Below are 72089 nucleotides of genomic sequence, written 5' to 3' on the forward strand. Positions count from 1 at the left end.
TGACTTTTAAAAGTAGTGAGTCTCTTTCTCCCCCCCCTCCCTTTTTTTTCCTTTTCTTTTCTTTTTTTAACTTGAAAATGCAGTGTGGCTGGCTCCTATGAAACCTCCACTCCTTTAGAGTGATTGGGATTGCACTCAGCACATTGTTCAGGTGCAGAGTGTTCTTATTAAAAGATAGGTGGATAAGCTTCCCACCCTGAAATTCTGAAGTGATTATGTTTGGAAGGAAGAAATTACAAACGGGAAGGAGAATTATTTCCCTTTAAAAGCCCCATTCCCCCATGGTTGTGATCTCACCATAGCAATGGAGGTAGTAACTGAAATCTTCACTCCCCTCACAGCATTGTGACATCATTGGACTCTTCAACATCCTAACTTGAACTCTGGACACTGTTCTAACCTTTTCCTGACACCTCCACTCTCCCCATGCTAAAGCCTCATGCTTATTGGTCTGTCTGTCTGTCTGTCTTGTGGGAGTGCTGGTCATGAACCAGGGTCCCATTGTGCGAGATGCTGTACGTACACAGAACAAAAAGATGTTCCCAGCCCCAAAGATATTACACAATTTTGAATAAACACCCTCCCTGTCCCCTCTCTGTCCTTCATTCTCTCTTCTGCCACTTTTCCTAGCCCTTACGTGAATTTTAGTTCTGCAGTTTCTCTTCAAAGTCTGTTTCTGAAGTTTTTTCACCTATAAGATCTTTATCAAGCATTCTTAAAACTACACTACACTACCCACCCGGGGAAGTGAGGAAACAGATTGACAGAGTGACACAGATACCCAGAAGTCACCTACGAAAGGACAGTCCCAACAAGGAAAATAACAGAACACCACTGACCATCACCTTCAGCCCCCAGCTAAAACCTCTCCAGCGCATCATCAATGATCTACAACCTATCCTGGAAAACAATCCCTCACTCTCACAGACCTTGGGAGGCAGGCCAGTCCTCGCTTACAGACAGCCCCCCAACCTGAAGCAAATACTCACCAGCAACTACACACCACACCACAGAAACGCTAATCCAAGAACCAATCCCTGTAGCAAACCTTGTGGCCTACTCTGTCCCGATATCTACTCTAGCGACACCATCAGAGGACCAAACCACATCAGCCACACCATCAGGGGCTCATTCACCTGCACATCTACTAATGTGATATATGCCATCATGTGCCAGCAATGCCCCTCTGCCATGTACATTGGCAAAACTGGACAGTCCCTTCATAAAAGAATAAATGGACACAAATTGGACATCAGGAATGGTAACATACAAAAGCCAGTAGGAGAACACTTCAGTCGCCCTGGACATTCTATAACCGATTTAAAAGTAGCTATACTTGAACAAAAAAACTTCAGAAACAGACTTCAAAGAGAAACTGCAGAACTAAAATTCATTTGCAAATTTAACACCATTAATTTGGGCTTGAATAGGGACTGGGAGTGGCTGGCTCACTTCAAAAGCAGCTTTGCCTCTCCTGGAATTGAAACCTCCTCATCAGTTATTGGGAGTGGACTATATCCACCCTGATTGAATTGGCACTGTTAACACTGGTTCTCCACTTGTGAGGTAACTCCCTTCTCATCATGAGTCAGTATAGAATGCCTGCATCTGTAATTTTCACTCCATGCATCTGAGGAAGTGGGTTTTTTACCCATGAAAGCTTATGCCCAAATAAATCTGTTAGTCTTTAAGGTGCACCAGACTCCTTGTTGTGTTTTTTTTTTTTTTTTTTTTTTGATACAGACTAACATGGCTCCCCCCTGATACTTAGCTCATAGTGTAAACATAGCCTCTGAGGTGGGACTCTGAGTGTTCCCATGCGTTGTCTGAGGATGGTCAGCACTAAAGTCAAAATAGGTTACAACAGAATAGAACTGCAATCTTGTAATGAAAAAAATCATATAAATTGTTGTAGCTACAAAAATATGAGAAAATGTCTCCTTTAGGCCTTCACTGCAAGTCAGATTCTGCTATGAAATCAAAGCTATGGAAATCAAAACAGCATTGGAGATAAGAGAGCAAAGTAGCTGGCCTTGCATGAAGGCAACATGCAGAGTGTAATCAAGAGGCTGGAGCTTCATTTCACGCATTATCAGCGAGGTTTGGATTGGCATGACAACTGTGGCATTGACAAGTCTCTACCATTATAACATCCATCTCACTCTCAGATGTGTTGTGTAGTCACCCCACTGACTCGGGGGAGGTTATTTCAGAGCAAAAGTCCTAGAGCTAGTCTTTTAGGTAGATTAAAAATAAGATCAGTTTTCCCCAAACACAGTGGGGAAAAATACCCAGCATTATAATATATTCCCACCTGATCTATTACCTAAAGTATGTCCTGTGCAGCATGATGAACCCTAGATTCTTTAGAAAAGCCAGTATGTTAACTGTGTGTCCCTACTCCTCATCGCTCCTACAAAAGAGAGATCTCAGTCCCACTCTTGTTCATACTGAATTCAATGCATGTTTTGCCATCAAATTCAAAGATGGCAGGATCAGCCTACTCATACTACTTCTATGACACGTTGGAGTCTGGATGTGTCGGGTACATTGAACTAAGTAGCATCACTGCTCTGTACATCTGCTTGTTTGATGACAAGTAAAGGGGCTGGTCATGATGTTAAGTCACTACTGCAGAAAATGTAGCCCACTCTTTCTTCAGTGACAAGAGTTTGCAAAGAATGCGAAGCATGCCATTGGAAAAAGCCCTACGTGCACTCACATTGTGAAAGAATTGCCATAGGGTCACCATGAGCCAAATTTGTTCAGGATCTGCACCAGCAGAAGGCAGAGAGCCCCCTGTGGTATAAAGTCGGCTGGGATGGGCTGCCATTGCGCAAGTTGTCAGCAACCTCCCCGCTGCTGTGGTGAGGTGTGGGGGGCATAAAGACCAACAGAGTTACTGGTACTATTCTGCAAGGTGTGTAGGGAGGGTGGCTAGGGATGTGCTGAATCAGTGAACTTTGCTCATGGTCCTGTGGAGCACTTGCTGGATTTAAACCTGCCCAGTGTGACACATTTGGGGCTACCCCAGGGGCATAGGGTGAATTGCTGCCACCTGCTTATAGCACAAGGGAGTGTGGTCTGTGCCTACTAAGGGAAACTTGCCCCAAACTGCCAGCTGCTGGCAACACAAGTGCCCACTCTGGGTTCTGCAAGCTGTGCTCTTTCCCTCTGCAGGCTGGCGGTATGCACGTTCCAGGCCTTAGGCTCCCAGAGAGCAGAGCAGAGAGAACCTGGGGCTAAATCTAGGGAGCAGTTAGTCCCCAAAATTCCAGGCTGGCCTCAGGGCACCAGGTCTCTCTAATCTACTTGTACACCCACTTTTTTACACTCAAGCGTCCAGTCTGTTGACTCCTGGACACTCACAATGCACACAGATTCGCTGCCTCCATGGAAGCAGTGTCCCCCAGTTCACTAGCTTTACCTCAGTTAAACACTCCCCTTAGCATCTGGCACTTTGTTGGGTCTATAGTCAAATCACATGGAAGTTTGACAATACTTAAAACAAAGATAAGGATTAAAATGCAGTTTAGATACTATCCTTATTAACAAATTCCTTTTCTGGCTAATAAGGTATTTCTCAGCCAATGGTCAGGCGGTACAGTGCTTGTCCTATCCAGAGAGCTGGGATCCACTTTTCATGAGACAGGCTGGCAGTGTTGCCTCTGTCAATGAAACCATTTTTTTCCTATTATACAATTCCAGCCCTTTTGTCTCTTTTCATAACCATGGCATTTTGTTAACGTCAGGTAGTCCCTGCTGGTTTCCCCCATATTCAAGGTCATCTTCTTGGGCACTGTTGTGCTTTGAGAAGACCCAAGCTTGCACCTTGTCTAGACTGTAAATGTTGGTTGGGTTGTCAGTTGTTCTCATGTTTCCTGGTCCCATGGCCTGCCAGGGATATCAGCTGGCAGCTCCTTTGTGGAGCCGTGAGCACAGGTGTGTACCTGGCACAGTTCACCCTCATCCCCGATGCCTGCCCCTTCTGTGGTGTGAGGGAGAACCTGGCGCACGCTTATCTCAAATGTACCAGCTTGTAGCACCTATTCCGGCTCCTCCTGAACCTCCTGCTGAGGTTCTGGCTGCATTTTTCCCCACACCTATTTATATTTGCACACGCTGTCCATGGCACCACCAAGTCACGAGACCTCCTCCTGGCCAAAGTGGCCATCTTCAACACCAGGAGGAGGATGTTAGACGAGGAGGTGCTCTGTGACTGTGGGGCCTATTTCTGCTCCTCCATGGTCTCTCACATCCGGGCAGAGTTCCTCTGGGTGTCGTCTGCTGGCTCCCTAGACAGTTTTGAGGAGCAGTGGGTGCTCTCTGGGGTTCTCTGCTCTGTGTCCTGCTCTGGATCCCTAGTTTTGAACCTGTGACCTTCACTCCTGACCTTGTTGTTCATTAGTTGTCCCTTGTCTTCAGCTGGTTCCCAGGTCCAGTGGTCCCTCCCACAAGGCTGGGAGAGGGGCCTTTAGACAGGATTTCCAATATTTTTTTTTCTCATGTTCGACTGAGTTAACTCTGAGAATCATCCCCTCTCCCCCCGGCAGGTGACCAATTTCACCTGCAGCAGCTTTGGAACACAATATTCTATGGGTTATATAACTCTTAAAACACTTTCCATGCATACATCACACAATAACCACGACAACCAGCGAGTTCTTAGCTTTTGGCAGAGAATGCACGTGGCCCCCTTTGGTGAAATACTGTGAAGATGGTGATCTCAGGAACATGCCTGCCTGGGCATTCCAGGCAAGTCCTTGGGTATGGACTATGCACCCCCCTCTCTGTTGCCATCATGTGGTACCTGGATCATACCAGCCTATTAGAACACCTGGGGAAGACAATGGTGGAAATGCCACCTGCCTGCCTTGGTGTCCAAGGAGTGACAATCTTTAGAAAACATTGCAAAACCTTCCTCTTTGATGAAGCTTTTTTTTTAAACCATAAGAATTACATTTGTAATATCAACCACTCCCACAAAGCTCCTGCCCCGAGCCCTACTCTGAGTCTTAGAGCTTTGTGATAGAGAAGTCCACTAGGGACTTCGCTATTGCTGATCTTTTTACATAAGAGGTGCTTACATACTGCGGTGATAGGTACCATGAGATAGGTAAATAGATACATAGGTTAGTTCTCAAGCAGATTATGTTCTACCACCCTGGCTCAGAGGGAGCAGTGCCTTATTCCATGAGCAATTCCATTGAAATCATTCTGAGTCAGTGTGGAAGAATCAGGCTGTTAGTTATGAGAGCTCATCAATGTTTTTTGAGTTTTCAAACTGTCATTGAAAAATTTCCCCATTTTTTATTAATTTGGAGAGTATGGGTTGAAAATCAAGAGTTATCAACACTCTCTTCTGTGTAGTTTACATAGATTTAGAATTTGTCCGCGTGAGATGTTTGCCATGGCAGGATACTCAGCTTGAATGGGATGTTCAAGGATGGAAGGTAATAGAGAGTTTGGGGACAAAGAGGAACCATTGGCGAAAATATTCAGAGAATGGGGGTTCATGAATTCAAAAGGTTATGGAGAAAACTGGGTTCCTCAACATAAAAATGTGGAAAATAAATAATGGAATATTATATTTGCCAACAGCTGGCACGATTGTACTAAATACATGCATGGTGATCAGTGTTACTACAAGAAATACAAAATGAATTAATAATGAGTGCTTGGTTAATGGGCTCTTATTACCTGATAATGTGGTGGCATTTAATGCATTTCAGCATGAGTTAACCTGGCTGTGAACAATAGTTTATAGCCAGCTCTGTAGGAAATGTGGCCATTTCACTTCACAAGGGATTTGCAGAAAATTTTCTTTGTTTTCAATGCCTGTTCATCACAGACCCAAGTTTTGCTTTAAGTTTTAGTGTTGGAGTGGTTTTGAAAGCAAAACAACCAGGTGAAACTTAGTGATTGTTCTTTTACATTAAAGCTTTAAATCATAAGAAACCTCCACATTTCTGGAATTTAAGAATCAAATGACAAAGCATTCCCAATTCACTCAAAATACTCAAGAACTTTCAGTGAACTTGTGGTTTGCTGCAACTGAACAAGATGGGTCCTGAGTCTGAGGCTAGACATTTCAATATTTGTCCAACATCTTTACCTACAAACATAATCTATTTGCATATGACCCCCAATTTGCTTTAAAGGAAAAACACCACCAAAGGGAAAAAACACTAGTGATGCATTTATCTTTTTTTCAATCTTCCACACTATTAAGCAACCTCTGTATGTTTCCGCTATTCAGTTTTCAAGAGCTGTAAATCATGTGAACATGAATGCTCATTGCCCACATACTCCACAATAATGTTATTGATCATTCACAGTTTCACACCTAAGCAATTATCGTTGGAATTATCAGACCCTCAGAAAACTCAGCCATATGTCACTGGCTCATAAATCAAAGCTCAATCTCAGTAAAGGTTTGACAAGTTCTGCACAGTGAGATGGGGCTCGTGGTTTCTTTGTGCCCCATTACTCTCCGCTGAACGCTGGGGAAAAATGCCTTAAATGTGGATCCCTCTAATTGGTTATATACAAAGGAGCCCCAGACGCTATTTGACATTCACTTTCTCCATGTGTCAGATGATGTGTGAATCAGACAAAGGAAAAAACCAGACGACTGCATTATGAGGTGTATGAATATTTAAAACAATGTTAGCATTGCCCCTGACTGATAATGACCGATTTCTCATACTCGTACTGACAGATTTGTGAATTTATTTTGTTTTTTTTTATTTTCAATGTCTCTGAATAAAGGGAAAAAATGATTTTTTCCCCCTAAGGAGATCAATTTTCCGAAAGAGTGTTCATAAAATCTATTTTGAATGTACCCTTAACAAGTATGAATAGAAGTAAAATTGTTACTTTATAATTTTTCACCTCTCAACGTTATTAAGCATTACATTAAAGAAAACAAAAAAGTCAGCTGTCAGTAAGGAAGACAACTATATGTAGAACAAATTTAGCCAATTCATACTAAGTTTTCTAATTGTTAGCAGGTGTTTCTGGATTTCATTAATATTATATAAAATATGATATAGAAAGTATTTGCTGTCACCCCTGTATTAGTGATTGTCAGTCTGAAGTTGGAGTTACCAGATCAGAATTATAAAGCATTCTGTAAGAATCAAAATATTTACTAGGGTCCTCAGCCATGACTGGGAGTCCTTGGCACTATGATAATACAAATAATAAAATGAAACAAACTGTTTCCCATGAAACACTGGTCAAATTCCTCTATAGCATAACTCCAGTGAAGTTACAAAGGGTGAATTAGGACCATGGTATTCAGACTAGGTCTCTTAAAAACAATGAAAACTAGAACAAAAATGCTGAAAAGGTAGAGGACACCTTGCATCTTTCTGGCATGGAATTGAGGATCAGGATTTGGCTCTTAAGAATCTTATAGATCTAGATTTTTAAAACATGCTATCTCTTACCGTTCTTGAGCTGCATGTATTCTACAGGCAATTCCCTCACCTCTCTGAGTCTCTTGTTCCCCGCTCTCTAATGAATATAAAGCCTACATTATTCTAAAAGGCTTGAAAAACTAGATTCTCATGAAATGCTCAAAGGATTTGAGTTGGGTCCTCCCATCTCTGCTTATGTTTTTTTTTTTTTATGGCACTGAAGCATGTTCAGTGATTAGAGGATTTATTTTTATGCACGTGTGAAGCTATCAACTTTTGAGAGGAATATAAAGGTCTGTAAAATTAAATTCTAAGCACATTTTCTTTGTGTTGTTTGCAGCACTTTTAGAGTGCTAGTAATAGGAGTGTTTTGATGTGCACCCCTGGGATGTTAGAACCTCTCAGCTTTGCTTGTATAGTATTTCCAATCTAATAATACACAAGGGACACACAATAATATTATACTGCTCATATCAGTGCATACAAACACACAGAGGGTGCAATTCATGCTCTCTGAACAAAGCCCGAGTAATCCATCTTTGTATGATGAACTACAAGTCTGGGTTTGTGGGAGGATGGAATTTATCCTTCTCCCTGCGTTGCTCTACGATCCACTGTTGGGATGTGGAGCTGTAACACAGCCTTGTCCACAGCATCTGTTCAAGCCTATTGTATATGCCGCCCTTATGCATCCTCTAAATAGGAGTTGTGGGGCTACAGGTCCCATGTTCGCTGGCACAGGGGCTGCCTCCGCAGCATGTAGTGGTTCAGAGGTCTTCTTGCATGGCAGTCCTCCTCCAGCCCCTTCATCTGGTGTATCCTTACATCAGGACTAAATGATACAGACCTGTTGGTTATCAACCCTCTGCACCTAGATTAATGTTACCAGCTATGCACAGAAGGTGCTAACTTTTATAGGTGTCCGTTTTAGAGGTGATATTAAACCTTGTTAATTGCCTGAGATAATGAAACGCAAACTGTAGTTAGTTACCCTTAATATTTTCATTATTCAATTTATTTCCTGTAGGAAAAGACAAGTAAAAGGCAATTCTGCAGATACTGCGGTGTCCATAGCTGCCTGTCTCAGGTAAGACTGGCAAGTTTTCCAGCACTGCCACTGTATGGGGTGTGTGTGTGTGTGTGTGTGGTTTTTTTGTTTTGTTTTATATTAAATTGACATCTCTTCATTTAGCTCTGCCTTGGGAATCATTAAAAACTGGCAACATATTTAGTTTAATGACAACTTAAGTCTGGGCCTACTTTATTTCCTTACAAGGTTTCTTTTTGAAGGAGCAGTTTGTTGATCTGCCATTCAAAGCTTTCCCCCAATTCTTGGTTTTAGTGTGCCTTAATTTCCATGTAACATCTGTCTATTGTAGATTTGTTGTCCCAGAAAGGAGAAGTTACAGATCCATTGTTGACGTCTGTCAGGAATTGTTTAGTTTTGGGGGTTGGACTAGATGACCTCCTGAGGTCCCTTCCAACCCTGATATTCTATGACATCTTACCATATTTCATTAATATGTTTAGAACCAAAGTGATTACATGGTACCATGGAGATAGTTTATCTTTTCATTTCCTTAGATTTTGTGAGTAATTACACAATGCAGTTGATTTAATCTCTTCCCTTTCCCATCCACAAAATAACGTGGTTATTCTTGCTACTAATATATGTTGCACGGTAAATCAACTTACAAAAGATTGGATGTATAATTTGCATAGAAAGTAAAAGATGGTGATACGATTTCAATAATTATATCCCTTTTGGTTACCGAGAGAAACCCAAAATGTACATTTCACTGGTAGCTTACATTTTCAAAGGTAGGGATGAAGAGATGATGAAAGCGCACGTTTTTGTAGATATTTCTATGCTGTATAGTCTCATTTGCTTGTGTACTTTTTTAACAAGGAAACTTGAGCATGAAAATGAGGCCAAATTAAGGGAATTGGACACCCTAATGTTAAACAAATCTGAAAAGAGCAAGGCAATAGGATAACTGTGAGCTGATATTGTCCCTTCTCTCCTTGTATGAAACAAAGATGTTTTAACAAAATGGGAAAGCTCAGTAAGTCCTCCTTTAAATGAAGCCATGTCCTCCTTACACCACCCTAAATGTGGACTAGTGTTGTTGATGTCAAAGGGTTGACACCAGTGTTATGCCTGAAAGCAGACTCAGTCCCACAAAGTTGGTGACCTTGGCGAAACGTAACTGAGTAGCTATTTAGTCCTAAAGCTTAGGGTGATGATAGTGAGCGTTTAAACTTAAAGGGCTAGAATGACTGCCACAGCTAGAATAGAAATAGAGGTGCAGTAGCCTGTAATGAAATCAGATGTTCTTTTTCAAAGTGAATGAGGGAGCTTTTATGTTTGAAAGGTGCCAGGCTCTTGGCTCTGAAGAATGAAGCATGCAACAGATACAGAATGTTTAATGATTTCATAAGCTGCTTCTCGATAGCCAACTGCCTCCACCTGAACCCTGACCCATAGCAATCAACTCTAGATGTTACATAGTATTTCAGTATCAGTGGCCCATGCAGAAAGCATCTAATTTCCATTGCTAAGGATAGCTCTGATTATAATGGTGGGTTTTGTACTAGGAACACCTTCCCACTAGGAATTATGATGATAATGTGTTTCAATTGCAACTTATTATTGACCTTAGCTGGGTGTGAATCAGAGACCTAGAGGTGATAAATCCTCAGAGTCATGCAGTGTCTCTATCATCCACATTAGATTTTAGCTATCAAAACAGCTGATATCTTTCTCTTCCTGTAAATTCAGTTATCGTTTTAAACCATCAAAGTCTGTCTGTACAGCTCTCCTCTTCGACAGCATGAAAACCACTCTTTACAGCCATCCACATATAAATGTACAATACATGATATGTACTGTGTACAAACCTAAACTATGCTAAAACATTTTAATATGGATTATTATTTATGGGCATACATGTTACACTTCAAGGTATTTTCTACCAAGTTACTAAAACTGCAAGTACAGTTGCAGAGCAACATTTTCCAATCTCAGCATCACCACTTACAATATTTTGGAATTTTACATGTACCTCTGTATTACACAAAGATAAATGCCATGAAACAAGATGGCTAAGGAAAGGTTCATTTAATACCATGCATTGAATTTAATCTTTCAATCATTTAATTTTTAGTGGGATTACTTGGAATGTTGGGATCCTGAGATCAAAGTAAAACTAACATCAGGAAAGCAGAAAGCTTCTGGTTTTTAATGACATTTCCAGCTAAAAGCTATCTGAACAAAACAATATAACCGTTCATATGCAGTGGCAAATGGGAGTTCTGATAGGTCAATCACACAATAACACATAGTCCTTGCCTCATAGAGACATCTGTCTCCCAAGGCTAAGAGTAAATTGAGAGAATTACAAATAGATGGTTTTATTTGTTCTGTTTAAAGGCGTGCTCGTCTTGCTACACTGGAAAACTAGGTTTGGGTGATTTGGGCACCTGGGGTGAAATCCTGGCCACACTGAATGCCAAAACTACTAGTGACTTGGCCAGGATTTCACCTGTGATCCTTGGGCCATGGGGAGATGAGAATGGGTTTCTGGGAGCAGTGTAATCATTGTAGTCTTGTAACAATATTTAACAGGAGAAGGAGGGAAATGACAAAACATTCAAGATGCATACATTGCTAATCAAAGTATCCACAAGATTATAGTCTAACCTTCCACTTTCCTAATGCAGAGATTGTAAGGGCTATTGGGTAGGGACTATCAGCCAGAAACTTGGACCCACTGTGGCCGCTTTATGCTGCTCCATAATAGGAGCAGGTGACATGCAAATATATGGCAATTTTAGAATTTTCTTCTGCTGGCTGTCTAATGGAATAACTTTGGTGGTAGCTATAGAAAGTGACATTTTTTGCCAACTCATCCAGAGGTTGTGTGACATCATAATAGCAACAACTATGGAGGGAAATAGGCAGCACTCAAGGGGTGGACTATATTGAAAAACCAGTGCAATTGTTTTTATAAAGTTATGTGGTCACTTCAGTGTGGGGGCTCCATTCATACCACTCATTGACTTCACCTGCCAGCCTTTGGAAAGTATCCTTTGATTTCCAGCATGTGCAGCCTTGGGAAAGTCCACTGGAATTTTTGTTAGTGGTTTTTGCAATTTCCTCTTGTTATGTGGTTGAGGTTGGGGTTTTTGCTGGAATCAGTTTTCAGTTAGCTCATGTTTAACTCAAAGATCTTCATGTTGTATACGCCTACAGAATAAAGTTGTGTAAAGCCAGCTTTTGAGGTTCATATCACTTAGATGCTATGGTGATAGCTGTTTTAGAAATGGTGCTAGATTAGATCCTAATCAGGTTTTTCTTGTAAACAGATAAAAAGAAAAATATAGTCTCTTCATGTGTTCATAAAAGTTCAAGGAATAAATCAATGCTTGTAATAGTTATCTTTGTTAAAAACACCCTGTTCCAGATTCCCCTTTGCCCTGTACCTTGAGTAGCCATCTAGATGTGTGCGAGGCGAGTTTTAAAAGCTACCTGATGAAAATAACAGTCTTGCATTTCAATCTGTGCAGATTGAGAGTACAGAAGTGATTAATCATACCTTCTCTTTTTATACCCCGTGCTGTAAAATCAACCCATGTGGATTGGAGGTATTGTCCTGTACCTTTTCCTCAATCAGACATAATTTTTAAAAATGTGCATTCTAGAATGATTTCAGTCTTAAAATCCAGGCTTAAATTCTTACCAGTTTGATCTAGCAGAATATAGTAGAAATACCATGCTATTGGTGTACTCTCACCAATGTATTGGTGATTTTATACTTTTATCCTCTTGTTCAGTGCCTGGGGATAATTGGGTTAAAAGGAACTACAGACAATGTGTAGTTTTTAATTGTTTGTTATAATCTATTGTGAAGGCACTTCTTTATATAAGAAAAGTCTTTAAGCTCTCCCAAGGTCCTGAATGATAAAGGCCCATAAAAATGATGCACTCCCTGTACCTCTTCTGTGTAATAGATTCAAAAGTGACATCAATACAGGTTATCTTTGCTATGTTTTAGTTAAAATGTTTGTTGATTTTCTCCCCCCTCATCTCTATTTGAATGAGATTGCAAATATGACTAGTTGTAATCTCAGCTGTTGTTTGAGTACTGTTTTAACATTGTTTTTGAAATTTTATCCTGTGTTTGGTTGGCAGAAGTTGGGGAAATAGGGTTGGTCAAAGGATAACATATTAAAATTTCGCAAAAAGAAAAGGAGTACTTGTGGCACCTTAGAGATTAACCAATTTATTTGAGCATGAGCTTTCGTGAGCGAGCTGTAGCTCACAAAAGCTCATGCTCAAATAAATTGGTTAGCCTCTAAGGTGCCACAAGTACTCCTTTTCTTTTTGCGAGTACAGACTAACACGGCTGTTACTCTGAAACCTGATATTAAAATTTGCATCTGTTGCTGTTTCTTATGTATGTTTAACTTTTAAGCATGTGAATAGTTCTATTGAATGGACAGGAAAGGTATCATTCTGTTACACTAGTGTAAATCCAGAGTAACCCTGGGTTTGCACTACTGTAACTGAGATTCCGATCTGGCCCAGAAAGTGAAAGAGTGAGGGCAGCTGTAGCAATTATGTTCTCAAAATGAGCTCAACAAATGTTTTTGTTTCTCAGGCAATCAGAAAACTCTCACTCTTGAAATGCAGTCACTCATTTTATCTGACAGACCTTATTTCTGTGATGTATCCCACTAGTGAACTGCTATATAAAACTTAGTATTAGGCCAGATACCTTTCTATCTGGTCTAATACATCTAATGTGGATAGTTTAAGTTATTATTATTTAAACTTGGGTATGTTCTTTAGTGTTTAGATGGCATCTCAAAAGACTTACGTCTGCCTATTTGTGCTTTTGCTCAGTTCGTATGATATCTTTGCAGATGGCTGGGTCCATAAATGCTATTTGGCAAGACATGGAGTACAATAATTTGCAGGTTTGTTTTATTCTAGTTTTAACAGAGAAGCCAAGTGTTTCTAAGCATGTTTTAAAATTGTGCTCTAATTATCTGTGAATAATTTGTCATTGTTAGTATGAAGGGTTTTTTTAATATATCGGTAACAAATTCTAATCAGCTGTAGTTGCAGGAGTGGCTGATTCTTATTTCATTTACATTGGTGTAATTACAAATGATCTCTAATGGAGTTACACCAGTGTCAAGTTAGTTCGAGATCAGAATCAGGCCTAGGAGTCCTAATTTGATTTCTCTCTGAGCTGTAAAAAAACCCCAAATTTAATGGCAACATTTTAATTGCAACACTTGCTGACAATTTTAGTCTTTTAAAAACGAAGCTAACCATGATGATGTTGGAATGGATGTAGTGGTGCTATATAATTATTTTATGAACATATTATGTAACCTAGTCAGTGAGGTCAAGTTACTGAATATTGGGTTACATAAGACTTTCCTGTGTGAATACATTGATCTATAAGGTCCTGTGGGGAAAACAAACAGGAAGGCAACCCAGTGGCATCCCAGATGAGAACATCCAGGTATACATGTGAACAACAATGGGGCAAGCTATTAGCTTCAGGGATCCTATCTCCAACAAGTTGCAAACCTTGTTTTGTCAAAGCTAGGAGCCAGGAGATCAAAAAAACAATAACCAGTTTAAAAAACCCCTTTCTTGGGAGAAGAAGGGGGATAAGTTATCAGAAGCTAGCAAGGGAGCTAGGTTGATACAGGGAGAGACTGGACTGAGAGAGTGTACAGGAGTTGAACATTCCAAGGTCTGGGGAATGATAAGCCTTTGGGAACATAAAATCAGGCATTCACACAGTTTGTTTTATTGTTTTAAGACCTATGGTCTTTGAAATGCTTTTGTTCTAAATAAACATTACTTTGCTTTCTAGGAGGCTGTTTAGTCACTGGGGTCCACTGTCATTGTTCCTGGAGAGAACAGAATGGCAGGCCCTGGACATAAGTCAGACCTGAAGAGACAAATTATGGTTGATTGTAGAGGACTGTAGCGATTGGCCAGTCTGAGAGTCGGAGAATCTTATGATTCTATCTTGAGCCAGGTTACTGCTTGAGGCCTGAAACCTGAGAGGAAAGGGTGCTCTTGAAGAGACCAGGAGGTGCAGTTAGCCTGGAAACAGTGTAACTGTCAGTTAAACACTATGGAAGTTTGGTGTAGACCATAGACTGGAGAGAGAGCTTAGATTCAGTGAATGTATTAAAGGAGATGTAAAGGACATTTAACTGGGCCAGCAGGGCCTACTGAGACTCAAGAAGGATTTGTTCCTCAGAGGCCAGGTGCTAATATAGCTGTTTGCCTTACGTCCTGGTTTCTGTTAGGAGAAAGCAACTTTAATAATTGCTGGGACCCTCTACAGAAGACCTGCTGGCGGAGGCTCCTAAACTGGTGTGTATTGCCAGTCATCATGGCTAGAGCCCACAGCCTCTCCTACCTCTTTTGCGGGGCAACCGTGGCCCTCTTCAGGATCCTCAGCAGAAGGGAACTTGTGGCAACTCTGTGCCACTTTAGCCTATACTAATGAATTTTTTTATCTCCGGGACTTTGCCCCGGGGTTACAGTTTTATTTCAAACCTATGGGTGTTACAGATTCATGGGGACTGCTACACCGCATTCACTCAGAACAAAGACAAGAGGCTTTCGGCTGACTATAATCAGAGTGAGGAAAGTTACCATTAGTTTAAATACATATTTACAATGTATTTGGCATTGTATTGGCAGCTTCAGGATCATAGTAGGTAGAGCTGGAAAAGAGCCATTTCGTTGTTAAGCAGACTCTCTCAAGGACAGAACAGGACAGGGTCTCCCAACAGATTTTTACTGATTCTCTTTCACTCCTTCCCAAATGCACATTGTCAAAGCTCCAGCACTAAAATAGCCATCTCTGTGCCTGAGGAGGACAGAATACAATAATTTTTTTGTTACAAGGGTGCCTTCTATGAAAGTGAGATCTCTGTAGTTAGTTATTAGGTAATGTATCTGTAGCTGGTGCTCAAGAATATGCAGCATTGTTCCTGGGTTTTTCAGCAGGACCAATAAAATTTGTTGTGCACAGCAAACTGCATCATCAGTGCAGTTTTTTGCATGAAGCTCTTAACTTCCAGAACCTGTCAATTCCACTCTGAAGATTATCTGAGGGGTTGCCACAGAGGAATGCAATGTATTCCCTCCCCCAAGGACAAGGGGCTCACTCCAGAACACAACTAGCCTTTGCCTGCCCACAAGTGAGTCTGGGACCCAAATCATCAAGTTTGAGTCCTGGGTAATAGATATATGCCCAAGCTGCATAATTCAGATCTGGAGCCAAACTTGCCCAAAGTTTGAAGGGGGTAGGCAGGAAAGTTCAGGGATTCTGATTTGGATCTGTCTCTGACATATACATTCAGGAACCTTTCAGAAATTCCCCATATCCTTTTGAGATTTTCCTGCCTTCCCGTCTATATCTAAGGAATAACACCAAGTACCTCTAAAAACAGACTCCCTCCCTGCAGGCAGATGGGATTTTAAGACTACAGGACTGTAATTGTGCTATTACAAGCCTGCAAGGATGACCCAGGTGCCGGAATTTTTTCCAAACTAGCTCAGTCAATATTTTTTTTGTTCTGTTTCTCTGTTTTTACTTAACACCTTGGCTTTAATTTGAAGAGTGTTAATTATTTCAACCTGACCTTTTGTCTGTGGCAGCCCTGTTTCCCTCCCCCATGCAGACACACATTGTCTATGCCCCTGATTTTGGAACTGAGTTCTGCAATAATAGCCTCCTACTAACTTACCCAGGATGACTTTGCTGATTATCCATGACATTTTTGTTTGCCAATGTATCATGTTTAATGGCAAACTTCCATCTCAATGTTATTGACAGTCTTTGTTAAAGAACAGCAATGTATGTGTCTGAGGGAAGGAGGGGAGTGATTTGGGTCAGGAAGGGCTGGTCAAGCTTTAGATCTTGAGCAGATACTTGTCGTGAATATAAATAGTGTCATTATCCAGTAAAATGGAAGATCCAGCTTTCTCCATATACTAATGAACCATATGCCTTATAGTTTTTATCATGGATGCTACTGTGGTGAATTTTCACTGCATTCCCTGATACTTTTTGTTTTCTATGACACTCATTGCCCTAGGAGCTCAGAGGAAGATACACATGCCTAGGATGGTAATGCCATAGTACAAAGCTCAAGGAGTCAGAGAACCCTGAGGAGTCGGACGTCAAAGGCTTTGTCAAAAAGAATTTTTTCCCTCTCAGACTATTCTCCTGGTAATATATACTGAAATTAAAAGGAGCAGCTGCCGTCGGCATTGGAGGAAAGACCCTGTGTGCCAGGAAAGAACTCTTTTTAAGTGAGGGCATGTCATCTGCACTGTCTTTAAAAATGAAAGAGAGAGAGGAGTGCTTCACAGCTCTGTGCCATTTGAGATGACTTGACATGAGCCGGTTTTGTAGTGTAAAATCTCCTTTAGCTGACTTCAAAGCTAGCACAAATGCATTAGAAATTTCTGCAGACATCCTGGGTAAATGTTTCAGGGACTCTTTCTATGGATTCAGAATAAAAAATCCACTTGGAGCAAATACTAATGACATGACTAATAGGAGAAAGGTTATGCAGGAGTGTACAGATTTAATTTGGCTACTGCCAGACTGGGCTTTAGTTAAAACCCACAACATGGCAGCAGCCAAATAAAAAGCTGTCAGCTACTTGCAGTTCAGATTAACGATAGCCCCCTGAGCTCTAATATTCACCCTTCAGACATGTTGGTGGGCATTACCACTTAGTTGGGCATATGCTAGTGATTGAAACAAGGCATGCTGAAATGATCCCTCTCCTTGGAATTCCCACTTCTGCAAATTCTGTTTTGTCAGGATAAATGGAGTTCATTGGTACTTCCATAGACACTACAAAGGGGCTGATCCAAAGGCCACTGAAGTCACTAGGAGTCTTTCCATTGGCCTCAGTTGGCTTTGGATCAGACCCGAAGGAGGACAAAATGTAGCCAAAAGGAAACCTGATAAGAAGATGACAGTTGGCCCAGGTTCTCTCATGCTAACTTTCAACTGAGTGAGGTAACACTGTTGAATGTTGGCTTTAATTAACTCTATGCCTGTGAGCACTTTATTGCTTAATTCTGAAACAGTGACTGATCCTGTTCTGATATTTTGCCCAGAATTGATTGAATTTATTTTTAAAGTTGGCAGTGGTGGGGGAGGGAGGTTAGAGGTACCATTGTCATTTATTAATGACCATATGTTGCACTAATATATTAGCAATATTAAGGTGTCAAAGTTGGAAATGTAGCCATTTTAAATATTAAAGTGTGAAAAACAATTTACCTTGCTTGTTTTTTTAGTCCCTCCCCTCAGTTTGGGCCTTACTGTGTGTTTTAGAGAGATGCAAGTGTTCAGGCTTGTTTTAATGCTCACAAAGATTTTCACTCTGATTATGTAAGCAGGTGTTTTTCCCATGACAGTATTTTGGTTCAGTAACCAAGGTTCTTGGATCTAACAACCCACTCCCTCATAAAGACCCGAGCGAACTGTTATTTGGTATATGATCCCAGCTAAAAACATATTGAACAACCAGCAGTCCAATTCCTAGATGACTTTGTGTTCTAGAAAACAGGAGTGCTACATACTCTTTCATGGCAATGGATCCACCAATGGGATTTAATACTTTTCCTTGTTTGGCTCACACACTGGAGAAAATAGACTGCTGTATATAAAACTAAACTATAAACTTGCCAGTTTCACCTAAGCTAAATACATGAAGTTATCTCAGTATATGCAGCATTCCTTTGCTCTTCCCTATATTTACCATAGGAAATACCTTGAATACCTCAGATACTGAGGTAAAGTTAGTTATCCAAGGAGTTGAACAGCACAGCTAGAAAGTTTTGAAGGGCCTCAAATGTGGATGAAAAGTGAATTCTAGTGTGGAGAGACCAGTCTGAATTAGTGTTGGCATGATTTAATGGGAGAAATGACATTGAGCACCAAATGTTTAGGGCCAAATTGTTCCTGGTAGATACTGTCCCATGTAGAGGTTTATATGGAGCTGCACCTTGCCATTGGGAGATAGGGAGGTATTATACCTCAGGACCTATGTTGTTCAACATATACATTAATAATCTGTAAAAGGGGATGAACAATGACATGGCAAAGTTTGCAGACAATACAAAATTGTTCAAGAGGGATTTCTTGAAACTGGGTGACTGGGTAACAAAATAGCAGATGAAATTCATCATTTCTAAATGAAAAGTAATGCACATGGGGAAAAAAATAATCCCAGTTATACATATCGAATGATGGGGTCTAAATTAGCTGTTACCATCCAAGAAAGAGATTTAGCATCACTGTGGATAATTCTCTGAAAACTTCCGCTCAGTGCACGGCAACGGTCAAAAAGGCTAACAATGTGTTAGGAACTATTAGGAAAGAGATGGAAAATAAAACAGACTATATTATAATTCCATTATGTAAATCCAGGTGCATTCACACCTTGAATACTGCATCCAGTTGCCCCATCTCCAAAAGGATATAGTGGAACTAGAAAAAGCTTCCGAGAAGGGCAACAAAGATAATCAAAGGTATGGAATGGCTCCCATATGAGGGGAGATTAAAAAGAGCTGTAGAAAAGAGACAAGGGGGAATACATTAGAGGTCCTATAAAATCATGAATTGATACAACCTCATGTTCAGGATGACCCTAAACCTCTGACTGCCAGAAGGCAGGTTGGATCTCTCTAAAATTGCCCTGTTCTGTACACTTTCTCTGAGACTTGGGTATGGGCCACTGTCAGAGACAGGATACTGGACAAGGTGGACCATGGTCTGACCCAGTATGGCAGCTCTTATATTCTTAAGTCATAACTATTCCTTGAGCTCTATGAAATGAGCATAGGATGTTCCCAAGGGTTCACCTGACCTGTTGGGAGGGTTGATGTGGAAGGGGTGCAGGGCAATTTCCCTGCCTTCCCTATCATCTTTGGGGCATCCTAGGGGGTGCATGGAAAAAAGCATCTCTAGTCTTAACTGAGTGCTGGGAATGCAACTCCATCTGGTTCATATAAAGTCTGTGCAAATGTTGGGAGAGAGTTCCTTGCACATTCCCATCCCCATGCATCTGGGTATAGATTAGTCACTATCTGGAGTAGAGAGAAGGTACTTTGGGGTTAAAACAGTGGTACATATATGGAAATGAACTGTATGGTGTACAGTTATTCATAGGGTAGCTCATAGATCATGGGGTCTGATTCTAGACTGACTTATGTCCTGTTCAAAGGCCACTGAAGTTGAAGGAAGTCTTTCCATTGACTCCAGTGGGAACTTACACAGCCATAAGGCAAGAGTAAGTCCACTGAAATCAGTGGAATCATGCAGACATAAAAATGGCATAAATGAGAGCAAAATCAGGTGTTTAGAATGTGTAAGTGGGAACATAGAACATAAATACACAGGTCGCTTGCTAAGCTGGGTGCAAGCAAACAATATGCATTTTTAGATGGCTAAATGTGAATGTATACATTGAGGAACAAAGGATGTAGGCCATGCTTGCAGAATGGAGGATTCTGTCCTGAGAAGCAGTGACTCTGAAAACGACTGGGGGGTTATGATAGATAATTAGCTGCACATGAGCTTCCTGTGCAATGCTGTGGCCAAAAGGGCTAAGGCAAACCTTGGATGAATAAACAGGGGAATCTTGAGTAGGAGTATAGAGGTTATTTTGCCTCTATATTTGGCATTAGTGTGACTGCAGCTGGAATATTATGTCCAGTTCTGTTGTCAACAATTCAAGAAGGATGCTGATAAATTGGAGAAAGTTTAGAGAAGACCCATAAGAATAATTAAAGGATTAGAAAACTTGCCTTTTAGGATAGACTCAAAGAACTCAATTTATTTAGCTTAACAGTCTGAATATCCACATGGGGAACAAATATTTAATTGTGGGCTCTTCAGTCTAGCAGAGAAAGGTATAACATGAACCAATGACTAGAAGTTGAAGCTAGACAAATTTAAACTAGAAAAAAGATGTAAATTTTAATAATGAAAGTAATTAACCAGTTCCCTAGTTTCAGTGGTTATTTACAGTATGATATGCAAACTTGGCATTTCTTGGTCTCTAGAAACACCAATATAATTTATATGGAGAATGCTGAATGTGAATGAAAAGCATTGGGTGGTTAGTATAAAAAACTGGCATTTTTTCTGAGAAATAACCTGTCCAACAGTCACTGAAACTGAGAAAGACACCGTAGATGTATTTTCAGTATGGCTATACTGTCAAATAGAAATAGAAGCCAAATTCTTTAACAGCCCTTCTCTCGTATATTATGAGAAATATTTTTAAAAAGACAGTATCTACAGTTTCATAAAGAAAGGGATGTGTGAAAGAGTGACTGCCTGGAGATTAAGGAAAAGACTTTAAAAAAAAAAAAAAGCTTTTCTACAGCATTTGTGTATACTCTCCAGAATATTATCAGAATGTTGATATTACAGACAGGGCTGATAGCATCATCTATTATTAAAGTTGTCCAACACTTTTTTGTCACATTCCCCTGGTGTTATCTGGACCGGTCACTCCAATCCCTGGCTCTGGGAGCCAGCCTAACCCTGCTCCACTGTGAGAACCACCGCTCCTGGGCTGTTCATGCACAGCCTCAAGCATGTAAGCTGCTTCCAGCTACGTGAGTGAGCACTTTTGGCCAGCTGCTGCTTGGATTGTGCAACTGATTGACACTAGGCAATATCTCTGGTCCCAGACACAACCCTAGGAACCTCCGTCTTGCAGCGTCCAGTTATGCCCACTGGATGCTGGAAGCTTATATGTGTTCGTCAATTTAACAAAGAAATTGATATGTACCAGGCTTGTCATTCTGAGGGGAGTCTCTGACATGCTTCAAAATAAATGCACTACTTCAGGTAGAATAAACAAACAAATTTATTAACTACAAAGGTAGATTTTAAATGATTATAAGTCAAAGCACAACAAGTCAGATTGGTCAAATGAAATAAAAGCAAAATGCATTCTAAGCTGCTCTTAACACTTTCAGTGCCCTTACAGACTTAGATGCTTCTCACTACAGGCTGGCTGGTTGCCCTTCAGCCAGGCTCTCCCCTTTGATCAGCACTTCAGTCGCTTGGTGGTGGTGTTTGTAGATGGAGGTGGAAGAGAAAGCATGGCAAACATCTCTCCCTTTTATCATGTCTTTTCTTCCCTCTTGGCTTTGCGCCCCCCCCCCACCTTCAGAGGCAGGTGAGTATTACCTCATCGTAGCCCCAAAAACTGACTCAGGGAAGGGGGGGGTGACTCCCTGGAGAGTCCAACAGATCCTTTTGTTGCTGCCTGGGGCAGTGTCCTTTGTTCCTGTGAGACTGGGCTGGGTTTATCCCATACCTACCCTGATGAGGTGTGAACTGTCCTTCTGCTCCTGGAGAGTTTTGCCTCTGCTCCTGGAGAGTTTTTGCCTGGGCTTGTTTTAAGCCATGAGGACACATTTTCAGCCTCATAACTATACACATAAAATTACAACCTATAACAACCTATAACTATGACAACAATGCTCAGTGCATCATGAGCCTTCCAAAGACACCTGACATGACAAACTTTTGCATTGGATACCACACCATCCTATTATAAGGATGAACATGGGGGTCAGGGTGTTCCCCCGAGGTACAGAGAGGCAGAACTTCCCACTACAAGATACTGTTTTCAGTTGCTTGTAACTTTGTCAATGTTCAACAGTTTTGACTGAAACTTTCCATGCTAGATGTTTGCCTCAGGTTGGAAAATTTCAGCCAAAACAGTTCTGCGGTTTCCAGAAATTTGGCTAAGGAAAGAGATGTTATTTTGCCCACGTTAAAGTTTTTTTTGTTTGTTTGTTTTAGACCTTTAATTGAACAGCTCTAGAACCCCCATGCTTTGGAGCAGGGACTTGATAGTTGGCAGGGGAGTAGCCCTGTATTAAGGATGTGCCTTTTACTGTTCCTGTGAAAATCCATGCACATTCGGCTAAGCCTTTGGAAAACTGCAGTTTCACTTGCTCTGTAGAGATTTGCTAGAGCTTGATAGCTTTGAAGATTCTGTCCTCGTTGAGCATGCTTGAGCCACTCGTAGCTCCTGGTGCTGACCAGACTGTTCATGTGCCACCTCCATGGAGCTACTGAGCATGTTTCGGGGCAGGATTTTTGGGGCCTCAGAAGGTCTTTCCCTTTAATAGTTGCTCTGGGCTAGATAGGGCTGGGCACCAGAACTGAGATCCTGTCTGTCCTGTGCTCTCATTGACAATCTCCCATCCCTGCTGGTGAGCAGGCATCATACAGGCGGAAGCCATCTGATTCAAATGAAACAAAGATAAAAGTCAGATCAGAATGAAGGGAAAATAGTAGATTAAAACAAGGAGTCTGGTGAGACTGGGCCTGGAAGAGGAACTGTGACTGGGAGTTGGAAGGGGACCCTGGACTGCATTGGACAAGGAGCTGGGGACAGAAGGGAGACTGGGGGCACAGGAGAGGCTGGGACTGGTTGGGCAAGGAGACTTGAACTGGAAGCTAAGGATGGGGGAGAATAAAACAGAGTTAATGAGGGAAGTTGGGGGAAGGAGGACTGGGAGCCAGTTTTTCCAGCGGAGACACTGAGATCAGATGGGGAGATTGGGATAAGCTGGGCAAGGAGACCTGGACTATGAAACTGTGAGAGGAGAACAGGGATGGGGTGGTGGAGAACTGGGAATGATGGGGCAAAGGCACTGAGACAAGGACCCAGGGAGTGGGTGGGAGGGACTGAGGTAGGAGGAAGAACTTGGGGAACAGAACTGCAATGGAAGCAAGTGTGGGGAAAGGGAGAAGCAGATCAGATAGGGATCCAGCAAGGGGGAACTGGGACTGGCTGGGCAAGGAGACTGCAGTTGGGATAAGAAGTTTGAGGAACAGAGTCTGGAACTGAAGAGGCAAAGAAAATTGGACTTGGACATGGAGCCAGAGATGGGAGAGATTGGAAGGGAAGAGCAGAAAGGGTGAAACTTGCAGCAAACAGGCAGAAGAGTCTGTGACCTCTAGACATTACACTCCTCCAGAGCCTGGACTGAAACCCAAGATTCCTGAGTCTCAACATTCTTCTGTTGAGAGCAAATATCTGTGAAATGCACTGGCAAAGCAGCCCATCCATCTTTATTTCTGATCCACCTAGAGATCACATCTACTACTGCTATAAGTAACTCTGTTAGGTCAAGTAGCAGAGGACTGTGTGGTGACTTTAAAGGTTCCAGCGCTGCTGATGAACCATGTGGGTGTCAATATTATGCCACATGATAGATTTTCTGTTTTTTTTTTTTCCTTTTTTTTTTTTAAACTTAAGAAAATACACACACAAACCTTTGGTTAAAAAAAATTAAGGTTGCAAAATCAATCTCTTAAAAGTTAAGAAATACCAGAATTAAGGTTGTCTATGTAACCCTAATTTGGTGCCCTTGTGCATTATGAAAAGGAGTACTTGTGGCACCTTAGAGACTAACCAATTTATTTGAGCATGAGCTTTCGTGAGCTACAGCTCACTTCATCAGATGCATACCGTGGAAACTGCAACAGACTTTATATATACACAGAGAATATGAAACAATACCTCCTCCCACCCCACTGTCCTGCTGGTAATAGCTTATCTAAAGTAATCATCAGGTTAGGCCATTTCCAGCACAAATCCAGGTTTTCTCACCCTCCACCCCCCCCACAAATTCACTCTCCTGCTGGTGATAGCTCATCCAAAGTGACAACTATCACCAGCAGGAGAGTGAATTTGTGTGGGGGGGTGGAGGGTGAGAAAACCTGGATTTGTGCTGGAAATGGCTAACCTGACGATTACTTTAGATAAGCTATTACCAGCAGGACAGTGGGGTGGGAGGAGGTATTGTTTCATATTCTCTGTGTATATATAAAGTCTGCTGCAGTTTCCACGGTATGCATCTGATGAAGTGAGCTGTAGCTCACGAAAGCTCATGCTCAAATAAATTGGTTAGTCTCTAAGGTGCCACAAGTACTCCTTTTCTTTTTGCGAATACAGACTAACACGGCTGTTACTCTGAAACTTGTGCATTATGATACTGTTTCTAACTACATGGTTGTACTATTTTTTCCACCGGATCTCTGCCTCAGTCAATGCACAGGACAGATGGTACTCACTTAATGAGCTGTAGGAGGAGCTTATAATGAGGTGGTTTTTTATTATTGTCTTTAAGCAAATTGTTTTCTGCATAGTATGCACACCTTGATGGCAGAATTTCATCTTTGTCACTGCAGTGTGAGCACTGTTGGAACATAAGAATAAATGGTATCTCAGAAGCCTGCAAATGGGACTTTGCTGAGGCTGATATGAATCATGTTCATAATGACTCTTCAGTGTTTATTTCCAGTAATTAGCTTATCGGTCCTCTCTGTTTGAGAGTTTATTTGCTTGATATAACTAAAATACCAATAGAAGCCTATGGAGTTACTACTCTTGGTACTGTAGAAATAATAGTGTTTCTAACATAAAGACCTTATTGAACTGTTCTTCTGCATGTCTGTCCTAAAAAACAGAGATCAAACAAAATCAAGGTAGCTGGCCCCACTGAAGCAGTGGCAAAACTCCCATTAATTTCAATTGGGCCAGGACTTCACCTCTGTTGTTGTTGATTTCAGAAATCAAGCTGAACAGTTCTGGTACCCTAAAGAGCAAATATTCAATATTTCATTAGCCAAGAAACATGAATCAGAATCTTTTTGATAAATCAGTCTATATTTTAAAAAATGGATAACTTTTAATTAAAGTATTTTCCTAATTATAACATTTATTATTTTGATCTAAAAAACTTACTACTTTGAAAGCTTTATATGTGTGAGAGAGAGAGAGACACACAATAAGTAATGAGGACTGGACTGGCCACTAACTTTGACAGAGACAAGAGCCTATATTTTCTGGAAAGTTTGGAGGAGGTCAGACTAGCTAATTTACAGATATAAAAGTCACTTAAAATTTTTTTACAGGGCAGATCCTTAGCAGGTGTAAATTGATGTCACTCTATTGGAATCAACAGAGCTCTTGGAGTCATGCCAAGCTATGCCAATTTTTACCTTTTGAGGATCTGTCCCAACGTGTCTATGTTATGTCTCACAGTTAAAGATAACACTCCTCAAATTACTGACTCCGTGATGTACATTATGTGAAGAAAGGTTTGTCACCCAGTGTTCAGCTTTCTTTGAAGCAGTGTTGTAGGAGCAGAGCTAAGGTTCTGTGATTTTACATGTGTATTTCCATACTTCCATTTTTTTTTTTAATGTGGAAGTTTAACTTTGGACATCCAGGCCTCAAAGTGTTTTTTTAAAACTGATGTTCTTTAAAGGCACATTCCAATAAGGTTAGTGATACATCTGGTCAACTTTAACTCCAGCTTACTGAACTTTTTTTGCCTGGGAACTGTACAACAGCAATGACACTTTGACCCCTTTTTGAGATTATAAAAAACAGACCTCGGATAATCACTCATTCATACATTAAACTTCCTGGGTTGAAGAAGACTCCCAAAACATTTTGATTTGATGGTCAACTCGGCAGTCAAATGGAGTTGATTTAAGACATACTAGAAAAAGTTACATCTAGCAGCTGGCCAATCAAAGTATGAATGAAGGTTTTATCACAGGTCCCCAAGAGTTTGAGGTATTTTGATGCATAGTGAATTAATTTATGAATATGACATCCATAAAATGCTGTCTGTGAGAGATAAGCACTTTTTATTTCTGCAGGATGAACTGTGTTTTGAAGCAAAGCTATATTAAGTAGAGTTGGTATTTTCATAATCATATGTGTAAAAATTTGAACCTTTGGGAGCCTTTTTCTTAATGACGAAATATATCAATCTACTCTGCCAGGGGATACAGTGTGTTTTTTTTCTGTTTTTACTTAATTTAGTTAATTAAAAGAGCATTCAAATTACCATAGAGTTCCGATTCAAGTTCTTGTTTAAACCTGTGTGTTGCTGAAGCAGAGCATTTGTCAGAATCCCGAGAGTCATCATAGTGTTAAGAATGAACTATAAAAATTCATCAGATTCCAACCAGATGCATCTGTAAGATAAATAAAACAGTCCTCTAATTTTCAGGGAGAGTGGAAATTCCAGTAAGTTATACCAATACTACGGTCCTATAGAAACTTGTTCATTGGCTATAAAAACAGATTGTGGGTATGGAGGTGATTTTGCACTGAAATGAAACACAAAGTGTTCAGTCACTTTCCACAGTTGTTTCTGTTAGGTAAAACTATAAAATCACTTTTAATGCAGCACAGTTTTACTACAAACAAGGACCACTTTTCACATCTTGGCATTGAAAATTGTGCTTTGTCTAAAAGGGGATCTGAGAGGAGAGAGAGAGTAAAGGGAAGAGAGAAATAAGGGAAGTTCAATGGGTATAGTTTCCTTAGACTCAAAAAGTAGTTTAACAGTAGACCACATCTGAGATTAATGGTTAAGGTAAAAAAATCTAGTAAGAGGGAATAAAAAACTTTTTAACTGACTGAGATCACAGAGTATCCTGCTGGAGCTCCAGTTTAAGATGGTGAACCACGTAACTATAAGTAATCAAGAGGCTTAGTGGCTCCTTCTAATCAAAGGACTGGGAAATAAATGAATCAACTCATCTACTTGTGAATTGAGGGACTTGAAAAAATTGTTGATTTAATGGGACCTGTTCCAATGTATTATTTAAAAACCAAACCGTCGTCTTTGGCGGTGTCGTGGTGCATGCTGTAGAAATATTTATTAAGAACAATAAGTTTTGAGCATTGTTACCTTTGTTATGTCAGATTGTGGGGCAGGCCCACAGCTGGAAATATCTGAGACTGATAGCTAGATGAATACACACACACAACATTGTTTTAGAAGGAGATGATACTAGCAGAGTGCTCTGCTCATAGTCTGGATTGGGAGTGATTTGTTGCTTTTGGAAATTAAGTATTCTGAATATGAAAATAGAGCACTTAAGAAATGTATGATTCTAAAAGGCGCTGTTACTTTTACCATGAATTGCGATGGCTCCACTATCCCCAGCCCTATACAGGTAGGCAAAGGTTTCTGAGGATACTTCTCTTTGCATCCATATGTGGGAAGAAAGTACAGACACAATCCTAATACTGCTATTGGTGGTACTATTTAACTATAAGAGGATGTGAAGTGGCAGGGAGAGGGTAATAGACCTGGACAGTGGGGAGGGGAATGCACCCAATGAAATGGTGGTGGAGCTGCTTCTGGAACGTGTATTGCCTTGGAGTCCATGAGGTAATCTGGGTGAGTCAGCCCCGAAAACCCCTTGCAGTGTGACTCATGGTTTAAAAGCTACAGTATAGCCCTAATATTGTGACTGGTCATTCTGTTGTATATTTGTTATGCTGATAGTATTATGTGGGGGCTGCTGCAACAAGCAGAATGTGGTCTGTTTTTCATTAGACTTTACTGCTTTATACTTTTGTTGGCCCAGCAGATCTAGCTATGAGAAAGATCTTGGAGTCATTGTGGATAGTTCCCTGGAAACATCCGCTCACTGTGCAGCGGCTAACAATGTTGGGAGTCATTAAGAAAAGGACAGATAATAAGACAGAAAATATCATATTGCCTCTATAAATCCAGAGTATACCCACATCTTGAATACTACGTGCAGATGTGGTCGCCCCATCTCAGCTTGAATTTTCCATTCTCAGCTTGGAAGAAAGATGACTAAAGGGAAATATGAGAGATCTATAAAATCATGATTGGTGTGGAGAAAGTAAATAAGGAAGTGTTATTTACTCCTTCTCATAACACAAGAACTAGGGGTCACCAAATGAAATTAATAGGCAGCAGGTTTAAAACAAATAAAAGGAAGTATTTCTTCACACAATGCAGAGTCAACCTGTGGAACTCTTTGCCAGAGGATGTTGTGAAGGCCAAGACTGTAACAGGATTCAAAAAAGCACTAGATAAATTCATGGAGGATAGGTCCATCAATGGCTATTAGCTAGAACGGGCAGGGATAAAGTCTCTAGCCTCTGTTTGCCAGATTCTGGGAATGGGAACAGGGAATGGATCACTTGATAATTACCTGTTCTGTTCATTCCCTCTGGGGCACCTGGCATTGGCCACTGTTGTAATACAGGATACTGGACTAGATGTTCTTTTGGTCTGACCCAGTGTGGCTGTTCTTATGACTCTGTTACTTCTCTTGTGCATCACTAATAGAGTTGATTACACCTGTAAAACTCACTGAAGGTGAAGGGGGTGCACAAGTATCACTGACAGCATAATTTGGGCTTTTGAACTCTTAGCACTAAGGATGGTACATGAGAAGGAAAGAATCTCCCTTGGCTCTCCAAACTTCCATTGAGTTTGCGGGGCTGGTATTTGAAAAATCTTATGTTTGCTTGCAAACAATCCTTCTGTGATTTGAAACTAATTGATACAAAACCCCACAATGTCATTTTTGCAATCACTGAGAGCCATAATCCATTTTAGGTACGTGCAGGGCCCACATCACCATACTATCCAAGCACCTGGCAATCTTTAATGGATTTATCCTCAAAACAACCTGTTGAAATAGGGAAGTGCTATTATGCCCATTTTACAGGTGCAGATAGACTAAGGCCTAGATCTTCACAGGCACCTAACTCCCATTGGTTTCAGGGGAGTTAGGAGCCTAAATACCTTTGGGAATCTGGGTGGGGGTGACTTGCTCAAAGTTGTACAAAAAGCCTGTGGCAGGTCAATGGATTGAGCCAGTCTCCCAAGTTCCAGGTCTAGTGCCCTGACCAGTGGAACACTCAGTCAGTTAGTTCTTCAGGAAAACTTTCCAGAGGAATCTAGATTTGTGATATGACCAGAAAACAAGCACCCAATGTGGTACAGTTGGGCATAGTTACAGCATTCTCTTCTCAAGAGAGGCCAACGGCCAATAGCAGGGACTGTTGAAGATCATAACGAAGGTGCGTCAGTAGGATGTAATAGGCTCTGTTGGTATGAGCAATTTAGTCAAGAGAGGCGAAGAGTTCTGTGGCACCGTATAGACTAACAGACGTATTGGAGAATGAATACCCACTTTGTTGGATCGGCTACCCCTCTGATACTTAGTCAAGAGAGGTGTTTGATGACCCCAGGGTTACATGAAATGGTTACCTTATAACAGATAAGTTTTCTTTTAAAAAGTTGAAATTGTTTACAAAAATAGGTTGTATTAAAATCAAAGCCTGTCTTATAAATGTATGTTAAGAGAACTGGGAAAAATATAGCAAGAAAGCACCTCAAGGTGAGGACAGCTAGAGTTGTAATACCACCTCTTTAGAAAGTGTATAGAGTGAGTGCTGGTTTCCAGTCAATATCTCTCTTTCTCCCGTCTCAAAGGGATTTTACATCAAAAAATGAGCAGGCACAACTTTTGAGAACAATTTAATACAAGAATTATGTAAAAACCTTGGAATTTCTTAGGCCAGGGATATAAATGTCTATATTGTTTTATATTAAAATGATCTCTAACTACATGTGCCTCTTCCTCAGACTTGACAGTCCCTATGGTCACACTGAATGCCTCAAATCAGATCTTTTTGAACTATATTAAGAACCTGCTTTCTACCATACTTTGCCTACCTACCTTAAAATACAGGTTTGTATTATAACTTGGTGTGGGATTTTCAGTTTAATGATTTAAGAAACAATGTACCCCCCTCCCCAACAAACCAAACAAAAACAAAAGCCAGATGGCCAGAGAAGTTTCTTTATTATTATTATTATTATTATTTTATTGTTGTTTTAGTAATGAAAACTAGACTAAGAAAAGCAATACTAACAGCCAGTTCTTTGCACTGGGAAACAGCTTTGCTCTAATCCCTACGTTTTTCTTTATGCTGAGAAATTCTTCACACCTAATATTGCTGTTAAATTGGCTTGTATTGCTTTTATCTGAAACTGACCACCATAGATAGACTAATCTGTGGCTAACACAAACGATCATTGTGCACTGAAGCATTTAGGGGCACACAAGATCACATGGGCTTATAAACTAAATGGAGTTATTCGGGCACAATTAATAGTGAATGTCAATAAATCTTCATTCAGCAGCCTGTCTGTTTAGCTGTTTCCAGCTTAGCTGCAGTGCAGGCAGTTGATGGAACAATTTGTAAGTACAATGGAAGTATTTTGCTCTTGTGGTTTTCATGTGTATTGTATTTGTTCTCTTGTTATGGTGTCTGAGCTAGTCCTTCGGCTTTATGCGTGGAGCTGCATTGACCTCACTATGAAGGTCATAATCAGTTCATCAGGTTTTATGGTGAAAGCAGCACACCCAGGTAAAAATGGCAATAGGATTCCTTAGCCCAAGATGTATTTCATACCCTTAGAAATATTTTACTGAAAATAGCCATGAATAATTAAGGATGGATGAGGTTAGATACTATCACTAGCTGAGTGATGGGGACAGTCTTGCAAAGAAATGACTCAGAGCAAGGCTAGGTGAGAGGCATAAAACAAGACTCTTATTAATAAAAGAAAAATAAGATAAAATGTGGATTCCAAAATTCAGAATTAGGAGCTCAGCTTTTGAGGTTTTGTTGGAACCTTCTATCCACCTGCTGTGCCTTGCTGGGGTTCCTGCCTGTAATGCTCCACAGTCCTGTACTGCCTAGGAGTTCAAGATGCTTTATGCAGTGTTGTCATAGCCATGTCAGTTCCAGGATATTAGAGAGACAAGGTGGGTGAGGTAATATCTCTTATTCATAGATTTATAGATATTTAGGTCAGAAGGGACCATTATGATCATCTAGTCTGACCTCCTGTACAACGCAGGCCACAGAATTTCACCCACCACTCCTGCAAAAAACCTCACACCTATATCTGTGTTATTGAAGTCCTCAAATCATAGTTTAAAGACTTCAAGGAGCAGAGAATCTTCCAGCAAGTGACCCGAGTCCCATGCTACAGAGGAAGGTGAAAAACCTCCAGGGCCTCTTCCAATCTGCCCCGGAGGAAAATTCCTTCCTGACCCCAAATATGGCGATCAGCTAAACCCTGAGCATATGGGCAAGATTCATCAGCCAGATACTACAGAAAATTCTTTCCTGGGTAACTCAGATCCCACCCCATCTAATATCCCATCACAGGCCACTGGGCCTATTTACCATGAATATTTAATTACCAAAACCATGTTATCCCATCATACCATCTCCTCCATAAACTTATCGAGTTTAATCTTAAAGCCAGAGAGATCTTTTGCCCCCACTGCTTCCCTTCGAAGGCTATTCCAAAACTTCACTCCTCTGATGGTTAGAAACATTCATCTAATTTCTAGTCTAAATTTCCTTGTGGCCAGTTTGTATCCATTTGTTCTTGTGTCCACATTGGTACTGAGCTTAAATAATTCCTCTCCCTCTCCGGTATTTATCCCTCTGATATATTTATAGAGAGCAATCATATCTCCCCTCAACCTTCTTTTAGTTAGGCTAAAGAAGCCAAGCTCCTTGAATCTCCTTTCATAAGACAAGTTTTCCATTCCTCAGATCATCCTAGTAGCCCTTCTCTGTACCTGTTCCAGTTTGAATTCATCCTTCTTAAACATGGGAGACCAGAACTGCACACAGTATTCCAGGTGAGGTCTCATCAGTGCCTTGTAAAGCGGTACTGAAACCTACTTATCCCTACTGGAAATACCTCTCCTGATGCATCCCAAGACAGCATTAGCTTTTTTCATGGCCATATCACATTGGCAGCTCAAAGTCATCCTATGATCAACCAATACTCCAAGGTCCTTTCCCTCCTCAGTTACTTCTAATTGATGCGTCCCAAGCTTATAACTAAAATTCTTGTTATTAATCACTAAATGCATGACCTTACACTTCTCACTAATAAATTTCATCCTATTACTATTACTCCAGTTTACAAGGTCATCCAGATCCTCCTGTAGGATATCCCTGTCCTTCTCTAAATTGGCAATACCTCCCAGCTTTGTATCATCCGCAAACTTTATTAGCGCACTCCCACTTTTTGTGCCGAGGTCAGTAATAAAAAGATTGGTCCCAAAACCGATCCTTGAGGAACTCCACTGGTAACCTCCCTCCAGCCTGACAGTTCACCTTTCAGTAGGACCCGTTGTAGTCTCCCCTTTAACCAATTCATTATCCACCTTTCAATTTTTCTATTGATCCCCATCTTATCCAAGATAACTAATAATTCCCCATGTGGCACGATATCAAATGCCTTACTGAAATCTGGGTAAATTAGATCCACTGCGTTTCCTTTATCTAAAAAATCTGTTACTTTCTCAAAGGAGGAGATCAGGTTGGTTTGGCATGATCTACCTTTTGTAAAAACCATGTTGTATTTTGTCCCATTTACCAGTGACTTCAATGTCCTTAACTACCTTCTCCTTCAAAATTTTTTCCAAGACCTTGCATACTACAGATGTCAAACTAACAGGCCTATAATTACCCGGATCAATTTTTTTCCCTTTCTTAAAAATAGGAACTATGTTAGCAATTCTCCAATCATACAGTACAACCCCTGTACAGATTAATTAAAAATTCTTGCTAATGGGCTTGCAATTTCATGTGCCAGTTCCTTTAATATTCTTGGATGAAGATTATCTGGGCCCCCCGATTTAGTCCCATTAAGCTGTTTGAGTTTCGCTTCTACCTCAAATATGGTAATGTCTACCTCCATATCCTCATTCCCATTTGTCATGCTACCATTATCCCTAAGATCCTCTTTAGTCTTATTAAAGACTGAGGCAAAGTATTTGTTTAGATATTGGGCCATGCCTAGATTATCCTTGACCTCCACTCCATCCTCAGTGTTTAGCGGTCCCACTTCTTTTTTCTTTGTTTTCTTCTTATTTATATGGCTATAGAACCTTTTACTATTGGTTTTAATTCCCTTTGCAAGGTCCAACTCTACTTGACTTTTAGCCTGTCTGACTTTATCCCTACATGTTCTGACCTCAATAAGGTAGCTTTCCTTGCTGATCTCTCCCTTCTTCCACTCCCTATATGCTTTCTGCTTTTTCTTAATCACCTCTCTGAGATGCTTGCTCATCCAGCTTGGTCTACAGCTCCTGCCTATGAATTTTTTCCCCTTTCTTGGGATGCAGGCTTCCGATAGCTTCTGCAGCTTTGATTTAAAATAATCCCAGGCCTCCACTACCTTTAGATCCATAAGTTCTTCAGTCCAATCCACTTCCCTAACTAATTTCCTTAATTTTTGAAAGTCAGCCCTTTTGAAATCAAAAACCCTAGCTGCAGATTTATTTTTGTTAATCCTTCCGTTCAGTTTGAACTGAATTAGCTCATGATCACTTGAGCCAAGATTATCCCCTACAACCATTTCTTTTATGAGGTCCTCACTACTCACCAAAACCAAATCTAAAATGGCATCCCCTCTAGTCAGTTCAGCAACTACTTGATGAAGGAATCCATCAGCTATCGCATCTAGGAAAATCTGAGCCCTATTATTAATACTAGCACTCGTCCTCCAGTCTATATCTGGGAAGTTAAAGTCTCCTATGATCACACAGTTTCCATTAGTATTTACTTTATTAAAAACATTAAAAAGGGCTCTATCCATATCCAAATTAGATCCCGGCGGTCTATAGCACACCCCAAGCACTATCCCAGGGGAGGCTCTAATAGTTTTCTTCCCCAATGTAATTTTTGCCCAGACGGACTCAGTCTTATCCATTTCATCGCTTCTTATTTCTTTACATTCTACCTTATCATTGATATACAATGCTACTCCACCACCTTTACCTTTATTTCTGTCTTTCCTAAACAGCACATACCCTTCAATACCTGTAGTCCAGTCATGACTACTATTCCACCATGTTTCTGTTATCCCTATAATATCTGGTTTCACTTCCTGCACCAGTAGCTCTAGTTCCTCCATTTTGTTACCTAGGCTCCTCGCATTGGTGTACAAACATTTTAATTTTTGCTGTTTGGCCTCACTCACATTCTGTACCCTATTAGGCACAGTCATTCTACAGCCAGTATAACCTATTAGACTGGTATCTACACTGCCCTTCCTCCTACCCATGGCTGTATCCGCTCTTACTTCGTTTTCTTCCCTCTCAATGCTAAAATCCGGCGTGAAGATTACCTGGACATCTCCCAACCATCTTCTCCAAATTCCTAGTTTAAAGCTCTCTTAATCAGTTGTGCCAGCCTCCATCCTAGAAGTCTATTTCCTTCCCTACTCAGATGAAGTCCATCCTGAGAGAACTGTCCTCTGTCCATGAATGCCTCCCAGTGGCCATACATCCCAAAGCCCTCCTTATAGCACCACTGCCTAAACCATCTGTTGATAGTCATAATCTTGTCACACCTTTGTTGCTCTTCTCTAGGAACAGGCAGAATCCCACTAAAGATCACCTGAGCCTTGATTTCCTTAAGCATCTTCCCCAGCCTAGCATAGTCTCTCTTAATACTTTCCAGCGAGAATCTAGCCGTATCATTTGTTCCCACATGAAGGATAATTAGGGGATTCTTTCCTGCTCCCTTTAGAATCCTTTTCAACCTCAGGTCTACATCCTGTATCTTAGCACCTGGAAGACAGCACATCCTCCTATTCTCTGGATCAGCTCTGGTTACAGGCCTGTCTATTCTTCTCAGAAAAGAGTCCCCGATCACATAGACCTGCCTTTTCCTGGTGACGGTGCTATTCTCCAGTCTATCCTCTGTTCCCTCTGGCTGCAAGTTCTTTCCATTCCTATTCTCCCCTGTAATCCTCTTTAACCCATCCTGTGTCCTCTTGGGGCTCATATTTGGTGTAGTCTCCATTAACTCTTCCCCTTTTCCTATAGGACTAGCCGCTTTTCTCTTCTTTCTTGCCCTTCCACCTTCAGTGACTACCTGCTGAGCCCCTTCTTCATTTTCCAGCTCTGCAAACCTATTCTTGAGCTCTATTTTTCCTTCACTAGCCCGTCTTTTCCTCTGCTTGATTCTTTTAGTCACATGCTTCCACTGACCACTTTCCTCACCCAGTCTCCCCTCAGAATTCGCCAGTCCTGCTTCTATCTGCAAGTCTGAGCTTTTCCCTTCAGATACCTCATGTCTTTGCTCCATAATCTGCTCAAACCCCTTCCTAAACTCAATCAGACTTTCCACCTGCATCTCCAAACCTCGGATCTTTTCCTCCATCAGCTCTATCAGATGGCATTTCATACAGACAAAACTCTTACCAGTGCCCCCTCCAGGATCATGTACATACCACAGCTTCCACATCCAGCCATCTTCATTGTGTCTTCCACGACATGGATCACTCCCACTGCTGCCTCTGTATCTGTCATAGCCTTCCCACCTAAATCTTGTTCATCTGGGAAAAACAAACCACACCCAAAACACCACCACCCGCAGAAAAAAAAAACACATCCCAAACAAGCACCACAAGACAAACTCCCCTTTCAAACTCCCCTGTTTACAGCTCTGTTTGCTAGCTCCTGTGCTGCTGCCTGACTGGCTGGCTACCTTTTTGGACCCCTTCTCCTCCAACAGAACTCCCACTCAAACTCCCCTATTTACAGCTCTGTTTGCTAGCTCCTGTACCGTGTCAGAGAGAGACGTTTTTGAGCTTACGTAGCGCTCTTCTTCAGGTCACCAGTAAAAGATATCAGGTCACTCACTTTGTCTCTCTAGGAGTTCAAGAGACACACTGCTTCTCAACCACCTACTGGTGCATGTGAAGTGAATCTGCCAGTTGGAGGGAAGAGGAAAAGTCTTGGTGTGTCAGTAGTTGGGCTATTATATATGCAAGGTAAGTGGAAATTCCTGCCTTCAAAGAGTTGTCACAAGGAGGTGAGGCTAAAGCCTTATGAGAAGGGAGGGGGGCAGAAGAGAGGGTTGTACTGCTGAGGGAAGTAGTGATGTGTTGTAACAGGACACTTTGAAAATGTTTGGGGGGAAATTATTAGAATTTAAACTTGGAGTGTATCCATTACTAGCTACAGTCCTACCTGAAGTGAACTCCAGGCTACTGCTGCAATCTCTTACACATCAGAATTTACCCAGAGTGTTTCAGTTCCTTTTGATTGGCTGCTGCTGTCTTGATTGTAGGCATCATGAGGGAAGTAATGAATACCTAACTGATCCAGCCTGTGATAGATGGTAAGGCCAGAAGGGACCATCATGATCATCTTGCACATCTGACCTCCTGCACATCGCAGGCCACAGAACTTTGCCCACCCACTCCCCACAATCAACCCTTAACCTCTGGCTGAGTTACTGAAATCCTCAAATCATGATTTAAAGACTTCAAGTTACAAACAATCCACCATATACACTATTTTAAAACAGCAAATGACCTATGCCCCATGCTACAGAGGAAGGCGAACCCTTCCTCTCCCCCGGCCACAGTCTCTGCCAGTTTGAACCAGGGGAAAATAAGTTGGATCCTGACCATGTGGGCAAGAACCACCAGCCATACACCTGGGGAAGAATTACCTTTAGTAACTCAGAGGCCTTCCCATTTAGTGACCCATCACCAGCCATTGAGCATATTTGCTACTAGCAGTCACACATGGGCTATATGCCATTGTAGGCAGTTTCAGCATACCCTCCCCTTCATAAACTTATCAAGTTCAGTCTTGAAGCAAGTTAGGATTTTTTCTGCCATGGCTTCCCTTGGAAGTCTGTTCCAGAACTTCACTCCTCTGATAGTTAGAAACCTTCATCTAATTTCCAAGCCTAAACTTGTAGATGGTCTGTTTACATGCATTTGCTCTTCTGTCAACATTGGCGCTTAACTTAAATAACTCCTCTCCCTCCCTGGTATTTATCTCTCTGATATATTTATAGAGAACAATCATATCTCCCCTCATATCTTCTTTTGGTTAGGCTAAACAAGCCAAGCTCTTTGAGTCTCCTCTAATCATCCTACTAGCCCTTTTCTGCACCTGTTCCAGTTTGAGTTCATCTTTTTAAACATGGGAGACCAAGTGATGCCTCATGAGTGCCTGGTATAATGGTACTAACTCTATCCTAGCTCTACTGGAAGTACCCTGCCTGATGCATCCTAGGATTGTATTAGCCTTTTTCACAGCCACATCACATTGGTGACTCTTAGTTATCCTATGATCAACTAATACACTGAGGGAGTGGGAGTAAAGACAACGGCTGTTTCCTTAACAGGTAGGGTAATATCTATATCCATGGGTTGCAAAAGCAGTTTTGCCAGCCCTAATTATTCAAAAATCATGAATCTGGTTCTCCTTCCCCCCAAAATAAGACTTGTTTAAAAATAATAAAATTTAAAAAAAAATCTTCTTCTGTTTTTTGAATGTTTAAGTTAAACTTGGTTCCTGATTTTCAAGCTCTTCTGCACAAACATAAAGGATAGAAATGTACTTGAAAAACAAAATGAAAGCTGAGATTCTCATGTATTTCCATAACTCCAGCAGTAAGGGCTCTGAAGAAAAGCACCAAATATCATGACAGTTGGCAATATGGATGGACAGTTGGCAATATGGATGGTTTTCCTTTTAGTGGAAGGGACTAGCCTCTCCTCCTGAGTTTAGCTCAACAGCAGCAATCCTTAGATATCCAGTTAATTCTGTAGCAGGAGAAAAGACCATTTCTGCAGCAATGTAGAGAAAAAAGGAAATGGAATAGTTAAATATTATTTTTAGGGCTTACAAACACCCCATTCCCAGTGAACAGAAGGAGTTAGATATTATCCTGCCTCCACAGCCTAATGGAAGAGGGGAAAACTGTTTCCTCCATTCCTCAATTCAATTTCAAGGATCCCTAACCAAAGAAGTGTTTGGCAAGAAACCCTGTACTCTGCTATGTAAGATCCCTAAGAGCCCTTTATTCTCAGATCATGAAATGGGGGAGGAATAGTTGAAGGTTTTTTTTAAAGTAAACCACTTGTCACAGATACTCAGATGTATGAAAACAGTCTCCTCGCAGGTGAAGTTGGGGAGAAACCATGCTTCCATTTTGTCTGGAGAAAAAATAAAACATGGCAGATTATTTCCCTTCATGAAGTTGAACAGTAGTTGTTTCTAGATTCATATGGGGCTTTTTGTTTAGCTAACAAATGTTGTTATGAAGTCAGATACTGTGGAGCTGAAGCAATCGTGGAGTTTTCAAGATATGTCTGGTAATTCTGGATAGTTATGTATTATACATTCTTAAGAGTGGTTGTAACAGGTCTGGTCCCATATACAGACTGGCAGATATCCATTCTCTTACCAGACAAGCATATTTATTGTATTTGCCATCTCTATTGATGGCTTGGTAGAGCTAGTCTTGTTCATTGTACACATAGCTATTTGTAGCTGTTTTATATGAGAGTTGTTAGATTTCTCTTCCAACATACTGCTAGCTCACTTGACTGTTTGGGGTTTTTGGTACTTTACTAACAAACACATTCAAAGAGTGGACCTAAGCCAACAAAATTCAGGAAATTCTGAACAGTTGCTGAAAATAAAAGTGCAAATTTCCTTTACTTGAGAGATGGGTTGAATGAATGCCCTATTAACTATACTAGGACGGTAGGATGCACATCCCAAATAAACACACAATTTTTCTCTTTAGGTCCCACAAAATCATGTCAGGTGGATACAGTACCCCTCCTGATCCCTCTGGCCTTACTGGTTCTTCCTTGCGGTGATGAGAAATTGAAAAAAGTCATTTAGGCCCAAATCTGTAGCCTTGGGGAAAATCCTAATCAGCTGTAGAATAGCTGCAAAGCTGCTCTGTGGTGGCTACTCCAGACCAATGGCAGGAGTATGTTGTATGGCTTGTTATGCAGCTTTTTTTCTAAGATGGGTAGGATTGGTGCAGCAATGCGTCCTTGTGCTCCAGTATCCCTTTCCTAGGTCCACTATGTTCTGCTCACAGCTGTGCCCTGTATGCTGTCATGCATGGGGTCTCCATGTAGCTGAGTTCTGTACCAGTGATACAGAGCTCCACTTTTCCCAGCTGCATCCATCTCACCCATGGTACCCTTTGCCCATTGGAACTAGGCTGGTTCTGCTGCTGTGGTACTCTGTGCCCTGCAAGGGGTGGGGGAGTGGATGTGCTCCCCGGGGAATCTAATGGAAGAGAAATTGCTATAAAATCTGATTGTGAAGCTGAATGCCTCATTTTTAGCATTTTTCCATTTCTCTATAATCATGATAACTGACTTCCTTGAAGTCTTTTCAGCTGGTATTTTGCTGCAGTCACTCAGCAGGTTATGGCGGCATTACTCACCCCAGCTATCTTTTATCTCTAAATGTGATATCTTTTTAGTCCTTGTTTAACAAAAATACCATTTGCGGAAAGTAAAAAAGGACTAAGTATATGTAATGCCCCATTAAACAGGCCACACAATATTGTTTCCCTTATATGACACTCTCCCTAGCCCCCATCTCTCATTTTCAAATATAGCCTTTGGGTTCCCAGTTACAATATAACTTGACTTTCCTCTACTTATTTTTTTTCTTTATAGTAGACAAAATTGTGTCCAGAATGTGGTGTATTGGAGGGTGAAATATGTGCATGCATATCGAAAGGGACAAATACGCCTTTCATCACCAAAATAACTCACTGGGTTCTTTCTTCTTGTATGTATGTATGTGCGGAAAGGGCCATCTAACAAGCGTGAAATGAAGATGGGGGTCGTTTGCAGGCAGATGATAATGAATCCCAAAAAGCACATGGAGGAAACAACATGCTGCTTTTTATCAGAGAAAGGAAACCAAGAACCTTGTGTAGTGGTGTGTATAATGATAGGTTATTATGTCTCCCTGCTAGCTCAGTCCCAAGCCACTCTGGAGACTGAGGCTGAAAATTACTGTGTATTAAGTGTGAGGTTTTTGTAGTGTGAAATGTTCAGTAGTGAAACAGCTCAGACAACCACATTCGCTCCATAGCGCCTCATTCTGATTATGAATATACACAGAAATTCTAAGGTGAAACAGCTTTATTTGCCGAGCCACTCAGTTCTTTAGATTAATATAATTTCTTAAGTGAGTAACAGTAAAGTTATACAGTGACTCTGCCTAGTTATGAATGGTCTACAAAAAAATGAGGCAAGGAGTATATATTCAAGGAATGGGAGAGTCTAGTCGTAAGTAGAAAAGGAGTACTTGTGGCACCTTAGAGACTAGCCAATTTATTTGAGCATAAGCTTTCGTGAGCTACAGCTCACTTCATGTAGCTCACGAAAGCTTATGCTCAAATAAATTGGTTAGTCTCTAAGGTGCCACAAGTCCTCCTTTTCTTTTTGCGAATACAGACTAACACGGCTGTTGCTCTGAAACTAGTCGTAAGTAGTGGCACTGTAATGTAAATGCATACAGTACAAGTAACCCTGTTGGTCAGCTGGTTGAACAAATATTAGGATTTCAGGGGTGAAATCTTAGATGTGTTGAAGTCACTCGGAGGTTTGCCATTGACTTCAAAAGGGCCAGGATTTTCTCCCAAGTTTTTATATTCATGTATAGTACATCTATAGTGATCCCAGTGTATCCATACTTTTGACAAGGCAGGTATATTTTAAATGTGTTCTCATTGCAACAGATTTATAGTGTCACCATGGGGTGAGATCCAAACGACAATCCTTCCACGAGGACGCTATGTCTACAAACTGTTGTAAGTCATGACTTCTTTCTGTATTAGCCCTCAGAAATCAAACTCTTCTATTGCTAACACTACAGTGAATGGTCCAAATTCATCCCTGTTATAACTTCCTTGGAGGTTTTCTGTCCCATTTTCCCATAACTGTAGAATAGATCCACTCTGAAGGCCTGATAATGAAAAATCTTAACCAGAACAATAGTCCTATTCAGATCAGCAGGAGCCAGGTTAGGCCAAAAGGGAGAAATTTTGAAAACCCTGGTGTCTTGTCCTGTCTGCTTTGAAAAGTCTCAAGTGAAGAGACTTCTGACACTTACCTTGGAATAAAAACGAGACTATTAAAATGTATATGTACAAGATTGTAAGAGCAGAAGTCTGAACTCTGGATGTACCAACTTTCCATGGATTCATAAATTCCGAGGCCAGAAATTACCATTGTTATCATCAGGTCTGATGTCGTGTATAACATGGCTGTAGAATATTCCCAAAATAATACCTATGTCAGATCTTTTAAAAAGCATCCAATCCTGGTTTAAAAATTGTCAGTGATGGAGAATCAACCACAATCCTTGCTAAATTGTTCCAATCATTAATTACTGTCACTGTTAAAAATGTACACCTTACTTCCTATCTGAATTTGTCTAACTTCAGCTTCAAGCCACTGGATGTTGTACCTTTCTCTGCTAGATTGAATAGCTCATTATCAAATATTTATTCCCCATATTGGTACTTAGACTGTAATCAAGTCACCCCTTAACCATTTCTTTGTTAAGATAAATTGATTGAGATAGTTGAGTCTGTCACAATAAGGCATTTTCTCTAATCTTGTACTCATTCTCTTGGCTCTTCTCGGAACTCTCTCTGATTTATCAAAATCCTTCTTGAACAGTGGGCACCGGAACTGAACACAATACTCCAGCAGCAGTTGCACCAAATAGCAGATTCAGAGGTAAAATAACCTCTTTACTCCTACTTGAGATTTGCCTCTTTATGCATCCAAGGATCGCATTAGCCCTTTTGGCCACAGTGTCACACTGGGAGCTCATGTTCAGCTGATTATCCACCATGACTTCCGAATCTTTTTCAGAGTCTCTATTTCCTAGTATAGGGTCTCTTCCCCCCCCCCCCCCCCCGACCCCATCCTGAAAGTATGGCCTATGTTCTTTGTTCCTTAATTTATACATTTATACTCAGCCATATTAAAACACTTTTATTGTTTGTGACCATCTTACTAAGTTATCCACATTCCTGTGTATTAGTGCCTGTCCTCTTCATTATTTACCACTCCCTCAATTTTTATGTTATCTGCAAACTTTATCAGTGATGATTTTATGTTTTCTTCCAGGTCATTGATAAAAAGGTCAAATAGCGTAGGTCCAAGAACCAATCCCTGTGGGATCCCACCAGAAGCACATCTTTTCGATGATGATTCCCTATTTACAATTATATGTTGAAACCCATCAGTTAGCCAATATATAATTCATTTAATGAGTGTCATGTTAATTTTAGATCATTCTAGTTTTTTAATAAAAATGTCATATGGTACCAAGTCAAATGCCTTACAGAAGTCTATTAGATGAACACCATTTCCATTATCAATCAGATTTGTAATCTCAAAAAAAAAAGAAAGTTAATTTGACAGGATCTACTTTCCATAAACACACATTGATCAGCATTAATTATATTACCTTCCTCTTATTCTTTATCAACCAAGTCCCGTATCAGCCTCAGCATTATCTTGTCCAGGATCGATGTCAGGCTGAAAGGCCCATAATTACCCAGGTCATCCCGTTTATCTTTTTAAAATACTGGCAGATTAGGTTTCTTCCAGTCTTCTGGATCTTCCCCAGTGTTCCAAGACTCATTGAAAATCAACTTAGCTGTCCAATGAGTTCCTCTGCCAGGTCATTTAAAACTCTTGGATGCAAATTATCTGGACTTTATTGTGATAGACATGGCAAATTCCTGCAATATCTTTGGGAGATTTTACTGTATTAAGTTCATATATCATTGTGGACCAGAGATGATGATATAATTCCATGGTGGAAGGTGACCACAGCTCCTCCAGGAATTAAGAACAGTGGGGGGTGATTAGCCAAATTCACTCAGATTGTAACACCTCTAGAGGGCCACTACCACCTTGAAAGGGTCACATTTACTGGTTCGAACTGGATTCTCCAGAGACTAAGAGACAAAAAAGGACCTTTGGATAAATAGGCTGAGTTTAAACTGACTCAAGGTCTCCTTTTTGATCCATCAAAAGGACTGCGGGCGGGGGAGGTAATTGTGGCTGGGAAGGGTTAGGAAGAGTTTGGTCTAGGGAGACTCCATAGGACTCTTAGCACATCTATAGGAATGTTTTTGTTAAATATATTTTCTCTGTAGTTCTTTTTCCTTAAGAATAAATGTGGTTGCTTATAAAGGTCTGTGTGATAACTTGTAATTGCTGGCCATTACAGCTGTCCATAGCCTTCAAAGAGAGCAAAGTGCAGGTGCTGGCCTCTGTTGGCAGTCTGGCTTGCAGGAAATATCAGTGTAAACAGGGAACTGTGCAGCTTGGAAAAACATTGGTTAGGAGGGAGTCACACATGGGTCTCTAGACAAGAGAGGTGGTGGTTGAGAAGCCTGTAGCTTAGAGTCGTTGCCCTTGAGGGAGCATGGAATTGCCCGGTACTGTGATGTTGATCATTTAAAAATATTTAATTTTAGTAGATGCTGTTTAACATCCTCCTGAGATACTAGTGGAATGGCAAGAGTTTTATCACAATCATATGATATGACTACATCCTCTGTTTTCTTCACAAACTTTTGTGGGATTAAATCTCAAATTTAATGTGACATTAAATGCTGCATTTTTTAAATACATACTTAGATCCCAGTGGAATGGAATGAGAGAACAATGAGAAATGAATTCTCTCAACCTTTTGATATTTGATTTACTTCTATCTAACTTTTTAAATAGAACATAAATTTAAAATAGGACAGGTCCTTATGTGGAGACGTATGGTGATGAACTAAATTCTCATGTTTTCTCGTGCCCATGATGAACTGCAGCAATTCTGCCAGAGGACAGACCACAGTGCCTCCTGGGAGATGTAGTCTAGCAGGAGAGTGCAGCCCATAGGGGCTGAATGGGGGCATGAGTTACCTGACTGCAGTTCCCACGAGTCACTGTGGTGGTGCAGGCAGACCCACACTAATATCCAGCTGCCCTGCAAAAAATGTTGAGATTTGGTGTGTTAATTCAGGTTGACCTGACTGGAAATATTTTATTTTTTCCCCCAACGGGAAATTAAAAAAAAAATTGGTGAAAATGTTAAATTACCATGGAAAATTTCCATTTTGTGGAAGCCACCGTTTCTTTGTCAAACATTTTGCTAGAAAATTCCTGACGAGCTCTACAAATTATTATTAAGAAAGCGACCAACAAGATGTGCACGTGATGTGTATTTCCTGACCTTACACTGTAACCATTGTCCTTTCCATGCTACCGTGCATTAAAACCTAATCTCAAAAGCTGCTGATGGGCTCACTGTGGATTCTGAACATGATGAGGTACTTGTAGATTCTTCAGGCAAGGGCCTGTCTTGTTAATTTTGTCTGCAAACCACTATACACATTGATGCACAAATAATTACTTCATTGCTCTAGCATATGGATAGCATTTGTCCTGTCATTGCATTGACACACATGCACATTTGACTCTTGTTTTATTTCCAAAGCAGTATACCTGGTATGCATCCGATGAAGTGATCTGTAGCTCATGAAAGCTTATGCTCAAATGAATTTGTTAGTCTCTAAGGTGCCACAAGTCCTCCTTTTCTTTTTGCGGATACAGACTCACACGGCTGCTACTCTGATACCTGGTAGTGTAATGTTTGCAGAATTAAGCCGTATAGTTTATAGCAGAGAACTGCATAAATTGCTTTTCATCTCAGTAGACTCTTCTTGTAGAGTAAAATAATGAAATTTCAGAATCCCTTTTGCTAATTAACAAATTTGAAATGCATAATTCATTTTATATGTATTACTTGGATGCATTAATATGCTTAACTGAAAAGTAAACATGTATAATCCTGTGTACATATTTTTTCTAATTACACAAAGATTGAAACAGCATGCATATAAATCTGATCATTATGCAAAATTCGGAAAAAAACAACGATGGGGCTTAGTGTTCTTTGCATTACATTTAATACCTTAATTTAGAGGAAGGATTTTTCCTAAACTGGTTTCTTGCTGAACTGGATGTTTTCTTTGTAAATAAGGTAGTATGTTGTCACTGTGTACTGTACCTGGGAGAGTTAATCAAACTTGTAAACAAATAAAATAAAATTATAGACGTGGAATTGCAGGCAGTGGAACAAAAAGTACCAATGTGCATATGGATCTGGCTTGTTTGACTTGCATAAAGAAAGTATTTAAAATCTGGGTAGGCAAACATTCTGCCTTTATATTAACGTTGTTAACAAAATCGCTACACTAGTTATCCCACTCCAGCACCAATACAGTATTATAATTTAATTTAATTTAATTTCATGGACAAATAAGTATTTGACCTTGTTGATGCCTTGTGGTTTAAATCCTTTTAGGATTTTCTGTACAAATAGCACTAGTTAGCCCTGAGTTTTGCCATCGCTCTATGCAAAGTAACACACCAAGACCATATCCAGCTCTGTGCAGGAGGAGGAAGGATTTGGCCTTCAAAGGAAAATCAGTTACACCCACTTTTCCTTAATTTCTAATTTCTAGACTTTTTTTTTTTAAATAAATGCAGTTCCATATTGTCAGAGTGGCACTAGCCCTTTGGAGCTTGGGATCCTCGTGGGGAGCGAGACCTGGTGACTCAGAGTTGCCTGAGAGCACAGACTGGAAGATCAAGGAAAGGGGCAGGTGGGAACTGCCTGGGAGAGAGAGTCTGTAGAGAATGGAACACTCCGCAGGCCCTCCCTAGTAAGAGGGAGGAATTGGCCAGCAGAGGAGCTTATCAACAAGATGCTTATTTAGCATGGGAACGTAGTACAGCATCCTTAGATGTACCTAACTCATGCATAGACCTGACTGACTGCTAGCCATTGGAACCCATAACATGGACTGGCAGTAATTTGGGCTCAAAATGCAGGCAGCTATGGACTATGTCCACATTCTAGTACTGCTTGGACTCCTATTTCAGCCAACCATGGACCAAATACAAAATCTGTTTTTTATTTTTGTTTTTACTCAGTTTACTGATGGCTCAGCACAGTGTGGGTGTGGCTGATTTATAAAGTGCATTGCGTTAGCAAGCAGGAATATATGAGGCTCATAATTAGTGCCACAACCCCTGTTTCTAACAATCAGCAAGTAACTAGTAAAATTTCATAATAACTGCTAATGTAACTATTTTTCCTCAGTTCCCACTGTCCATTTTGAGTTCCATGTGGTGATGGGGATGCGGGGGGAAGAGCTAGGGAAATGGTACAGGCTCTGCCCTGAACAAAATGCAACCCTGTCTTGTATTAATAACTTTATATAGCCATAAACTGGAAATTCCTCCCATCCATATATTCACAACAAACATAGTAGCAACATACCGGGCTCTGGATCTGGCATTTGTTCTGCTGCGGGTTGCTCCTCAGGGCCATCCCCAAACAGCCCCTCTGAATACAGACTAAGGATGTACTGTAGCTGCTCTGACAGCATAGCCTCTTCAGCAACTGGTGTCGGCACCAGGGTCACTTTTTGCCCTTCATCTGGTGGCTGGCTATCCTCTGGCAGTGCTTGTGATTGGGCTGTTATAAGGATGCTGTCCCTGCTCATGCACCACTGTGGGCTCAGTGCTTGCTGAAGTCCCCAGCACCCAGTTGAAATACTCGTAAAAGAGGCAGGAATACAAATGTCCTAGAGGTGTTGGTAGCATCCTTGACTTTGCAGTAGTCAGTCCTGAAGCTTGATTCACTCTGCATGAATTGTCAGCACTGCCAGCCACTCAGATATGGGTTGGTAGGAATGATCACTTCTTGTGGTCTTGCTGAAGTCAAATGTCTTGCTTGCTGTGCACCAGAGATTAACCAGAATCCAGCTGTATTCCTCTCACCAGCTAGAATGTGCTTGATGTGGAACTTCTTGTAAGTGCTAACCATAGTTAACATATGTGAGGGTTGACTGTGTTTCCAGTATGGAAATGAAAGGCTTACACAGTGAGCAGCTGTATTTGAGGCAGGAGGTTGCCTTTCGTTCCTGGGAATCTAGTGGAAAGTTCTGGGATGGAAGGGTGGGGAAACACAAGACTGGGGATTGTAGGATAACATTGGCAGACCAGAGTCTGGCAACCAGGACTTGAGCTGTCTCCACACTGCAAAATGCCTGGGCATGGACCCATGTCACAGTGGGACTTGGGCTCAAACCCATACACTTTGTTGGGTCCATGGGCCTGAGACCTAAGGGCTTTCTGGCCCAAGTCAGACTGATTTGTGTGTGGATGATAAGGGGGCTTGGGCTTATACCTGAGTCTGAACGAAAGTTTACTATGCAGTGTAGATGTACCCATAAGGACGAGGAAGGAAGAGACCAGATTTGTTTTTCCTTCAAGCTTTCCCTTGAGGTTTGATATTGATTTCAATTAAGGGGTTTTAATAAACTCAGAATAACTTTTAATATTAGTCCTTGAATAGCTGTATTAACTTTAAAATACTTTAAAATTCTGTGTGGGTGAAGCCTGTTTATACTCCTAAGACATTTTTTCCAGACTGGCTTTAGAGCCTTCTGAAGGAACCTTTCATACTGAGGCAGACTAATTAAGCTATATTAGTATTTCTAAAGCGGTTAGTAGTTTTTGGCTGTATTTATTGGTGTTCTCTTAGAGTACATGTACACAGCAAGATAAGTCCAAGAGAGATCATTTGAAAAGCAAACAAAGTTACAATAAAAAAAAACCCCACAACCACCCCCCCACCCAAACACCCAAAACCACCACCAACAAAATCACACCGCAAAATACAGATCTTGGTTTACAGTTTAAATTAATCTCAACAGGACTGACAGACTTCCATAATGAAATTTAACATAATTCAAAACAACTAGTTGTTTAATCAACAGCTGCACTCAATCCAGTGTGAAATAACATTTCTTCATGAAATACCTGTGAAACAAGGATCCTTCCGTACAAAAGAAGCCTCTCAAGAAATAAACTAAAGTAAAGCATATTGTGTAATGTGGTGATGACATCACAGTGCTTCAGGAAAAAAGAAGGAGGTGGCACAGGTTTCAAAAGATATATTTAGGTGGTGGTGTGCGCAGCATGGCAACGCCTAGCTGATTGAGGAGCCTGAATCATTTTCAAAAGTGATTTATGCTCTAAGGAACCTAAATCTGGGATCTTCGTTCAGTGCTTAAATCCCTTTTTAAAAATGAGATTTAGGGTCCTGTCATAAATATAAAGGGAATATCAGAATATCCCATAGCCAGTGGTTAGGGAACTCACCTGAGAGGTGGCAGAACTGGCTGGTTGTTATAGCTAAAAGAGAGACTGTGACCCACAGTAGGCCAGTGTAGTAGGTTGAGCTGTGATAAACCTGCTGCTCTTGGTTCAGACTTCTTTGGCAACTCAGAAGTTGCAGCTTATTATGCAACGGTATGTACTCCATGGGTGAACCTCTGGCCTCATTAAAGTCAATGGTAAATTGTTTTTCCCTAGGAGTTTTGGGTTTGCTTCAACCTAGGCCATTTCATAATGAAACTGGAAGGTTTCATCTACCCTGCTTTCCTGACAAGATCCCCTCATTCCAACTAATGCTGGTGCAATAGCAGGGAGGAGTGCATCCAGGGTGCTTTTTATTTCTATTATGTTTTGGTTAAGGTTGCAGTATTTCATGGTATATTTGCGGTGTGCCACTCGATGAAGTGAGAGGCATAGCCCAAGCTGGCTTGTCAGCTATGACATTCCACCAAGGCTCTGGAATGTTTCAGTAAATACACTTGATTATAATGTGCCTTTTACTGAGGCAGACCACAAAATCCTCCAATCCCCTCTTATATTTGTATAAGCAATTTTCATACATGGTGGTCTCTTATATTTAGTGTTTTGAAACAGCTCGGTAATATGACGAGTATTTTCTTGTACTGAATAACACTTGTATTGCTTAATAAATGAAAATAGCCATATGATATCTGCCACACGACTGATTTTGTTTATACCCTACATGCATTTTCTTTATACCCCAAGTCAATCGGAGTGTATCACAAATTCACATTATGTCCCTGGTTTAGGATTTTGCACTTAGATCTCTGAGTCTGCTGAAAGACATGCAAAAATTATGTGTCCAGACAACTGCATTCTAATTGTACATCAGAGAAGACAAGTACATGCTCTAGCAAATGTCTGTGTCCAAATAAATTAGTTTTTAGAGAGCAACATGCTGATAAGGCCTGGAGCTAATTGGCCCATAGTCTTTTGCAAAAGCTGCTGCCAGCCCTCCACTTGCATTGATTATCCTATGTTTTGATGAGCTCATGTAGAACTGCAAAGGAATATAATTCTGTTTACGAACAAAGCTAGCTTAGGTGGGCTCCCATAGCATTTGATGATTAATAGTATTCTTAGGAAACAGGCTTCACCTTATAGTGACTTACAGAAGGTTAAAGAAAGGTCTGCAGCTAGTATCAGCAGTTGAATCAGGACTTCTGAAAGGAATTGGCATTCACCAGTATAACTCCTTCCTATTTTGTGTGCTGTCTGTGCCAAGCTGCTAGGTTCCATACCATCTCCTTTTCTAGTATGGGAAGCAGTACAGGGGATGTGGCTCACAATTACTGCTAACAGACTGAGACCAGAGACAGGAAAGAACCAGCAATCTGATGGATTGACCAGAAGACCTGAAGAGAGGCAGGGAGGGGGCTGATAGCAAAGGTAAATGGGGCAAGAGATATGAAACTCTGCTTGTGAGGAGAAAGAACAGCTTTTTTTGGTGCTTCAAGAGGGGAAGTCAAGGCATTGTTAAAAGAAGTTGGATAGGCCTCACTTTAGTTATGTCTACAATGTGATGATAAACCCACAGCACTGAGTCCTTCAGGGTACATCTACACTGCAGTTAAAATACCTGCAGTGGCTGACTTGGGCTCACAGGGTTTGGGCTGCAGGGCTATAAAATACTTTCCCCACTCATGGGGTCTCGGAGCCCAGGCTCCACCCTGAGCCCGAGCATCTGCACTGAAATTTTATATTCCCTCAGCCCAAGCCCCACAAGTCTGAGTCCGCTGACCCAGGCTAACCGCAGGTCTTTTATTATTGCACTGTAGACATACCAAAGGGAGCATGATTGAGGAGGGAGACAGATGCTAACAGGGAAGGAGAGATGGAAGATGGCTTTTCTCATCTGTTGTACACTTGCAGTGAAATATTATGGTGATTTGGTGCTATACAAATAACTAATATAGAATGAGGTTTAAAGGGCTGGTGAAGGGCAAACAATATTTTAACTGAAACTGTAGCTTGTGTTAGGGATGTTAAAAGAATTTTGTACATCAGAATTGCTCAGGACTTTTCAGTTAATACTGATGAGGATATATACTATCCAGATAGCGCTCGAGAGCTTTATGAAGAGTGACAGACTTAGGTATTGAAAGCTTTTCTACAGAGACTTCTAGTAGAAGTTCTGTTAGGCAAAGAGCACTACCATAACCAGGTCCTATTTCCCTTTGACACACATCCTGTGCAGAATTTGGTTCACTATCTATTCCCAGTCTCTCTCCCTCTCCTGCACATCTTCCCCTCCCTCCTGCCCCCCCAAGATGCTAAGACAGAATTACATTGTGGATATATTTAACTTTTTTAAAAGTTTAAATGAATATTACAGTCAAAATTAATAAAAACTTAAGTAAGGCAATCTGAATCTTAGATTCATGTAGGAATCTTAACACTATGTCTCAAACAGCATGAACATGGTTGAACTGAACCACCTTTCAGACTCTGAAACCTTCATCGACACTTGTTGGCAGTATTCAGCAACCTGTTACTTTGTGTTGAAACTAATCCAATTTTATTATTTAGAATTTAAGATTAATTCGAGATGTGATGGGTTTGGTCACAGAGACCCCCTTGGGACTGTCACCTGATGTACTGAAATTACCTTTGAGCCCATTTTCCCTGCCAGCTTGGGACTCCAGCACCCTGTCTTGTTGAGCCAGACATGCTAGCCTGCAGCAACACAGACCCAGATCTGGTCCATGCCCACAAAGCTGCAGACTTAACTGAAAACGGCTCAGCAGGTTATCTGTCTCCAGCACCCAGTTCCCAATGCGATCCAACCCCCAAATAAATCCATTTTACTCTGTATAAAGCTTATAAAGGGTAAATTTATAAATTGTCCACTCTCTATAACACTGATAGAGAGAGATGCATAACTGATTACCCCACCAGGTATCAATCATTTACTCTGGGTTTATTAATAAAAAAACAGTGATTTTATTAAGTATAAAAAAGTAGGATTTAAGTGGTTTCAAGTAATAACAGACAGAACAAAGTAAGTCACCAAGCAAAATAAAACAAAAACATGCAAGTCTAAGCCTAATACATTAAGAAACTCATTACAGGTAGTATCTCACCCTTAGAGACGTTCCAATAAGTTTCTTTCACAGACTAGACTCCTTTCTAGTCTGGGCCCAATCCTTTCCCCGGTACAGTCTTTGTTAGTTCCAGCAGACATCTCAAGTGGTAAGCAGGGGTTTTATCATGACTGGCAGTCTCTTTTGTCCTGCTCCACCCCATTTTATAGCTTTGGCACAAGGCAGGAATCTTTTGTCTCTCTGGGTCCCCACTCTTCCTTCTAAATGGAAAAGTACCAGACTTATGATGGACTTAATTATCAGGTGACATGGTCACATGTCACTGTAAGACCCCTAGTCTCTATTCCCCATGGGCTGGCCCACATGTACACAGGAAGGCTTTAAAGTAACTAAGGGTATGTCTACAGTATGAAATTATTTTGAAATTATTCTATTCGAATTTTCGGAAGCTATTTTATACATTCGGTCTTCTGTGTCCCCCCTAACGCGCGTGAATTCGGCGGATTGCATCCACAGTACCAAGGCTAACATCGAATGTCAGAGCGGTGCACTGTGGGTAGCTATCCCACAGTTCCCGCCACCCATTGGAATTCTGGGTTGAGCTCCCAGTGCATGATGGGGCAAAAACATTCTAGCGGGTGTTTTTGGGTGTGTGTCATCAGAAAGCTATGGCAGACCATCATTTCACGCCTTTTTGGCATGCAGACGCCATACTGCTTTCAGCAGATGGTGCACTACTGCTCTCCTGCTACTATGGGCCACCTTTCCAACTCAAATCTGCTCGGCCATCATGAACGGAGCAGCACAGCTTCCGCTGCTGCAACTCTGCTCTCCTGCTATTGCCACACTTCCAAGCTTCTCCATGTTGTCTGTCCTGGGCTTCTACCACCATGAAAGCTACAGAAGACAACCATTTTCAGCCATTGTTCGGCTACCGTGAACCAAACAGCACAGCTTCCACTGTCACTCTGCTTTCCTATGCTTCACGCCCTTTTCCCAGGATTACCTGTGCAGGTGCCATAGCCATGGAGTCCGCTCAGATCTCTGCTACAGTTTTGACCATGGTAAATACCCCGCACATTATCCAGCAGTATGTGCAGTACCTGCAAAACTGGGTGAGGAAGCGATGACAGCGCTGATTATACTGATGAGGACATGGACACAGATGGCATGGCATGTGGCAATTGGGAGATCATGGTGTTGTTGGGCCAGGTTCATGCCGTGGAATGCCAATTCTGGGCCCAGGAAACAAGCACAGACTGGTGGGACTACATAGCGTTGCAGGTATGAGATGATTCCCAGTGGCTGAGAAACTTTTATATGCGTTTCATGGAACTTTGTGACTTGCTGTCCCCTGCCCTGAAGCGCAAAGAGACCAAAATGAGAGCAGCCCTCACAGTTGAGAAGTGAGTGGCCATAGCCCTGTGAAAGCTTGCAACGCCAGATAGCTACCGGTCAGTTGGGAATCAGTTTGGTGTGGGGAAATCTACTGTGGGGGCTGCTGTGCTGCAAGTAGCCAACGCAATCATTGACCAACTGCTATCAAGGGTAGTGACTTGGAAATGTGCAGACCATTGTGGATGGCTTTAATGCGCTGGGGTTCCCTAACTGCGGCGGGGCGATAGAGGAATGAACATCCCTATCTTGGCCCCGGAACACCAGGGCGGCCAGTACGAAAACTGCAAGGGGTACTTTTCCATGGTGCTGCAGGCACTGGTGGATCACAAGGGATGTTTCACCGACATCAGTGTGGGATGGCTGGGAAAGATGCATGACGCTTGCGTCTTCAGGAACTCTGGTCTGTTTGAACAGCTGCAGGAAGGAACTTACTTCTCAGACCAGAAAATTACTGTTGGGGATGTTGAAATGCCTATAGTTATCCTCGGGGACCCAGTTTCCCCCTTAATGCCATGGCTCATGAAGCTGTACACAGGCACCCTGGACAGTAGTAAGGAGCAGTTCAAGTGAGCAAGTGCAGAATGGTGATAGAAGGTGCATTTGGACGTTTGAAAGCACGCTGGTGCAGTTTACTGACTCGTTTAGATCTCAGCACAACCAATATTCCAATTGTAATTGCTGCTTGTTGTGTGCTCCACAATATCCGTGAGAGTAAGGGGGAGATGTTTATGGCAGGGTGGGAGGTTGAGGCAACTTGTCTGGCTGCCAGTTTTGCACAGCCAGACAACAGGGCAATTAGAAGAGCACAGCAGGGCGGGCTGCACATCAGAGAAGCTTTGAAAGCCAGTTTCAAGACTGGCCAAGGTACCGTGTGAGAGTTATGTTTGTTTCTCTTAAAGTTACCCGCCCACTATATATATATGAAAGGAAATAAAGTCACAATTGTTTAAAAACTGTTGTTATTTGTTGCACAAAACATTGAGAGAAATCAGAAGCTAGATGGGGGAGGGCGGTATTGGGTTGTGGGGTGGAGGAGGAGGGAAGGACAAGTACAGAAACCAAATAAAAATTTAGGATATGCCAGTTTTCTGCTGCTTGTGCAATCCTCTGGGGTTGACTGTGTGGGTCCTGGTAGCCTCCTCCCACCCCCGTGTTCTTGGGCATCTGGGTGAGGAGGCTATGGAACTTGGGGAGAAGGGAGGGCGGTTATTCAGGGGCTGCAGCGGCAGTCTGTGGTCTTGCTGCCTTTCCTGCACTAGATCCACCATACAGCGGAGCATGTCAGTTTGCTCCCCCATGAGCTTGACCATAGCATCCTGCCTGCTCTCAACGTGCACGTCCCTCCTCTCCTCGTATTCATGTAATACTTTAGGCGACTCCACAGTTGTTTGCCTCCACGCATTCAACTGGGCCCTATCAGTGTGGGAGGACTGCATGAGTTCAGCAAACATGTCGTCCCAAGTTTGTTTTTTCTGCCTTCTAATCTGGACCAGCCTCTGGGATGGAGTAGATAGGGGCTGCATTGAAACCTGCTGCAGGAGGAGAAGGGAGGGTAGTATTTTAAAAGATACATTTAGAGAACAAAGGGGACACTGTTTCTCAGTGAAACAGGCAATTCATAGTACACAGCACATGTTCTTTCTATACAAGGTCTCATTTTGGCTCTTATACTGAAGTGCCTGCCACTTTGGTGTGAGTAAGCCCTCATGCAGCTGGGCAACAGAATTCAGCTTGCAGGCAGCCTGCGGGCTCTCTGAGATGATTGCTTCACACAACACCCTCCCCCACCCCAACCCACTGTGGGGCTCCGATGGTGCTCTGAGCAGGGACGAGCCCTTTAAACTAAACGCGAACAGCCCAGCGCAGCTGGGTTTCCCCCCCACCGTGTGGCTCTGATCAAGCTCTCACTTACCAGAAGTGCCTTCTCCAGGGTCATGGTCTGGGAGCATGCTTTGGGAGTAGGGGGATGCTATTGGCTCCAGTGTTAAGAATAGTTCCTGGTTAGGGGGGGAAACAGATTCCCACTTGCCGCCTGTGCACTGTCCTCCTCCAAAAACTCATCCTCCTCACTCCGTGCTACTCCCCACTTGCAGGTGTCCATGGACAGTGGTGGGGTAGTGGTGTCGTCACCCCCCATAATTGCATGCAGCTCATGGTAGAAGTGGCATGAATGGGGCTGTGACCCAGACCGCCTGTTTGCCTTCCTGGCTTTTTGGTATGCTTACCTGAGCTCCTTGATTTTTGTTCTGTGTCCCTGGAGTAGCCTCTTTCCCTCATGGCCCTGGAGACTTTAGTGTATGTATTTGTGTTCCTTTTTTTTGGAACGTAGTTAGAATCATAGAATATCAGGGTTGGAAGGGACCTCAGGAGCTCATCTAGTCCAACCCCCTTCTCAAAGCAGGACCAATCCCCAATTTTTGCCCCAGATCCCAAATGGCCCCCTGTCAAGGTTCCTCCCCCACTCTGAACTCTAGGGTACAGACGTGGGGACCTGCATGAAAAACCTCCTAAGCTTATCTTTACCAGCTTAGGTCAAAAACTCCCCAAGGTACAAAATATTCCACCCGTTGTCTTGGATTGGCCGCTACCGCCACCACCACCACCAAACTAATACTGGTTACTGGGGAAGAGCTGTTTGGACACGTCTTTCCCCCCAAAATACTTCCCAAAACCTTGCACCCCACTTCCTGGACAAGGTTTGGTAAAAAGCCTCACCAATTTGCCTAGGTGACTACAGACCCAAACCCTTGGATCTTAAGAACAATGAACAATCCTCCCAACACTTGCACCCCCACTTTCCTGGGAAATGTTGGATAAAAAGTCTCACCAATTTGCATAGGTGACCACAGACCCAAACCCTTGGATCTGAGAACAATGAAAAAGCATTCAGTTTTCTTACAAGAAGACTTTTAATAAAAATAGAAGCAAATAGAAATAAAGAAATCCCCCCTGTAAAATCTGGATGGTAGATACCTTACAGGGTAATTAGATTCAAAACATAGAGAACCCCTCTAGGCAAAACCTTAAGTTACAAAAAAGATACACAGACAGAAATAGTTATTCTATTCAGCACAGTTCTTTTCTCAGCCATTTAAAGTAATCATAATCTAACACGTACCTAGCTAGATTACTTACTAAAAGTTCTAAGACTCCATTCCTGGTCTATCCCCAGCAGAAACCAGCATATAGACAGACACACAGACCCTTTGTTTCTCTCCCTCCTCCCAGCTTTTGAAAGTATCTTGTCTTCTCATTGGTCATTTTGGTCAGGTGCCAGCGAGGTTACCTTTAGCTTCTTAACCCTTTACAGGTGAGAGGAGCTTTCCCCTGGCCAGGAGGGATTTCAAAGGGGTTTACCTTTCCCTTTATATTTGTGACACCCCCTCAAGGATTGAACTCACAACCCTGGGTTTAGCAGGCCAATGCTCAAACCACTGAGCTATCCCTCCCCCTTCTGCCATAACAGATTCATCTCCCCAACATGCAATGAGATCCAGTATCTCCCATTTGGACCATGCTGGAGCTCGTCTGCAAATCCGGGACTGTGTGGTCACCTGTGATGGTGGACTGTGCTGATGGTCACCTGTGCTGCTGGTGACCAAACAGGAAATTCAGAAGTTCCCGGGCTTTTACTGCCTATGTGGCTAGTGCATCAGAGTTCAGAATGTTGTCCAGAACGGTCACAAGGGAGCATTCTGGGATAGCTCCCGGAGGCCAATATCGTCGAATTGCATCCACAGAACCTGTAACCTGGAACTGCGATCTCAATTTTAGCACTACTCCACTTGCCAAGGTGGAGTACAGAAATCAGAGTAAAGATTCCTATAAATAGAAAAAACTGGTTTGGTTGTGTGGATGGAATCAGTTTTATTTCGAGGTAACTCGGCTAATTCTGAAATAACCGCGTACTGTAGACCAGGCCTAAGGCCATTTACAACTGATTGTTTCTGGAGCACCCTTAATGGCCTTCACTTAATATGTTTACGTCAGTGATACAAGTTTATATCTTATTCTCCTAACTCCGGATATAGAAATAGTACATGCAAACAAATAGGATGAACACATTTTGTAGATTACAAGATTTCCAGTGACACCATACAAAGGGTATTTAGCGTAAAGCATATTCCAGTTATGTCATATTGATAAGCATATTTCCATAAAGCAAATGGAGTGCAACATCACGCTAGAGTTGTACAAAATTGTAATTATGAAACTTTAAAAGCAATAGAAAAAATTCACCTGCATTTGGATTTTGCTGCAAACTCAAAATTCAGTCTATGTTTTTTCATAAGAGTCACAAACCTTTTGAGGAACCTAGGCTTGCCCTCTCTCCCGCACCAGTTCTGTAATAAAACTGTGAAATGCAGGGTATTTATATGAACCCTCAAATTAAAAGCAAAATTTTAGGGGTCAAAAACATTGCAAAGTGAAACTAAGGCAAAGGGCTGTGCAAATGGTAACAGCTGAATTTCACACAGATGCTTCAGTCGTGCTTTTCTATCCCACACAAATCTGTAATCTTAAAATATTGCAGTAATGAACTTTCAGAGTAACAGCTGTGTTAATCTGTATTCGCAAAAAGAAAAGAAGTACTTGTGGCACCTTAGAGACTAACCAATTTATTTGAGCATAAGCTTTCGTGAGCTGCAGCTGTAGCTCACGAAAACTTATGCTCAAATAAATTGGTTAGTCTCTAAGGTGCCACAAGTACTCCTTTTCTTTTTTCAGTAATGAACTGGCACTATTCAACGAACTAGCATTATTATTCTGGATTCTCTTCTACCCTGTTTAAGAGAAACTTCTTGGTTTTGTGATGTGAGTGTGGGTGATTGGGGAGAATGTTCATCCAGAATTTAGAGCAACAAATTGTGAGCAGCAATACTAACAGGAAACAGGTTTACTAGCAATATGAGAATCAATGGCTAGCCTGAATAATTCAGAAGGGGAAAGACGGATGTACTTTTAATAGTTTTCTGCACTGACCGAAAATACTAGGAAAAGGTCTTATTTGTATTCCATAAACTGATTTAATCTATGCCAAATCTCTTAACAACCCTTTTTTGTGTGTTGTTCACTTCTTTCCAATTCCTTTCAAACTGTATATTAGTACAGATATTCATGACAATAAACATTTCTGCCTATGCTCAATTCATCTGAATAGGTTAGCAATATGAAGCTATGCTAGAGACCATTAAGAACATGTGCAGCAAACTTTGACTTCACCTTGACACTACATACAGCTTGCTTTTGTGCTATTTTTCTAATTTTTCTTCTGGTTTTCACCACCAGGAGTTAGGTTGTTGGGAGTTATGTACTGATGCTGGCTGAAATATGAAATAGCCCATACTGTCTGCTAAAGTGTCTGGGATAAGCTTTCAAGACCCAGTGTGCCGTTAAATGGGGAGAAAAAGCTTAAGAATTCTATTTAAAGTCTTTTGGCAGTAACCTGCAAGGGAGAAGGAAAGAGAGGGGGAGAGCACCTTTCAAATGATCAATTTTCTTTACTGAAGAGCCTTTCAGTGTGTTGGAAACGGTTTTGTCCGTCTGCCACAGTTAACACTCAGCAACTATTGTGCCACTCACTCCAGAATCAACATGCTCCAGTCATTCAGAAGTATCATGCCACATGCCTCCAAAAGAAAGAAAACATGATACCTGGCAGAGCAGCTGATGAGTGGTGATGGTGAACAAAAAGGCTATTGTGCAATGAGGGTTTATGGGCTCCCTCCTTCTCTGCATGGAGTTCAAAAAACAATACATTATTTTCCTTCACACTGCTATGTTTGGCTACTGACATGCACTCCATAAGCCTTAATGGCTTCCCCTATATTTCCCCTATACCAGTTTATATTTCCTTTAGCCAGGTATTGCTATTAGCAAATATAGCAATTCTTCCCTCCCAGCACTGTTTGTAAATTGCCTTTTATGTATTTTTTTCTTAAATTCTTATAAAGCAATTAAACATTCCCAGGATAATATTTTAAATCACATGTTATGGTTTCCCCCTGCTCTACATCAAGGGCTGACAATGTGCTGACCCACAGCTAACAGTGTCAGGGTTTGATTGAGTCAGTGAGTGTTCACCGGTAGTCCAACAGACAAGAATATTAGTGCAGTGAGCCAAAAGGGCAGCTTTTAGATTATAGGAGTACTTGTGGCACCTTAGAGACCAACAAATTTATTTGAGCATAAGCTACCGCCCACTTCATCAGATGCACAGAATGGAACAGATAGTAAGAAGATATATATATACATACAGAGAACATGAAAAGGTGGAAGTTGCTATACCAACTCTAAGAGACTAATTAAGATGAGCTATTATAGTTCTTTACAATTCACTGGGCCTGAATCTTCATTCTCTCTCACTAATTTTACACCATTGGCTTCAATGGAATTGTTCTTTTATTTGCCTTATGCAGGTGAGAGGAGAATCAAGCTTGTTTGTTCTGGTTGCCCCATCTCAAAAAAGATATATTAGAAACAGAAAAGGTCCAGAGAAGGGCAACAAAAATCACTTGGTTTATGCAACAGCTTCCATGTGACGAGAGACTAAAAAGATTGGGACTGTTCAGCTTGGAAAAGAGATGACAAAAGCGGAGGGGGGGGGGGGATAGAGTAGAGGTGAATACAATGATGGATGGTGGGGAGAAAGTGAATCAGGAAGTGTTATTTACCTCTTTACATAACACAAGAACCAGTGATCACCCAATGAAATTAATAGGCAGCAGGTTTAAAACAAACAAAAGGAAGTACTTCTTCACACAACACAACACACCATCAACCTGTGGAACTTGTTACCAGGGGATGCTGTGAAGGCCAAAAGTATAAATGGGTTAAAAAAAAGGAATAAGATAAGTTTATGGAGGATAGGTCCATTAATGGCTATTAGCCGAGATGCTCAGGGAGTCAACCACATGCTCTGGGTGTCCCTAAACTCTGACTGCCAGATGCTGAGATTGGAGACGGGATGGATCACTTGATAATTGCCCTGTTCTGTTCATTCCCTCTGAAGCATCTCATTGGCCACTGTTGTAAGACAGGATACTGGGCTAGATGGACCATTGGTCTGACCCTGTATGCCCATTCTTATGATCTATTGAAGCTATTTTCCCTTTTCTCACTTGTCTGTCATTGTTTCTTTTGGAGAATTTGATAGTAGAAAAACTGGAACATAGAGAAAATCTTGAAAATGATTTTTTTTTAAACTAAAATTTTAATTTGGTAGGCAGCTGGATGTGTGTATAGTAAGGCATGTATGTATGTGCATATCTCTGTTGCTTTCTTATTCCATCCACTATTAAAACCAATTGTTTTATGGTATGTAAAGATTATTATTATTATTATTTTGCTGATGCAGTCACCATCCAAGATAATGTAATGCTTTATGTGCTAAACAAATGTGACTTCCCAGCTGGGGCTAAAACACAACCTCCAGCTGTTTTTAGAGCTCTTGGAGATAACATTCCAGAGACCACTTCTATGCCACACACCAAACATCCCATTTCACAATCTCTTTTGCAATTCCTATAGGTCTCCCAAGGGCCAGTGTTGGTGCCATGGGAAAAATTTATTGGAAGGTGCTCTGCAGAGATGATGTATTAGGTCTGAATTGCCAAAAAATTCATGCTTGGGCCAAGCTAAATACAACACACATTTATGTCATTTTATAACAAGAAAACTGGATCGGATTATTCTTCAGAGATTAATGTGAAAACAATTCCATACAGCAGATGCGAATTTTCAGACTAGTGCCAGATTTTTAGCTTGCTTGCTCTTTTCGTTTTGGGAAGAGTCCTGAAGCAGTGAGCCTAAACTGCTGACTACTTTACATCAGCAAATCCACCCTCTGTGAGGAAGCAGTTTTCCTTGCCAAGAAGGATAAAAAAAATAGAATATAGGCCTTCTGTTACTTGGTGTCCCTGTTAAGCTAACATCCAGTCTGGCAGGTCCAAGTGCTTGAGTTGTGGGGGTGGGCAAAGAAACAAGAGGAAGTGTCAATTTTTCCTCTGAACATGTCTTTTTTAAAAAACTGGCAGCTGTGAGAAGTCTGACTGTGACATTCCCACCTGTATCCTGTCGCCCAGTTCAAGTACGGGGCAGGTAGAAGCTGTAGAGAGCTTATAGTATCATGAATCAAATGGGGGCAGCTTCCTGGACTTTATGCTTGAGCCTGCTATCTTGTCAAATTAATATCAGTGGTATTGATAAATATTGGGGAGGAAAGGTGGATTGTTAAATTATACATTAAAATGGTCTAAATACCAAAACACATTTTATATTACTTATTTGTATTCAGGTAGGGGCCAAGCCTCTTTGGTGCTAGGTTCTGCACACACAAAAGGTTTGTCCCTGCCCTATAGAGTTTACAGTCCTAGTGTATGTTGAGATACAGCGAGGGGAGGGGAATAAGAGAGGAAGAGGATAAGGTGATGGTGAAATGATCCTGTTTTAGTATACTAAGCAACAATCACAAACTATTAGGATTATAATCCATGCTTTTGGAAACCATTTGTGAGAGTCAAGTTACAAAATATTTCATATTAAGTTATTTATAAACAGGTTCACAAATATAAAACTTCTCAGTTCTCTCTCCCACCCCCCCGTGCTCCTCCCTTGTGTATGGGATCCCCCTTTGTCCGCCTCTTCATTCTAGGACTGTCTTTCCATTCCCCCCTTCCTCCAACACACACTTTCCCCTCTTTCTTAACACACAATTCTACAGCAACAGCTTCCACCATGTATGTTTCTTCTGGATCTGACCAAGAGGGCAGGGTGTGCTACTGAGGCCAGTCGGATTGGATTTGGAATGTCCAGCAGGAGATGCACTAAATGTCAACTCTCCCCTGCTAGGACGTTGAGTGCTTCACCACTCCATACTTTCTAGGCTGGTAGAAGCCAGGTGTTTGAAGGTCATTACCAAACAGGATGCCTGGGAATCAATCCATTAAGACAAAAGATGCTTTTTTGGATTTTATATCATAAATCACTTTACTGAAGCGTAGAGACTACAATGAATTTGAAAGAAAATAAAACCAGCTGTATCTCTGGGATTACTACGGTCACTTTTTAAGATATTTGGCTTTCCAAATTTCCCCCAAAATAAGACATGGGAATTTAAATAATAGATGGGAGGAGATGGGAGCATATTGTCATCATATTTATTTTGTAAGCATTTATGGTATGTACTACAATTGCTGGCAGCAAAACTAAGCAAAAATTGGTCCAACAAAAACCTTCTGTTCAACACTACGTAACAGTTTTACAGCACATATTTTCATCACCCATCTGTTAATGGTTGTTGGTTTTGTGCTGCTATATTTGTGGAATACATCTTCCAGTTTAGCAACAAGTATGATTTGCTTTGACATTTATTTGCCATTAGAAATAAGACATGTGACCACAGCAAGCCATTTCCATTAACCTAGAAGCTAAAAATAGCCTTCAAAAAAAGGCTCCCAGACTTTTTTGTAAGCATTTTTATACAGAAATCTCTTCTTCAGTTAAAGGAACCAGAAACCTTCTTGCCCCATAGTTATTGAGAAAGTTATCCCATCATACCATTTAAGCCAATAGAAATTAACTGGTTAAAAAAGAAATAGTAAAGAAACCACCTTTTCAAACATTGTTTTCTATACCAAAAAAGAATAAGCAGGCAGCAGTTCATATTGCCTTCTTGATTAATTTTGGGCCACAGTGAGAGAAACTCTGTAGCCCAGTAGTTAGAATACTTACCTGAGTTCCAGCTCCTTCTCCAATGACTATTTAAGTATTTCATAAAAAGTAGAATAACTACAACAGATGATATTGAGACCATATCCCAGTAGTTGGGGCACTAATGTGGGAGGTGGAAGACCTGAGTTCAAGAACTTGCTCTACATCACAGAGAAGGGCGATTTGACCATGGGTCTCCCATATCATGGCTTGACATTTTGGGTATAAGAAATGCAGCCCCAGGCCTAGCCTGCTGAGCCTTTCAGGCCCCAAACCAAAGCCAAGTCCTGGCCTTGACCCTAGCCCAACTCTAATAAAGTGGTCATCAAGAGGTTAGCTAGGCTACTCAGAGTATTACGGAGCCAAGCTCCACCACCCCATACTTCCTGTGTATTAGTGGGAGTCCTCGATCCTGTTGTAATGCAGTTAAATAAAGGAGCAAGCACCCAGCATTTTTGTATGTAGTGTAGGACCCCCTCTTAATTAGCATGAAGATCCTGCAATAATTGTTGGAAATACTTTCTGTTGTAAAACATAATTAGAAAAGAAAGTGGAGGTTGTGTTACTATTTCTTTGACTTGTTTGTATTTTGGTTAATGGGACCTGTCCTTTAGGAAAATATTAGGAGTTTTACTTGTCAAATAATTGATTTGATAATGTCATGAGATTTGGAAAATAAATCTGTAAAATAAACTTAAAAAACAAAGCAAAGCTGTCCACCCAGTTACGGAGCTGTTCTAATAATTCAACACATTTTACAATGAATTTTGTAAAATCAAGAATATATTTTGTTGTTGTTCACGCAGAGCTAACAAATAGTCTAGCATAGCAGCTCCTTGCTATTGATCAGCTGAGTGTAACTAAGGCAGAAGTGGTGTTGACAGGATTAAATGAAATGCCAACTGAAGAAAAGACAAGCAACCTTTTTTTTACGGATCAAATTCAAACTGTCAAAAGATAAAGGTGAAGGCAAAAAGTTACATTTGAAAATTGGCCTCTTTACCTCCTTTTTGTGTAACTGTCATTAAACCAAGCAACCTAAATAGGGTTGTTCTTGCTGGCAGGTTTCTGCAGCTGTGCAGTAACACATGGGAAATTTGCTCAAGAACTGAGGAGAATGTGAAGACTTGAGTAAATAGCGGATGAGACGAACTCCCCCAGAACCGTTTAGCATCAGCGTGGGAAAGGATGAATAGATTTGCAGGCTGGACAGAGCCTTGTTTAGTAAAGCACTCAGTGCCTATTTATGTTCATCAGTTTGTATTTTGGTATGGACTGGGAAGTTAACAGTGAGTTTATTCTCTGGTCAGATTCTTAATGAGAACAACCAATTGACGAGACTGATTTCCATAAACATGTCTTAGTTAAGGGGTAAAAAGATTATCCTAACTTTTAGAATAAAAACTTTCACTTACATGGTTGCCGCTTCTATCATGAAGTCTCCTAAACAGATGGAGGTAATAAAACACCTGCTATTTGCAGGCCTGTAGGCAGTCTAAAATTCCCTGCTTTTCATGGATCACCTATTTCTCTAATTTCCTACTGATTTTTGAAGTCCTTGTTTAAACACATGGCAGCTCAGTGCTTATATGATAGTGCATTACCAAAGGCAGGATTCTACAGTGGCTCCAGCTGCCTGTTTCGGCCTGCAGGACATTTAGTGAACTACCCTTTGAATAAGGGTGTCTACTCCAGTTTCACTTGAACATGCTAATCCTGGTCAATGCAAAATACTAGTCGTGGAAAAGATGGCTTAAAATGGTAGTAACCACTTAAGGAAAAAGAGGATGCTATATCCTAGGAAACCAGGGAGGCAGGTAGGAGAGAAACATTCAGACAGAGAAGATAAGAGCAACTTTGTTTTTCAGTAGGATAAATGGTAAGAAAAGAGCAATAAATAGCTGTTGCCAAAGTAATGCTATACCTTTTGTGTGGGAAATATGAATCTGAGTTTAACATCAGATTTTGGCTTTCAACTTTTAAAGTGGGAGTGACTTTTTCTATACATTCAGGCCTAAATTTTCAGAAGCATTTGTGTGTGCATGCATGGGTTCCAGTTTTTGTTTAAGCATTTATTCCAGGGTGCAAGTGGGAAGATGGATACCCACAGGACTTTCAAAGGGAATGGCTGGGCACATGCAGATGTGTGCACTGCAAGAGGCCATGTGCAAATTGTTTGGATTGCAAGCATGTCCATAAGCCTCCATATGCACAGCCTGCTCTTAGAGCTACCTGGGGCCCACTCAGGCTCTCAGTTAAGCAGCATGCATACTTTTTGTGCTGTAATAATAATGAAGAAGAAAGAATACCACCTTCTGTTGGAGTTTTTGTTTTTGTTGCCTGCGGCATATACTCAGTAGCATTGTACTTAGGATCTGGAGTAGAAAGTGATCTCGGCATATCCCCAAATCTGAGCATCTCCAGTGACTGTTGTTGTATAATCTGAAACAAATAACACCGCATGGGAACCCAAATTTCAAGCTGGTTCCTATGTCTATAATGGACTGAAGGAGAACCCTGGATCCAAGCTCTAAGAAGTAAAAAAAAAAAATATTCAGATTTGCGGGTGATGCCCATCTCCAGTCTTGAGCATAAAAAGAGGTGAGATTGCAATTGATTTTAATGCATGATATGTTTAAAAAATTAAATCTCGTGCTTCTTAAGTGTATTTTTTCAAAAAATATGCACTATTCATATGTATAGAACTTCCAGTGATGAAGTAGAACTAAAGGCATTTTAAGCTTCTTTATTCACACCACAGAGCTATATACTCCAGAGTACTAAAAAGGCCTTTAATGTAATTTGCTGCCTGACAAGTGAAGCACTTAAATGACAGACATTCTTTAAACTCACTGGACCCTGATGAAGAGAGTCCAAGGGGAATAAGTAGACACGTGGCTTCCAGAATAAAGTTAGATTAACTTCATGAAAGAAAGTGAGTAGGATGATATCACAGTGAGAAAGGTAGAAAAAGGAAAATTAATCATAATAAATATTGAGGTATCATATACCTATAATTATAATTCTACCTGGCACTAAATCAGCTAACAAAAAGGGATTGGAGGTTGCCTGTCACAAATGGCTAAGGAGGATACTACACATTTTATGGAAAGACAAAATAACAAATGCAAAGTAAGGGAGCTGGCAGAGCAGGACACCTTAGAGAAAAGGTGCAGGTGGTTCGGAGAAGTACACCATATGCAAGGCGGGAGATATGTTAAGCAAGCATTGATTTGGGTACCTGAGGGAGGAAAGAGAAAATGAGGAAGGCCGAGGAAGAATTGGCAGAAGATGGTGACAGAAGAAGTATCACAACAGTGAGCAACTGTAATCAATGGAGGGATTGGACTGGCTGATGTGTGAGGCACAGGAGGAGCGAAAGCCTAAGATAAAGCTGCTAGATCTGGTTGCAAATTTTCCGACAGAATTGTTTTGTAGGAAAATGCTGGTTCAGCAAAATCAAAAACTTCCACGGGAATGTGTTGATTTTGTCCAATGTTTCTACAGACACCATGGTAGGACCTGGTTTGTCGCCAATCCTCCCACCAGCTGGTGGGCAGGCTAGCAGGAAGCCAGGCTGTCCCGTTTGCTGGCTCCTCAGCTACTCACCTGGTGAACAGGCTCCCAGGGCTGGGCAGATTCCCAGGCATTATAACATAACATAAAAGATGAGTTGATAAGGTTGAAAGATTTTGTTTAAACTTTAGTCAAAATGAAATGATTTTGACCATATCACATTCTGTTTTTTTTATTTTCAGAAGGCAATTTCAGAATTCTTTTTCCATGGGAAATTTCAATTTTCCATTCCAATTTGGAAGTAAAAAAAATTACATTTTGGAATTTCCTGCAGAGTGGCAATTCTGCGTTACAATGAGTTCTACCTACTACCTTTTTGTAGGGAAAGAGAAATTCAGAAGTTGGTCATTACAAACTTGTTTTATCTCTCAAGGCTTGTCTATAAGGACAATTAGACTGCAGCAAGCTGAGGTGTGACTCTACCTTGTGCTAGCCTCCTGCAATCTGTCCATACACACCCTGCTGATGCATGTTAACAGTTGATTAATGCACTTTCAGCTAGTCCTGTTTCAAAGAGGACTAACTGAAAGAGTTCTAAAAAGATGTTTGCACAAGAACAGCTAGGTTGCAGCAGGCTGGTGCAGGGTAGATTCACACCCCAGCTTGTTATGGTCTGATGGTTCACATAGACAAGCCCTTAGTTGCATCAGGGACTTGGCAGTAGGGTGATCACACGCCAGTATTTTTATTAACTTCTTAGAAGTGGCTTCACTATCCTGGTATCCAAGTTAACTAGACTAAAGCTAGCTCAGATATGTTTTCTTGAGATGCTGTAAGACCTCCCACCCCCGTCGGTTGCAGTGTTGGCAAACTCTCAGAAATAGCCAAATCATTTTTGCTGAAACTTAAAAAACAAACAATCAATCACATAAATAAATAAATAAGCCCACAACAGAGGCGTGGGATAGAAAATTTCAGCCCAAACAGTTAAAGGCTGGCAAAATGGTACGTAAGTGAAAATGGGAAGTGTTGGGGAATCTAAATTAAGGGCACTATCCGCTCACGTAGAAGGATACCTTCTAGCACAAGATCAGATGCCAAATATTTAATTTTACATTAATGCTGACTTTAGCATCAGTAATTTGAGCCTAGGAGTCTTCACAGGTATGTATTTTATAAAGATTTTTGGTTGCATGTGATTTAGCATTGAACAGGATTTAAATGCAAATTGTAACATTTGGGTTCAGCAGGAGGCTTTGTGTCACTCCTTCCTGTATGTATCCATGTTCTTATGAAAGCCCCCTTCCCATCTCATCTGTACACCCTCCAAAGATATAAAACCTAATCTACTCCCTGGAGGATTTTGGGGTGATAAACAAATGACTAGTTTATACAGACATCAGTAGAGCTCTCAAATATCAGAGATCAGAAATGGACTTATGTCATTGTATGAAGCTCTGATTTCAGTGTCCATATATATCATGACACTTTGAGTTAAGCTATGTCTACATTAGAGACCGTACAGTGGCACAGCTGTACTGATGCAGCTGTGCCCCTGTAAGGTCTCCCGTGTAGCCTCTCTATGCCGACAGGAAAGAGCTTGTGTCAGCTTAATTAAACCATCCCCAATGAGTGGCAGTAGCTATGTAGTCGGGAGAGTATCTCCTGCCAGCATAGCACTGTCCAAACTGACACTTCTGTTGGTGTAATTTACGTTTGTCAGGGGTTTATTTTTTTCCACACCCCTGACTGACAAAGTTTTACTGACAAAAGAGCAATTGTAGACATAGCTTACAGAAGGGATTCATCAACCTCATCAGTTTCTATGCTCTAACTTTGCAGGCTAGAAGAATTGATTGGCCGGATTCCATGGAAGAAACCCATCTTAGTACTTGGAGACTTCAATGCAAGAGTTGAATCCAATGTTGAGGTCTGGCCTGCGCTTCTGGGTAGGCATGGCATTGGACATACTCCTGACAATGGTCAGAGACTTCTCAAGCTCTGTGCCAATCAAGGCTTATTGGTGACCAACACCTTCTTTGCTGGTAACATCAGAAGAAGAACATCATGGAGACACCCAAGATGCAAACACTGGCATCAGCTGGACTTGGTACTGGCAAGATATACATATTTGAAAGGTATCTTGCATACATGATCCTTCCAAAGTGCAGACTGTGAGACAGATGACTCTTATTTGTTGCAAAGTGAAATTTCAAGCTAAGAAGATCCACCATAATAAAACTGCTATACAGCTTTGTATTGACTTGTGCCAAGTCAATTATACCGTCTAGAAATGGATTTTTAATGAAGCAGCAGCAAAGACAGCCAGAATGAATGAAACTGCTTCAGATGCATGTAACATCCTGAAGAGAAGTATATACAATGCAACAATCAAGAGTTTTGGAAAGAGTACTAAGAAAAATGTTGACTGGTTCGTAGACCATTCGGAGATATTGCTGCCACTCATTGAAAAGAAAAAATCTCTGATCACCTACAGGTCTACTCCCACTACTGATTTGCTCAACAACCTAAAAGAAGCTTGTAAAGTTGTTCAGATAGCTTCCAGGAGATGTGCTGAAGAATTTTGGCTGGATCTCTGCAACAGCATCCAACTGGTGGCTGACACAGGTGACGCTGGATGGTTGTATGAGGGCATTAGAAAGGTCATTGGGCCAATAAAGAATATGACAGCTCCGCTGAAAGATGTGGATGGCAATATCATAACTCATAAAGGGAGGCAACTGGAGAGGTGGATTGATTTAGTCTGTAGTAGACTAATGTGTGCAAGACAAATTGCCTGGGTTTGAAATTATGACTTTGCTGAATGCCAAACCTACAATAGAGGAAGTTGAACAAAGCATCAAAAAGATTCCCAACCACAGAGCTGTCTGTTTACCTGCTGAAATCTACAAGTGTCCAAACAAAGACTTGCTACAAAGATTGCACAAGGTATTGCTACTCTGTTGGAAGGAAGAAACTGTTCTGCAAGATTTTAAGGATCCTCATTTTATCCAACTCTATAAAAACATAGGAGACAGAAGTGATTGTAATAATTACAGAGGTATATCACTTCTGTACATCGTGGGAAAAATCTTAAGCTGTATTCTTTTACTGAGAGTTCAAACTTTAGCAGAGAGAATCTTTTCTGACAGCAAGTGTGGCTTCTGCTAGGGATGCTCCACCATAGATATGGTCTTCTCTATAGGACAACTGCAGGAAAAGTGCAGAGAGAAGCATATTCCACTATAGGTGGCTTTTATAGATTTAATAAAAGCCTTTGACACAGTTAGTCAGTCAGGGCTCTACATTGTTCTGAAGAATGTTGGTTGTCCACCTATTTTGCTAAACCTTGTGAAATCCTTATATGATGGGATAAAGGCAGCCATAATGTAGGAAAATCAGGAGTCTGACTCTTTTAACAATGGAGTGAAGCAGGGTTGCATACTGGCTCTTACATTGTTTAATATTTACTTCTCATTCCTGCTTCAACATGTGTTCCGTGATGTTCCAGGATGTCTGTCTTAGCACTAGACATGATGGAGGTTTGTTTAATACAAGGGCATAGCCAAGGGTGGGCCCACCCCCCAAGCAGCGGTCCTACTCCAGCCCTAGTGCTTGCCCCGCTCTGCCCTCCAGCCCCATGCTCCAGCTGGGCAGCGGGGTCTAGAGCTTGCCCTGCTATTCTTGCCCACCTGGCATTCCAGCCATGGAGTGGGCAATCCCCTACGCCCTGACTGCACTCCCTGGCTGGAGCACTGGGCAGGCGGAGTGGGGTGAGCCCACGACCCCACTTCCTGGCAGGAGCGCTGGGCGGGTGGAATGGGGTAAGCCCCTGTCATAAATATAAAGGGAAGGGTAAACCCCTTTAAAATCCCTCCTGGCCAGAGGAAAAATCCTCTCACCTGTAAAGGGTTAAGAAGCTAAAGGTAACCTCGCTGGGACCTGACCAAAATGACCAACGAGGAGACAAGATACTTTCAAAAGCTGGGAGGAGGGAGAGAAACAAAGGGTCTGTGTCTGTCTATATGCTGCTTTTGCTGGGGATAGACCAGGAATGGAGTCTTAGAACTTTTAGTAAGTAATCTAACTAGGTATGTGTTAGATTATGATTTCTTTAAATGGCTGAGAAAAGAATTGTGCTGAATAGAATGACTATTTCTGTCTGTGTGTCTTTTTTGTAACTTAAGGTTTTGTCTAGAGGGATTCTCTATGTTTTGAATCTAATTACCCTGTAAGGTATCTACCATCCTGATTTTACAGGAGTGATTCCTTTACTTCTATTTACTTCTATTTCTATTAAAAGTCTTCTTGTAAGAAAACTGAATGCTTTTTCATTGTTCTCAGATCCAAGGGTTTGGGTCTGTGGTCACCTATGCAAATTGGTGAGGATTTTTACCAAACCTTTCCCAGGAAGTGGGGTGCAAGGGTTGGGAGGATTTTGGGGGGAAAGACGTGTCCAAACTTCGTTTCCCAGTAAACCCAGTTAGAGTTTGGTGGTGGCAGTGGATATTCCAAGGACAAAGGATAAAATTAATTTGTACCTTGGGGAAGTTTTAACCTAAGCTGGTAAAAGTAAGCTTAGGAGGTTTTCATGCAGGTCCCCACATCTGTACCCTAGAGTTCAGAGTGGGGGAGGAACCTTGACAGCCCCCGCCACCCAACTCCGCTCCCCTCTGCCCAGGTGTGCACCTGGGGCGGTCCCATCCCTCCTGCCCCCCTTCCCTACCCCCATCATTACCCACCGCCCAAGTGTCCGGTCCTGGCAACACTACTGGTTTAATATTGCAAGGTTCAGAACTAAGACAAAGGTGAAGGAGATCATTAGAAGGGACCTGTTGTTTGCAGATGATGCAGCCCTTGTGACTCACAGTGTTGATGCCCGACAACATCTTATTTCCAAGTTCTCTGATTAATGTAAAATCTTTGGGCTAGCAATGAGCTGTTATCATGCACCAAGGCTCTTCAGAACCAGTTCCAGATATCCCCTTAGATGTTATTCGTGTGGACTTGTTGACCAATTTTGCTACCTTGGCTCTACTGTTACCAGCAATGTAGATCTTGATGCTAAGCTTACTAGTAGAATTGGCAAAGCTGTCAGGATTATTGTTTTTTTGCAAGACAGAAGCTGAAACTGTAACAAATTGTCAAATAAAGTGAAAATCCATAATTACGAGACACGTGTTTTATCCTTTTCTATATGGCTCAGAAACATGCACGACTTATGTCAAGCATATCAAAAGACTAAACAGCTTTCATGTCAGATGCTTGCATAACATTCTTCAAATAAGATAGCAAGACAGTGACAAATGTGGAAGTATTAAATCATGCTGGTATGTCATTCATGGGAACATTGATTAGTAAGAAAAGATTCAGGTGGCTTGGACATGTCAAGCAAATACTGGATTACAGGATCCTGAAGAGTGTGCTATACTCTGAAGCTTTTGAAGGGTCTAGAAAGACTGCTTCACAGATTTTGGGATGCCTGTAAAGATGAATTCGTATCCTTTGGACTCTCTATCGATGGTTGGGAAAGGAGTGAAGAATGCTGCTTTGGTTGGCGGAGTCAGCTTGTAGATGGAGTGAGGCGTTGAGAGGCAAACTGGATAAATCTTTGTGATGTTGGGCGTCAGAGGAGGAAAAAATTTGCTGCTCTGATTCAGAGAATTGCTAGTGTGTGGGTGTGCCCTGCCTATGGACAGGACCGTCACTCGTGCCTTGGACTCAGCAGCCATCAAAGAACTCATCTGTATTTACACCTTGCTCTGTAAAAGAGCAACAGTGCCATTGATTGATTTAATAAAGCTATGTTTTATATGCAACTAGAAGTGAATGGGAAACAGAATTTCCATCCCATGAAAAATTTCAACATTTTGAGTTTTTTCATCCCAA

The sequence above is a fragment of the Eretmochelys imbricata genome, chromosome 5, assembly GCF_965152235.1.
Source record: "Eretmochelys imbricata isolate rEreImb1 chromosome 5, rEreImb1.hap1, whole genome shotgun sequence".
Classification (NCBI taxonomy): domain Eukaryota; kingdom Metazoa; phylum Chordata; order Testudines; family Cheloniidae; genus Eretmochelys; species Eretmochelys imbricata.